This window comes from Miscanthus floridulus, chromosome 18 (genome assembly GCF_019320115.1).
Source record: "Miscanthus floridulus cultivar M001 chromosome 18, ASM1932011v1, whole genome shotgun sequence".
Taxonomy (NCBI): domain Eukaryota; kingdom Viridiplantae; phylum Streptophyta; class Magnoliopsida; order Poales; family Poaceae; genus Miscanthus; species Miscanthus floridulus.
The window spans coordinates 106318083-106378745 of record NC_089597.1 but is presented as its reverse complement, the minus strand read 5'-3'; the positions used below and the strand labels follow the sequence as shown (position 1 = coordinate 106378745).

The 60663-nt window shown below is 45.7% G+C and overlaps 3 protein-coding genes and 1 pseudogene across 7 annotated transcripts; 2 read left to right on the top strand and 2 right to left on the bottom strand.

Annotated features, from left to right (window-relative positions):
• Window positions 1–23064: 23064 nt before the first annotated feature.
• On the bottom strand, window positions 23065–24706 carry LOC136524328 (uncharacterized; annotated as a pseudogene).
• A 6453-nt stretch (window positions 24707–31159) lies between these two features.
• On the bottom strand, window positions 31160–39499 carry LOC136520309 (ER membrane protein complex subunit 7 homolog). The gene is made up of 7 exons (XM_066513774.1): window positions 39278–39499; window positions 39132–39175; window positions 38033–38141; window positions 37670–37733; window positions 32500–32616; window positions 32247–32355; window positions 31160–31509 (listed from the first exon to the last, which is right to left on the bottom strand). The coding sequence occupies exons 1-7, from the start codon at window positions 39373–39375 to the stop codon at window positions 31424–31426; spliced, it is 627 nt and encodes a 208-aa protein (XP_066369871.1). The 5' UTR covers window positions 39376–39499; the 3' UTR covers window positions 31160–31423.
• Window positions 32634–37657, top strand: LOC136520308 (uncharacterized). 2 transcript variants are annotated; one of them, XM_066513772.1, is made up of 2 exons: window positions 32634–34154; window positions 35362–37657. In XM_066513772.1, exons 1-2 carry the CDS (start codon window positions 32984–32986, stop codon window positions 36546–36548), a joined length of 2358 nt encoding a protein of 785 aa, XP_066369869.1. In that variant the 5' UTR covers window positions 32634–32983; the 3' UTR covers window positions 36549–37657. The 2 variants fall into 2 exon arrangements, with proteins under 2 accessions (XP_066369869.1, XP_066369870.1); XM_066513773.1 differs by having other exon boundaries at window positions 34387–35498.
• A 266-nt stretch (window positions 39500–39765) lies between the features above and the next one.
• On the top strand, window positions 39766–59194 carry LOC136522197 (phosphoenolpyruvate phosphatase-like). Of its 4 annotated transcripts, XM_066515989.1 has the most exons (13): window positions 39767–39968; window positions 41224–41420; window positions 41507–41704; window positions 42051–42162; window positions 42799–43022; window positions 43161–43299; window positions 47391–47551; window positions 48599–53127; window positions 56222–56382; window positions 57430–57888; window positions 57984–58105; window positions 58337–58498; window positions 58681–59194. In XM_066515989.1, exons 2-7 carry the CDS (start codon window positions 41250–41252, stop codon window positions 47450–47452), a joined length of 906 nt encoding a protein of 301 aa, XP_066372086.1. In that variant the 5' UTR covers window positions 39767–39968; window positions 41224–41249; the 3' UTR covers window positions 47453–47551; window positions 48599–53127; window positions 56222–56382; window positions 57430–57888; window positions 57984–58105; window positions 58337–58498; window positions 58681–59194. The 4 variants fall into 4 exon arrangements, with proteins under 4 accessions (XP_066372085.1, XP_066372086.1, XP_066372088.1 ...); XM_066515991.1 differs by lacking the exon at window positions 47391–47551; XM_066515990.1 differs by lacking the exon at window positions 48599–53127.
• Window positions 59195–60663: the final 1469 nt, after the last annotated feature.

Below are 60663 nucleotides of genomic sequence, written 5' to 3'. Positions count from 1 at the left end.
CACTGATCAATGGGAGCGACGTCCAGTAGATCCAGTATTGTAGATATTTATTTATGAATTCCAGTTTCTACAAGTGCAGGAATGAATATCATTCGTTATTTTATTATTTGCAGAAAAGACAAATTGACACAAAGAAGTGGAACTGGCCCCTTTTGTAAAGACTCATAGTATATCCGTTTATAGTGGTTGTAAACTGCAACAGATAGCACCTGTAGGTTTACAAGGCTACATCAGTGCATCGCTCCCAACTAATTCAAAACTACAAAGCTATTGTCAGTATACGAGTAAAACAATAAAAGAAGGATTTCCAAATGTATTAGAGAGATGGAAAACAACATATCACGTGAAGAAAAAAACAGCACATCTTCAATTAGAGTGCTGGACATTTTTTCTAGCTTGCAGAAAGGAGTGGAACTGTACAATTGATGAATTATTTTTTCAATATAATTCAAGGGTGCAAGCAATCTCTATTTCAAATTAATAGTTATCTAGAAAACATATTCTATAAGAAACCATTTTATACCATATATTGTAGTAGGTGTTTGAAAATAGAGCCTCCACCATAAGTTGGCACGCAATGGTGCAATCGAAGCTCGTAATTCTTGTCCCCTACGGTGCAAAAATTATGAATAACCTACGATGCATTGAACACAGAGAGTAGAGTCAACTAACAGAGCACAGTTGCCAATCAAGATAAAAAATAAGTCGCATTTCAATTAAAAAACAAAGGCTCCACCATTTCTAGTATCTGCAACAGGAAAAGACTGCATTATAGGACCTTCACAAAATTCACATTTAGCTATTCACTTCAGGTCAAAAAATTTCTTCCCAACAAGTAAAGTAGTCATGTGCTATAATCAATATTTATTAGGAAGCTAGGGCGCTGGAAACATAGGTTATAATTAGCTGAATATTTTTAAGCATTGTGGTTAATTTGCAACCACTATGCATAAATTTGGACACGTAGGGGTAGTTTCCCTGTTGTCCACCAACACTTAGGATCACATCAAGAGGAGGATGTAATATAAGCAATAAAAAGAACCTTGCTACAAGATAATGTAGAGATTGCATCATGGCTACTAACACACATTCAATCTTTAAGAAATTACCATGACTAATGGTAACCTCAGATTACTATGTACAGAGCATACACCAAATCTCCACATTTAAATAAAATATTTAAAACACCATCAGAATACTTTGATTGCATTATAAGGAAATAAGCTACATATGAAAAACAACTTTCCAGTGCAAAAGAGACAAATCACCTTTGTTTACAGAAGAGAAAAATGATCGACGTTAAAGGTAAACAAAAGGGACAAAACAATAGGTTCGTGGCAGAAAAAACTACTTAAACGGTTCCCTTCTACAGAAAAATGCATCATCCAATCAACCAACATGCAAATGACATTAGAAAAAGGCTAATCACATATTCTACTTACTCTTGGACCAACTAAATCTAGAATCAAAGGCAAGGACACAGGTTTGTAGATTTTTAATACGCAGAACAAAACACATGGAGGGTTGAGCTCCGATGGGTAAATTTTGCATGCATGGAAAATAGATTTCAGTGTGCAGGATACATGAGGCTGCAAGTCGGTTTAGTAAACACCAAAAAAGCAAAACAAACCTAAGTGGAATTTCATCGAACATGTTACCTGCAGAGAAGACGCATATCACAGAGATTGGGAAATGAAGCAACAACAAATTAATAATTGCACCATAGAGAGTTCGAGCTTGTTAGATGTCTCCTCATCAATCTAACACCCAACTCCTCATCAATCTGACACGCAGAACCCAAAGCAGCCCTCACATGAGATGTTGCAAATGTTCTTTTTCACCCAAAACCCATCTTAATGACCAACTTGAGCAACCTGACGCGTATCAAAGATCTCCCCACAACATGCATAACCACAACCACCAACGTACCTGCCCTCGCATCTATCCTTCTGGTATTCCATCTCTCTGGGGAGGGGATCGGGGTATCAGGAGAACAATATGGAAGAGAAACATGAATCGAGAAGTGCTGACCTTAGCAGTCAAGGTCTCAATGTAGATCGAGATCCATGGAGCGCAGAGGAGGTGGATTGGGCCCGGACAATGGATGCATAATAGTCGTCATCCATGTCAGGTGTGGACATCAGTTGCGGCAGCGGTTCGGCGATCGAGGGCGGGTGAAAGGTCCTAATGGCTAGAGGAGGGTGAATAGCATATTTAAAAATTTCTACAATAACACTTAGCAAACCAGTTAGACAATTATGAGGTCAAGCAAGTGTTGCGCTAGCCTACTAAAATTGCAAGCCACCTACCACAATTCTAGTTTATATATAGTTTCTATCCACATAATAGCTATGTCACTACACTAAGTTAGTGCGCTCTCAAATGCTAACTAAAGAGCCACACTAACCAAACTAACAAGCTCTCACAACTAGCTACACTAAAGAGCTTGACAACTAGTTTGTGGTATTGTAAAGAGAGAGAGCAAGATAGTTATACCGCCGTGTCGAGGAATGAACCAATCAATCACAAGAATGAATACCAATGAAGACCAATCACCTCAGAATCAAATGAAGACACAATCATTTTTTACCGAGGTTCACTTGCTTGCCGACAAGCTAGTCCTCGTTGTGGTGATTCACTCACTTGGAAGTTCACGCGCTAATTGGCATCACACGCCAAACCCTCAATAGGGTGCCACACAACCAACACAAGATGAGGATCACACAAGCCACGAGCAATTCATTAGAGTACCTTTTGGCTCTCCACCGAGGAAAGGTCAAGAACCCCTCACAATCACCACGATCAGAGCCGAAGACAATCACCAACCTCCACTCGACGATCCTCGCTGCTCCAAGCCGTCTAGGTGGCGGCAACCACCAAGAGTAACAAGAGAATCCCGCAGCAAAACACGAATACCAAGTGCCTCTAGATGCAAACACTCAAGCAATGCACTTGGATTCACTCCCAATCTCACAAAGATGTTGAATCTATGATGGAGATGAGTGGGAGGACTTTGGCTAAGCTCACAAGGTTGCTATGTCAATGCAAATGGCCAAGAGAGTGAGCTTGAGCCAGCCATGGGGCTTAAATAGAAGCCCCCACGAAATAGAGTCGTTGTACCCCTTCACTGGGCACAACACGGGGTGACCGGACGCTTCGGTCATATTGACCGGACGCAGGGCCCCAGCGTTCGGTCGTGCGATGCACGCCACGTGTCCCCTCTCTTCAAATACTGAGCGCCTAATCCCAACGGTCAAGCGATGACCGAACGCGCTGCTACGAAGTGACCAGACGCTGGACCTCAGCGTCCGGTCGTTTCCAGTAAGCATCCAGAAACAAAAAATCACGACCGGACGCGTCCGGTCATGCTCGACCGGACACACCCAGCGTCCAGTCACTCGGCGTCTCCTCTGTGCGCTGCCTCATGAGCAGGACTGGATGCACCCTGTCAGTGTCCGGTCGAAGACCGATGCTAGCGTCTTCACACTACCACTGACTGGACGCGCCGCTCCTACCGAGACCAGCGTCTGGTCACTTACAGTGACCTCCGTCTTTACTATATAGGGCGCCGGTGGCACCGTCGGACTGTCCGCACTCTACGGACGGACACTTCGCCTGTGAAGTTCCTAACCCTTGCTCAAATGAGCCAACCACCAAGTGTATCACCTTGTGCACATGTGTTAGCATATTTTCACAAACATTTTCAAGGGTGTTAGCACTTCACTAGATCCTAAATGCATATGCAATGAGTTAGAGCATCTAGTGGCACTTTGATAACCGCATTTCGATACGAGTTTCACCCCTCTTAATAGTACGGCTATCAATCCTAAATGTGATCACACTCACTAAGTGTCTTGATCACCAAAACAAAATGGCTCCTACCATTTATACCTTTGCCTTGAGCCTTTTGTTTTTCTCTTTCTTCTTTTCAAGTCCAAGCACTTGATCATCACCATGGCATCACCATCATCATGTCATGATCTTCATTTGCTTCACCACTTGGAATGTGCTACCTATCTCATGATCACTTTGATAAACTAGGTTAGCACTTAGGGTTTCATCAATTCACCAAAACCAAACTAGAGCTTTCAGCGGGGGCAGTCATGGCGCATCGAAGGTCTCCTGCGGCGTCCGATTTGGCGAGGTGCCGGTGCAGGCGCGGAGGATGGTGGAGAGGCGGCGGTGACCTCCACGTCTCGCTGCGTTTTGCTGTCCTAGAAGATGAGCGGAAGGCGGCGCGGTGCACGAGGGCCGAGGGTAGGGAGGGAGAGGCGGCGTTAGCAATGCGCGTGCGCGAGCGTGATTGGAGTGGGCTCGTAGGAGCGGATGGAGCGTGGATGGATCGCAGGATTGGGGCGAGCGGGCATCACGGTCCCACCTACCGGCGCCTTCCATCTGTGCTCGCGGGATCGCAAGGGGGAGGGGCGGACCGACGGAGCGACGATTGTCGCACGAAACGGTGGTCTTGCTTTCTTTATCTAGATTAGCGTATACTAGCTTCAGATTACTTTACTGATCCTTTTGTAGCCTATTGGTAATTTTGAAGGGACTATGATCTACTCACTTTGTCTATTATTGCACTCCAAAGCATTGACCAACTATTTGGAAAGATAAGTCCCTCATCACACGTGTATTGCTTTTTCCTCTTCTATATCCATAACATGTAAACTTGAACTAAGGCTCTGTTTGGTATGGCTCCAACAACTTCAACTCTTTAAGTAGCTTGCCCAGTGGCGGAACCAGGGGGCACCCCTCACCCCCCTTGCGCAGTAGGTTTTGTTTAATACCTATTTAAATATTTGAATTTATAGCAAAAAAATATCAATTTTCACCCATTTTATTAATATATTATGATTTTGGTTATAAATAGTGTATTTTTTTAAAAAAAATTATTGAAACATATAATTATGCATATTTTATCACACTAAAAAATTAATCAAAATCGTTGGTTCCGCCACTGAGCCTGCCCTTCATGTATTTAAAAACCGAGGGAGTAGAACAGAGACAAGAGCTCACAATGTGCAATCTTTAATCAATTTGTGTGTGAAAAGTAGATAAAAGCACAGACTGGTGACATATGGTCACGGGAGTGGAGTTGGAACTGGACATGGAGATCTTAGCTTATAGTAGATAGCAGCAAGGACCATGTCAAGAGAGGAGGAAAAAAATCATGTCAGCCCAAATACACTAATAGTACTACTGTTACACAATGCATATGCCTTATGCTCAGTGAAGAGCAGCAGCATCACACGGGTTCACAGCATTTTTTGCTTAAAAAACGAAGACGGATTAACCAGCGGTTCTCAAGGGAAAGTAGTGTGAGGAGATGGGATGGGAGGATGCAGTCACATGGTGGTGAGTAAACTATTTTGCAAAGGCTGCTGTTGTTGGTTGGTTGGTTTGGAGGAATTGAAACATCAGTTGCATCACTGGAACAGCAACACATGTCCTAACAACCGGTAGATCTAGGCCCAAGATTTTCATAACTATAACACATGTTTTGTGTCATGCTAAGACAATATACCTGCTGCAACAAAAGTGGATCTACCATGTTATAAATAGAACTCATTCATGCCCTAAAGCTGACAATTTTCTAATATATCTCTTGCAATGTAAGCACCAGTTATTTCCACTATATATGTGCTGCGATTTTCCACATATACAAAATTAAACGACAAAAGAATTAAAAGTGAACCTTGTCTAGCATGAGATAATCGTTTTATATAGAACTTTTTGTGATGTGGATCTATAACATGAGTTCATTGTCATGGCAGTTGGCAATGAGTTGTAAGTTGCAGCTTCACGGATCTGATCCGAGTGCGACCCGATGTTGCCTTCAAAACAATTCGTAGATCTAATAGATAGAAACTTTTTTGGGAAATGCTGTAGTAGCACAGCCGAACAGCAGCAAAATACATCTTGGAAGACTTCTTCACGACTATAGGTGAGGGGTCAAGGACTGGGATCAAGAAGATCCTACTAACATGTGAGCATATGCTTGTGATATGCTAGCCAGTAGTAGCATATGTTTGATATTTCACCTCCTGTTTAACACAGAGTAAACTCTTGCATATGACAGCGCAATGCAAATCAGCGATGGAGGAGCATCCAGCAGTTCACATCTGTGTACAGAGATAGATGATCTGTCCCTTACACGTAGCCATGGATGGTAGGCAGGTGCCGGTATCTCTAGAGGCATAGTAGACGGCTGGTCCAGTCTTTAAATTTCTTCCCTCAATGAATTCAAGTTTTATTTATTTGATGGGTTTAATTATTCGTCATGCTTTGTCTTGGTGTAATGGCAGGTGAGGCACTTGACAGTGATGTAGTATGCCTCTAGAGTCTAGATTCTTGGGAGCAGCACATTCCTATCCTATGCATCACGGTGGTGCCGACACTTTCTTCTCTACAAGGAACAATAAATAATAAAGATAAAAAGTAGGGTTAACATAACACCCTAAAATTTGTATGATTTTAAAATAAGAGAAAATAATTTATTTATGCATTGGTGTGAGCATTTAAACCTAGTGGAATAATAATTTTTGTTAACTTAAAATCAATTATAGGGTTTACCCACATGTTTATGCATACATGCTGCATATTATTTTTGCATTGTGTAGTTTGAAATCAAACTTCAAATTGATTTGAATTTGAATTTGAAAATTGCTTTGGAAGTTTAGAAAAGTAAAGGAAAAGGAAAACTCACCCCTCTCCCTAGCTTTTGGCCCGAGCGGCCCAGCTCCCTCACCTCTCTCCCTCTCTCCTTTCGGCATGTTGGCCCAGCCCGCTTGGCCTCACTTCTTCCCCCGCGGCCCAGCAAGCAAGTCGGACCAGCGCAGCCGCGCAACGCCCCCTCTCTCCTTTCGCTATCACCGTGGGCCCGCTCGTCAGACGCGTCCCCCTCCTCCAGCTCGAGTCCAGGCCGGACTCTGTTCCTCCCGAGAGTCCGCCGCCGCCCCGTTTTTCGCCCGATTGGCTTGCTGCCCACGCCGAGAGCCTCATAAATAGCAGCCCTGCGCCCGCCGCCTTTTCCTAACCCTAAAGCAGGCCGCTATCTCGTCCCGAGCTCGCAGCAGCAGCCCTCATTTGGATCTTGTCGGAAACAGAGCTCGACCCGCCGCCGCAGTCGCCGTCGTCCGCGGCTTCTTTGCCCCTGTAAGCTGGTCTCCGAGCTTCGCGTTGGCTTTGCGAAGTCGCCGAGCCTGTTTTCCCTCTGAAAGGACCTAGGATCCCGCCTAGAGGGGGGTGAATAGGCGTTTCTGAAAATTAACACCTTTAAAAGTGGAAACGATTAGTAAAGTGAGTTTCCAAAAATGGAAACTCCAGATAAAGAGTACCACCCCTCACAAGTTAGCCACAGAGTATATAAAAGATACTAAATGAATCTAGGAGCCAAACGCCTGCAACCAAAGAGTTAGAACACAATTCAATTCAGTTTGGCGCAGGGGTTAATACCGGACGTGTCCGGTAGGTATACCGGACGTGTCCGGTATTCACGACTTCAGTGGAACAGCCCCTAACTTGCTCCTTTTGATTTCTATCTTCAATCCAAACTGCAGGAAACTATTAGAGATAGTAAAATACACAGAGAACCTGCAGAATAGCTAAAGCAACACAAATATCAAATGAAATGCGAATTAAGACACGATATTTGTTTTACCGAAGTTCGGACTCGTTCGAGTCCTACTCTCCGTTGAGGGGGCTGCGGGCGACCCAGCAAAGGTCAGCCCTAGAGGGTACCACGAAGGTCACTCTAGCCGGAGTCTTTTCCAACTCCTTTTCCTCCTTCCATTAGATGATTCCGAGGCGACGGAATCGACCGTTACAAACTTTCCGAAGCAACCACAATCTCTCGGTTGCTCTCTGGCGACGCCTAGCCGTCTAGGACCGAAGAGTCCAAGAGTAACAAATGCGAATCACGAGATTGACAATATGCACAAGTGCTCAAGTGGTGGCTTGCTCTCTTTTTCAAATTCTTTCTCAGCCCACAAATTGATTTTGCAATTTGGATCACACACTCACTAAGAGAGGGTTTAGGAGAGTTGGCAAGGCTCAAAAACGTGTGTCTATCTCAGCAGAATCAGCAGCCTCCAAAGGTGGAGGCTTGGGGGTATTTATAGCCCCCTTGGAAAACTAGCCGTTTTATAGCCGTTGCAATACCGGACATGTCCGGTATGTATACCGGACACGTCCGGTATGACTCACACTGCGCCAACGGTAACTAAGTTACAGTGATGTTGTGAGGCATCGGAACTCCCGAAGAATGTCGGGACTTCCGACCGTCGGAACTCCCGACTCAAGTCGGAACCCCTGACCCTCAGCAATTTTGAAAAACATGTAACTGAGTTAAAGTTAGTGAGGTGTCGGAACTCCCGACGCATGTCGGAACTCCCGACTCACGTCGGAACTCCCGACCCTCAAGGCTTTTGAAAACTAGCCATTGGCTTCTGGTCATCCATACCGGACACGTCCGGTATGACCAGGACAGTGAACCCTCCAAGTCAGTTGAAGTGCGAGATGTCGGAACTCCCGACCCATGCCGAGACTCCCGACCGTCGGAACTCCCGACCAACGTCAGAACTCCCGACGAACCAACCCGAGAGCAACAATTTTACAGCTGCTGGACAAATACCGGACACGTCCGGTATTGCCAGACCAGCAACAAATTAGTTAGCTCTTTTGTCGCTCAAACACTCAAAACTCACATGGGTTGGCTTGAGCACTTATGAATCATTATCTATCAATATGATGCATCCCTCTTAATAGTACGGCATACCTATTAAACTCAAGATCAAAGGAAAAATGAATGTATACCACTTGAGTTGATTTCTTTTGAATTGATGCCGTCCCTTCCAATCTTCATCAAGTAAGGGTGCTAACAAGTTGATGTTGATCTTTTCACTTGAGCATAGCCATCTTGAGCATGTGACTTGATTCTATTCATCAGATTTGAATAATCCCAAATGTATCAAGTCACTTCCATCAAATACTTCATTATAGATTTGATCCTTCACATCAATATGACCATCTTAGCTTGATTAGTACCTCAACTAAATGCAAGTACTTTCTTCTTCACCCTAGCTAGGTTCTTCGGCCGCCAAGCCGTCGCTTGCCCTTCACCCTTGCTTAGTACCTCGAAGCCTTTCCTTGCTATCTTCACCATCTCAAGCCATTAGGTCACATCTTGTGTTGAATCATCCATTCATATGTATTGTTACCTTTTTCATTTTAATTTAGCAAGCTTCAAATATGAGACCATTCCATATGCAATCCCTCATGTCTCATTAACTAATAATCATGAGCTTACTTTCACATAGTTCATGGAAATCCCACAATGAATAAGCCTTCACATGAATTCTATTTGCATTGTTGTCTTGTGCTTGAACTAGATTGTTTATACAACAACACATCATTTTGGCTTTTATTAAGTACCTGTGAGATAACCTATTACCTGTCCACACTTAGCAAACGGGTTAGTCCTTTAATCATGTTGTCATTCAATCATCCAAAACCCACTAAAGGGCTAGATGCACTTTCAATCTCCCCCTTTTTGGTGATTGATGACAACTTGATTAAAGCTTATAAGATGATATAAACATTTAAACTTTTGAGTTCAATGATTTATGAGAGGCTCCCCCTTAATATATGCTTATGATTAGAATTCACAAACTGACCTCAAATGTCAATTGCACATACTAAAATAAATAGGAGACTCCCCCTAAATCATTGCATCCGTGGGGTGCATGTGTGTGTGACAAAGAGAAACCGTGATGCATATGACAAGATATATCATACAAGAATAAATATAAAGGCATCACATCAAATATTTTCATTCTAGCATGCATAGTCCTTATGAAAATAAATATGACACATGTAATTCACACATAGCACTCATTACAAATTTTCTCAAGTCCAGAAACCACTGATATATAGATAAAGATCATGTCTTAAGAGATACATAGATAAAGCATAAGTCTCATCTCTCACAAGATATAATCAATGAAGCTCAAAAAACAAACTACAGCATGCAGTACATATCTTCAGGTACAAAGATAAGCAAATGAAACTATCCTGAAGCTTTAATCAGTCTCTCTCCCCCTTTGTCATCTATCACCACAAAGGTCCAACAATGACATACTAAGGACAAAGGGGCTACAAGCTGTCACTAATCTCTGGCATCACTCATCATCATCATCGTCTCTCCTAGCATCTTTGTCATCAGAGCGGGTAACACCAGCTAGACGAGAACCACCGGCACCAGATGGGTCGTAGCCACCAGAGCCATAGTAGCCGCCACCACCTATCAAGTCACTCCACCAATCTGTAGCATAGTCGTCGGCAGTGCTGGGACGTGGCTGAGAGTGAGTAGGCACACGAGCCTGAAGTGGTAGAGTGTCAGGGTGCTCAGGTGCCTGCTGCTGCTGCTGTCGCTGTATGAACTCAACATACTCTCTATCATATCTGGCCTGCTGCTGCTCCTCAGTCTCCGGCTCACTAGCTACCTCATCTGATAGAGGAGACCTAGGAGGATCAAGCTCAAGCCTAGAAGCAATTTGCTTCAAGGTTCGAGTGTCCTTTCTCCTAGCCTCTCTCTCCTTCTGCTGCCTAGTCTGGATGTCACGGCACATCCCAAATATGGAGCTGAAAAGCCTGCGGATAGGCGAGGGAGGACTGCTACGGCGTGAAGTAGAATGTGAAGGAGCACGTGGTGAAGGTGAAGCTCCTGCTGGTGCACCACTCCCAGGTGCATCTGCCTCTAGTGCTGCTCCTCCTCCTCCTGGTCCTGCTGGAGGTAACCCTGTCTTAGGCAGATCTGCAATAATCTTCAGGGCCTTGTGAATCTTATCATACTCGAATGTGTGCCCAGTCACCTGCTCAATCATATGCATGATATAAGGAGCAAAACCACAACCCTTGAGGGGCCTCTCTCCCACACTCCTGATCTCAGACCAAATAAAGTCAAATACGCTGAAAGGCCGAGCATCAGGTGCCATCCTATGGAGTAGGTTCCTAGAATAATCTACAATGTTGCCCTTGTCTCCACCCTTGCAGTCAATAGTCTTCCTGAACATCCTGTCTAGGTATCTGTAGGTAGGGTGAAGACCTAGAACCTTCCCCACAGCTCCTCTCTCACCACCAGGAGGATACATATATGCGAGCTGCTCAGGGGGTAACACCTGCTCGGTGTGGATCCTGTCCCTCTAGAGATCATCCTCTGAGAAGCCAAGCTGGGCGGCAAATACATCATAGTCAACACTGTACCACTGGCCCTCAAGCATCCAGTGCATCTGCCTCTCATCCTCCTCAACGAACAGAGTAGCATAGAACTGAGCTACTACCTCTATGTTCTAGTCATGCTGGAACTCCATGATCTCATAAACTCCTATGCTCTGGCAGATGGCAATGGCATGATCAACTGAGGCCTTCTGCAACTCTCTAATATATTGCCAGTCAATCCACTGAGACCTGGCAATTACTGGGTTCCTAGTGAGAATCACACTGGAGTAGAAATCTAGGTGAAAGGCTGTCTGGAAGCGGTGATCGTACTGAACCTTAGGTAAGCCTCTCGGATCAACCCTTCGCTCATCTCTAGCTCTCCTGGTCATACCCTTTCCCCTGTAGTCAACCCTAGGAACATAGGAGGGCACATTGGGCAGACGTGTCTCAAGAAGACCATAATGCATCCCCTGACCAGGCTGGTGCTGAGCTGGAGGAACTAACTCCTCCTCCTCAATCTCCTGCTCCTCATCTGAGCTGTCACCATCTGATCCTCTGTCAGTGCTCTTCCTCTTTCTTTCTTCTCTAGACTCCACTCTGAACTCATCAGTGTCTGTGTCAGAAGAAGAGTTCCCGGACCCCTCTGCATACTGAGCTGCTGCACTAGATGCAGCCCTGGTAGACCTCCTGCTGGTTGGCTTGAATCCAGGATGCATATCCTGTCTCGCCTTCTTGTACTTCTCAAGTGCTGGATCATGCCTGTGCTTGGACCTCGGCTCCTGTCGTCCACTCATGGCTGCTGTCCTTGAGAGGAGAGAAGAGAGAACGATGTGAAATCCAAATCCACGGGCCTTCAATCCTTGATCCAAGCCTTCTCCAATGCAATCTCCCTCTCTCTCTTTTCCTTGATGAAATCCTCGGTCGCCCTAGGTGGGAAGAAGGGCGTCGGCTAGTTGGTTGGAAGGAGACAGACAAGTCTGGGCTGAAGGGGTACTTCTGTTTTTATAGTCCCACTCATACCGGACACGTCCGGTATACACGGGCTGGCCCAATTTATTCCAAAATGTGTTTTCTCTCTTCCAATCCCCTTTTCTGTTATTTCTTAGTCCAAAAAGGTATATAATGTTGATCCAATCCGAGTATCATCACTTTCCTTATCCAATGCCGTAAAATGATTTTCTCTTTTCCAAATATTTGGCATATATAAGATTTCGCTTGCTTGAGAGAGATAGAGAGAGACAGAGTAGATTGTGGACTTAAGAAAGCCATATCATGTGTGATTAGTTAATCAAACAATCAAGGAGAGCTATAATCATCACATGACAAGGCTAGGTCACAAAGACCAAGATTCAAATAATTTTTCAAATTCACACTTCCTACTCATGCTAGTTAGTGGTTTTGAAAAACATCTCTCCTATGTCACACAAATGCACATTCTAACATACAAAGGGCCTTAAATGCACTTACAATATATGTATGTAAACACATACCTTTGCCTTGAGCCCACAGGAATACCACTAAGAGGATAAATAGCATGATGATCTTTATGTTGACCTCAATTGCCAAATAATCATGCTAGATACATTTTCATCCAAAGAACTACAGAGAATGCTAGATAAATTTGTTAGTTCACAATGGTGCAAAAATAGAAATTTAGCTCCCCCTAAATAAGTGTTTCAAGTAATTTGAATGACTTTCAACAAGCATTTTATTCTTTTAAGAATTTGGGAGTCAATTTTCTATTTTGACCATAAACTAAATAAAATTGCCATATTTAAAATTAAGTTCGGGAGATGCTCACAATCCACTTAGATTTAATAAATCACAAGCTTCTTAGTGAATTAGTGATATATGAACATATATGAATCAAAAACTCAGTTGGAATCTAATTAGTGTTCTGGTTCCTATAATACCGGACATGTCCGGTAGATATACCAAACACGTCCGGAATACACAGAACAGAAGCACTGACTTTCTGTCCCTGGCCATACCGGACACGTCTGATAGTAATACCGGACACGTCCGATAGGTTCAGGACAGAACCAATTAATTCATTGCTTGTAATTTTAGCTCTAGTATTTATTGTAAACTTGCATCTCAACAAATGAATTGCTTTACTAGAGAGCCGTTAAAAGCATCATATGGCAAAATAGAATTCCGTTTAATTGAATCTTATTAGCCACTTTCATTATTTCACAAATGTACCTATTTGTGAACTATAGAACACGAAACGAACAAAGTGGCTATCCTACAAGGTTTAGGTACTTGTTACCAATGGTGAGGATGAAATATATGATATGTTCATTGAATTATCTTCGGGTCAACCATATAAGAGATTATGATGAGAATTGGTTGATAGATTGAGTGAATATTGTCAATTTGCTTGCTCAACCACCCCGAAACCTTCATCTCATCACCAAGTACCTACATCATTAACCTAAGCACACTTTGGTACCCAACTCTTGTTGGGTCCTTTTGAGTTAGTCAACAAGTGCTTAGGCACCCAAATGGCTTTAGCATTAGTTTGTGGTGAACACATCACCTTACTAGTGCTAACTCCATTTGTGGTCTTCCTAAGCATATCATTATAAACAAATGTGTTTGGCTTAGGAGTTTTACCATTTGGGCATTCATAGCTTAGATGCCCCTTTCTTCTACAAGCATAGCATATGCGGCCTTTGTGTGCTCTATGCTTGCTTTGCTTGTATGGACATCTATCAACCTTGTGGCCCATCTCATTGCACCCATAGCGTCTTCTAGTTGCAACTTGGGCTTCCTTTCTTGCTTCTTTGTACATTGGGCATTTCTTGGTAGGATGCCCCAATTTCTTGCTCATGAGACAAGCACTTTGTCCATGACTCTTCACTTGCTTGGCCTCCTTGGTAGAAGCCTTTTGATTGGCGGCTTCAACCTTGTCAGCCCAACTCTTGTGTGGACACATAGCCCACTCATGTCCATACAATCCACAACCATAGCACATCCTTTTTCCATGTTTCTTGCTCTTGGTTGTGTTGGCCTTGCTTGAGATGTGATTCTTTTGTTGGGCTTTGGAGGAAGCAAGGTTTGAACCCTTCTCAAGCTTCTTCACCATGTTATCACGGTTATCTTGAGAAGGTTGTGCTTTCTCCTTACCCTTCAACCGAATCACATCTTTCTTTAATCTTTGCACTTCTTCTTTGAGCTCTATGTTTTCTATAAGATTTAGCTCAATCGAAGATTGGCTTGCTTGAGGAGCACACTCATTAGTACAAGAAATATTTAATTGAGATGGTGTACTAGTGAGCGGATGTGTGAGAGGTTGACAAAATTTTACCGATGTAATCACAACCTCATGAGCCACCTCAAGCATAATGCTTGATTCTACTACTTCCTCATGAGAGCACTTTAGATGAACATAATTTGCTTGTAGCACATTATACTTGCTTGATAGTTCATCTAGCCTTGCCTTGAGCTCGAAGTTTTCCTTCTCTAGTTGTGGAACACTAGAAGAGGATTTAGTAACTAAAGCATGCTCAATTGATAATTTTTCATACCTCTCATTTATTGCCTTTAGCTCTTGCAATTTGGAGATGAGAAACTTTTCTTGATTTTGAAGCGATTGCTCTTGCTTCTCTATCTCTTCTTCAAGCTCATCATTCTTTTCAACTATCTTCATGATAATGAACTTGTCTTTATGGTTAAGATGATCAAGGTTGTAGTTGTCTTCAACTTCAACATCACTCTTATCTTGATCATCTACTTGTGCTTTCTCCTTTTCTTGATCTTTCTTGTTAACCTTCTTCTTGCTTTTCTTGGCCATGAGACACAAGTGATGAGAATCATGAGATACTGAGGTTGACTCTTCACTTGGTTGCCACCGGGCTTGAGCATCGTTGCAAACAGATGTTTGCTGGTCTGCTGCCTCGGCCATACCGAACACGTCCAGTAGGCATACCGGACACGTCCGATATGTGCAGGCAGACAGCAAGTCATGCGCTGCTTACACTTCTTGCTCCGGCTCGGCACTCTTGAGGTCTTGTGAGGCTTCTTCGCTGCATGAAGACACAATGGACATACTTTTCATTGACTCGATCTCAAATGCATCATCACATTTGGATTTTCCATATAAATCAAAAAGTCTAGTCCAAATGAGATGAGCACTCTCCGGAGGTGGTTGTCCATTGAAGATTGCCTCATCTTGAACCTCTACACTCAATGTACTCAAAATAATATTAATAGCTTGAGCATTGAGTTGCACGCATATCTCTTCCTCTTTTGACAAATTTTTGTAGTTGCTCCAATCAACTATAGGAAGAGGTATGCTTGCATCCATAATATGCTCAACAAGAGGACTAATATCTCTAAAAGCATTGAGTACATGTATTGACCAAGTTAGAAAGTTTGAACCATCATTTTGGAGAAGCGCCGGCTCCAACTCGATAGGCGTCGACATCCTTTTCTCACGGCGGTGAAGCTTTAGGTGAGAACCTCGCTCCGATACCAATTGAAAGGACCTAGGATGCCACCTAGAGGGGGGGTGAATAGGCGTTTCTGAAAATTAACACCTTTAAAAGCGGAAACGATTAGTAAAGTGAGTTTCCAAAAATGGAAACTCCAGATAAAGAGTACCACCCCTCACAAGTTAGTCACAGAGTATATAAAAGATACTAAATGAATCTAGGAGCCAAACGCCTGCAACCAAAGACTTAGAACACAATTCAATTCAGTTTGGCACAGGGGTTAATACCGGACGTGTCCGGTAGGTATACCGGACGTGTCCGGTATTCACGACTTCAGTGGAACAGCCCCTAACTTGCTCCTTTTGATTTCTATCTTCAATCCAAACTGCAGGAAACTATTAGAGATAATAAAATACATAGAGAACCTGCAGAATAGCTAAAGCAACACAAATATCAAATGAAATGCAAATTAAGACACGATATTTGTTTTACCGAAGTTCGGACTCGTTCGAGTCCTACTCTCCGTTGAGGGGGCTGCGGGCGACCCAGCAAAGGTCAGCCCTAGAGGGTACCACGAAGGTCACTCTAGCCGGAGTCTTTTCCAACTCCTTTTCCTCCTTCCACTAGATGATTCCGAGGCGGCGGAATCGACCGTTACAAACTTTCTGAAGCAACCACAATCTCTCGGTTGCTCTCTGGCGACGCCTAGCCGTCTAGGACCGAAGAGTCCAAGAGTAACAAATGTGAATCATGAGATTGACAATATGCACAAGTGCTCAAGTGGTGGCTTGCTCTCTTTTTCAAATTCTTTCTCAACCCACAAATTGATTTTGCAATTTGGATCACACACTCACTAAGAGAGGGTTTAGGAGAGTTGGCAAGGCTCAAAAACGTGTGTCTATCTCAGCAGAATCAACAACCTCCAAAGGTGGAGGCTTGGGGGTATTTATAGCCCCCTTGGAAAACTAGCCGTTTTATAGCCGTTGCAATACCGAACATGTCCGGTCGGTATGACTCACACTGCGCCAACGGTAACTAAGTTACAGTGATGTTGTGAGGCGTTGGAACTCCGAAAGAATGCCGAGACTTCCGACCGTCGGAACTCCCGACTCAAGTCGGAACCCCCCGACCCTCAGTAATTTTGAAAAACATGTAACTGAGTTAAAGTTAGTGAGGTGTCGGAACTCCCAACGTATGTCGGAACTCCCGACTCACGTCGGAACTCCCGACCCTCAAGGCTTTTGAAAACTAGCCGTTGGCTTCTGGTCATCCATACCGGACACGTCTGGTATGACCAGGACAGTGAACCCTCCAAGTCAGTTGAAGTGCGAGACGTCGGAACTCCCGACCCATGCCGGGACTCCCGACCGTCGGAACTCCCGATCAACGTCGGAACTCCCGACGAACCAACCCGAGAGCAACAATTTTATAGCTGCTGGACAAATACCGAACACGTCCGGTGTGAATACCGGACACGTCCGGTATTGCCAGACCAGCAACAAATCAGTTAGCTCTTTTGTTGCTCAAACACTCAAAACTCACATGGGTTGGCTTGAGCACTTATGAATCATTATCTATCAACATGATGCATCCCTCTTAATAGTACGGCATACCTATTAAACTCAAGATCAAAGGAAAAATGAATTTATACCACTTGAGTTGATTTCTTTTGAATTGATGCCGTCCCTTCCAATCTTCATCAAGTAAGGGTGATAACAAGTTGATGTTGATCTTTTCACTTGAGCATAGCCATCTTGAGCACGTGACTTGATTCCATTCATCAGATTTGAATAATCCCAAATGTATCAAGTCACTTCCATCAAATACTTCATTATAGATTTGATCCTTCACATCAATATGACCATCTTAGCTTGATTAGTACCTCAACTAAATGCAAGTACTTTCTTCTTCACCCTAGCTAGGTTCTTCGGCCGCCAAGCCATCGCTTGCCCTTCACCCTTGCTTAGTACCTCGAAGCCTTTCCTTGCTATCTTCACCATCTCAAGCCATCAGGTCACATCTTGTGTTGAATCATCCATTCATATGTATTGTTACCTTTTTCATTTTAATTTAGCAAGCTTCAAATATGAGACCATTCCATATGCAATCCCTCTTGTCTCATTAACTAATAATCACGAGCTTGCTTTCACATAGTTCATGGAAATCCCACAATGAATAAGCCTTCACATGAATTCCATTTGCATTGTTGTCTTGTGCTTGAACTAGATTGTTTATACAACAACACATCATTTTGGCTTTTATTAAGTACCTGTGAGATAACCTATTACCTGTCCACACTTAGCAAACGGGTTAGTCCTTTAATCACGTTGTCATTCAATCATCCAAAACCCACTAAAGGGCTAGATGCACTTTCACCCTCTTTTCCTCGCTCTCTTTTGCTTACACGCCGACGCCAAACCCTTGCAGGAGTTCACCGTCCGCCATCCCGCGCCGCGCATCATCGTTGGTCCGCTTTTGCCTCCGTTCTCGGTCTTGGTGAGTTCGCTGTCATCTCCTCTCTCTCTCTCCCCATGCCCTCGCTTTGCTCTATGGTGGTCCATAGGGCCTAAACTGGTTCACCGGCGAGCTTCCTCGCCGCCATTCATGGCCACCACCGCGCCGTATTTTTCTCCGACGGGCGCTCTCTCTCCCCCTCCCATCTGATCTGCACCGTTCCCTTTAGATCCTACGGTCCAGATCGGTCGGTACCCTTTCGCCTGGCTTATTTTCTAAAGAGCCCCTCGGGTTTTTAATTTTAGAACCCATCGTCCCTGCACTTTTGCTAAAGAGACCCTCGGCTTTTGAATAATCTAACCCGCAGTCCATGGCGCACTTCCAAAATACGTTTTCTCTATTTATAGTTTTGCCACTAATCATGTTTTAGCCATAAAATCTTCATTTTAACTCCGATTTGATCCGTTCAAGTTGCGTTTGGTTCGTAATTGATTAATCTACATGTTCATACTACTGTTAGATATGTTTTCAACTCTTAAAATTCAAGGTTAGATTTAATCTACTATTTTATTAAAGAAAATCTTGTTTAATTCATAACTTCTTTGTTTTAGCTCCGATTTTTGTGATCTTCATGTCTGTGTGTTCGTAGCGAGACGTAGATTCATTTTACGAGCTTTTCATCTTGATTCTATGTTGTTTGGTGTACTGTTCTAATCTATAGCCTTTGTTTGCTTTGCATGATTGCTTCTAGATGCTTGTATGTTGCTGTGGTTATCGAGTATAGATGGTGAGCAATTCGTGGGTGATCAAGAGTACTACTTTGACGAGCAGGAACAGCAGGAGCACTTTGTTCAAGGCAAATATAGCATGGGATTATCCTTGTTTCCTATCAACTTTAATACATTTAATTCATATTGCATGTGTCACCTTGATTGGGATTCCCTAGAATTGAACTTATATATTGTCTCCTATGGGATATGCATTGGGTGGCTTTGCTAGTGCTCAACTAAATCATGATCTTGTAACTTGACTAATGGAATAAGCAATAAACATTAAAACTTGAGTTTTTAGCAACTTGAAAACAGGGGCTGGAGTGTTTAGCTTTAGAAGAAGAGAAAAGACACGAGCATTGTAGGAAGTGACGTGGCAGCAAATGGCGATCCATTTCAAGGGCAGCGTGTGGACACGTCTCGTTCCATGTTCCATCCCCTCCTCCGTCCCGGCCTGGCGGCCTCGCCTCGCGGGGCTACCGCTGCTGCCCGTGCCCCACGCGCAGAACCAGAGGGCATCGATCGCATCGGACATGGCGGCGTGGTGAAGGGTGGGTGCGCCGGGAGGACCACCGTGTGGAGCGGTAGCCTCGTGTTGCGGGCAACGCGCACTTGCGCTCGGCAGGGCCGAGACCGTCGAGTAGCTAGGAAACGGGAACCACGGTCCACGGGTGCGGCCGTTCCGCTGACGTGGAGCAATTAACAATTAATCCCGAGGGAAGAAGGCGGCTTTGGCCTTTGGCTCGTACTGCACTCGGCTGCACGCCAGTTGCGTTGCGTGTATAGGAAAGCAAAGCCTCAAGCACACACAACTTGTTCTTTGAGAAACAAGCACAATACTAATATACTTTGTTTTTTTAAAAGCATATATAAGTTCATTGATCCGGACGATACAACGTAATAAGTTTAAGGAACTAAATTGGTGAGTTGCGAGTTTACGGACCAGGATGACACAACAGAACAAGTCTGAAAACTTAAACGAGTGATTTGCAAATCTAGACCTGGGAGACACAGTCCAACAAGTTTGAAGATCACCGATAAACTTTACTCTACCGGCTCCTTAGGCTCATGCCCCATTGTCTCTACAAATCCAACCACGTAGTTTTTCTAATAAAACATTTATTCACCTGGGCTTGATTAGTTCCTTGATTAGAATCGCATTACATTATAAGTTATGCCACATAAGCTTAACTTGGAAAAGGATATGCAATTTGTTGATGTACACTGTTATACATGTGATTGCTTGCTTGCATAAGTACGGAAATGTGCCTTGGGCTGCACAGTGGGGCGCAGTGGTAGACTGCATAGCTGGATAGACATGATGATGTGGTCAAATTGTGGGATGTAGTTTGAGATTGCTTTGAGGAGAGTGCTTTGCATAAAGACTAGTGCAAGTAATCAAACATGAGTGAATTACGTTATGGGGTCCGAAGAAGTGTTTGTTTGGTTCCACCCAAATTCACCCTAATCCACATAGATTGCGAGAGATTGGAGTGAAAAATTAAAAGGATTAGAGTCCAACCAAATAAGACCTAACTATATTTCTCCATGGGTTGTATCGCACACATTATATGAATGCCATGTAAAATTATTACATATAGAAAGGTATAAAAATGAGAGAAAATGTATATTCCTAGATACAACTTTACCTTGATATCATGTACCACCTATAAGCATGTACATAGATACAACATTTACGATAATATATAATAATCCTATGCATTGAACTGAGTTGCGGTTTAAATAAAAAGAGTAACATGATATAATACATTAATCATTGTATGATGTATTCTAATCCATCTATATCTATTAAGATCTACTCCACTTCATATGGGATAGGAGGAATTTGTCTCACTTGTACGGGATGTTAACTTCAAAGATATTTTATAGAGAAGTGTTGGTAAAAGGAATCGCAGGCTATGTAGAAAATGTTGTAGGTAGGAATCACAACACTTTACCTCGAAACACACACAAACAAATGGAGAAAGCCTAAGCATCCATGATATCCGAGGTGAGCCGGCAGAGCAAATTCCACATGTCACTCCACTCCTCAATAATTCCATCCATTATTAGGTTCACTTTCGCAAAAGTTAGTTGCTGCTGCGCACCGGGATAAGACGAAGTGTACATAATTTATAATAATGATTAGCGTATACTAGCTTCAGAATACTTTACTGATCCTTTTGTAGCCTATTGGTAATTTTGAAGGGACTATGATCTACTCACTTTGTCTATTATTGCACTCCGAAGCATTCACCAACTATTTTGAAAGATAAGTCTCGTCGCACGTGTATTGCTTTTTCCTCTTCTATATCCGTAACATGTAAACTTAGACCATAACTAAGGCTCTGTTTGGTATGGCTCCAACAACTTCAACTTTTTAATTAGCCTGCCCAGTGGCAGAACTAGGGGGCACCCCCCCCCCCTGCACAGTAGATTTTGTTTAATACCTATATAAATATTTGAATTGTAGCAAAAAAAAAATCAATTTTCACCCATTTTATTAATATATTATGATTTTGGTTATAAATAGTGTAATTTTTTTAAAAAAAGTTGTTGAAACATATAATTATGCATATTTTATTACACTAAAAAATTTAATCAAAATCGCTGGTTCCGCCACTGAGCCTGCCCTTCATGTATTTAAAAACCGAGGGAGTAGAACAGAGACAAGAGCTCACAATGTGCAATCTTTAATCAATTTGTGTGTGAAAAGTAGATAAAAGCACAGACTGGTGACATATGGTCACGGGAGTGGACTTGGAACTGGACATGGAGATCTTAGCTTATAGTAGATAGCAGCAAGGACCATGTCAAGAGAGGAGGAAAAAAAATCATGTCAGCCCAAATACACTAATAGTACTACTGTTACACAATGCATATGCTTTATGCTCAGTGAAGAGCAGCAGCATCACACGGGTTCACAGCATTTTTTGCTTAAAAAACGAAGACGGATTAACCAGCGGTTCTCAAGGGAAAGTAGTGTGAGGAGATGGGATGGGAGGATGCAGTCACATGCATGGTGGTGAGTAAACTATTTTGCAAAGGCTGCTGTTGTTGGTTGGTTGGTTTGGAGGAATTGAAACATCAGTTGCATCACTGGAACAGCAACACATGTCCTAACAACCGGTAGATCTAGGCCCAAGATTTTCATAACTATAACACATGTTTTGTGTCATGCTAAGACAATATACCTGCTGCAACAAAAGTGGATCTACCATGTTATAAATAGAACTCATGCATGCCCTAAAGCTGACAATTTTCTAATATATCTCTTGCAATGTAAGCACCAGTTATTTCCACTATATATGTGCTGCGATTTTCCACATATACAAAATTAAACGACAAAAGAATTAAAAGTGAACCTTGTCTGGCATGAGATAATCGTTTTATATAGAACTTTTTGTGATGTGGATCTATAACATGAGTTCATTGTCATGGCAGTTGGCAATGAGTTGTAAGTTGCAGCTTCACGGATCTGATCCGAGTGCGACCCGATGTTGCCTTCAAAACAATTCGTAGATCTAATAGATAGAAACTTTTTTGGGTAATGCTGTAGTAGCACAGCCGAACAACAGCAAAATACATCTTGGAAGACTTCTTCACGACTATAGGTGAGGGGTAAGGATGATGGGATAAGTCTCTGTTGGCAGTCTTTGTGGGGCTGTCTGCAGCTGGTCTTTGTGGGGTTGGCTGCAGCAGCATCTTGACTGAGAGGACAACATCTTTGCAGCTGGTCTTTGTGGGGCTGGCTGCAGCAGCATCTTAGCTAGGACAGCATCTTAGAGGACAACATATTAGCATCTTAGACTAGCATCTTGGCATATGCTTGGCTGGCTAGCAGCCTATAATATGTATCCCCAACCCCTCAGGTTGGTATGGCATTGAGAAATAAACCAGAAAATTGTCCCAACTCCTAGTGGCATCCTCTCTCGATGAGAGTAAGAATTCTACTACTACCAAGAGTGAGAATTCAGCGACTGACAACTGGTATCAGAGCCATATTATCCTGTAGCCTGAGCATCTCCTGCTCATCTTCTTTTCCAGCCTCGCAACAGCCCCAGCTAGGAGCAGTAGCAGCTCCGGCCGCTCCTGCTCACTCCTCTCCCTCTGCGTACTCGTCTGAAATAGCTCTCTCCCCACGCAGCAGCCCCCCGGTAGCGCGTCATGTCCACAGGGCATTCTCAGCGCTCGGTCGCCTCAAGCACGTGGTGTCGGCAGGAGGCTGAACTTGCCGCGGCAGAGGAACGCGAGCGAGCGGTGGCAGAGACCGCTGCGGTGGCGGCAAGGGCGTCGAGGCTGGCAGCGGCAGAGCGGAGGCAGAAGCAGCGGCGGCGGCGGATGCAGCTCGTGCGGTGGCAGCGGAGGTCGAGGTTCTGCATGGCAGCATCGGCTGCTCCATTTCCGCTGACGACACCGCCGACGCGGACCTCGAGCTACTAGAGAGGGAGGCAGCGCGAGCGCGGGGGCGCAGTGGGCAGCCGCGCACGCCCACGAGCGTGGCAGCAGCCCAGACAGGTGCGGATGCGCTGGCGGCGCTCCTGGAGGAGGCGCGCACGGCGGTGGCACTCCTGGGGCAGCCGCGCACGCCACGAACATGGCGGCAGCCCAGACAGGCGCGGACACGCCGGCGGCGCTCCTGGAGGAGGCGCGCACGGCGGTGGCGCTCCTGGAGGAGGCGCTCATGGCAACGGTGTCTGACGGGTCGATGGAGAGCGCGACCTTCACAGGCAGCGTGGCTCTCTCTCCCCGGATCGGTACCATGGTTACCACAGTTTCTAGGCTATTGTCAGGGACGTCGGCCCCGGCGGTGGGTGGCCTACCCTCACCAAGACCAACTACGTCGAGTGGGCTGCAGTGATGAGGGTAAAGCTCCAGGTGCGGCACATGTGGGAGGCAGTCCGGTCCGGCGACGTCGACTATGACCAGGATCGACGGGCGCTAGATGCCCTCATCGCTGTAGTCCCGTCCAAGATGCAGTTCTCGCTTACCAACAAGCGGACTGCTAAGGAGGCTTGGGACGCCATCGCTGCGGCACGCATCGGCAGTGACCGCGCCCGCAAGTCCACACTGCAGGCACTTCACAAGGAGTGGGAGAACCTGGCCTTCAAGCCAGGTGAGGACGTTGATGACTTTGCTCTCCGTCTCAACACTCTGTTGCAGAGGATGGTGCAGTTCGGCGATGACACCTACGGTGAGGAGAGAGCTGTCGAAAAGCTCTTCCGCAAGCAGATGGCTCGCTCGATCGAGTCTCTGCTGGATCTCTCCACGATGCCGATCGAGGAGGCGATAGGTTGCCTCAAGGTCATCGACAGCGATGAGCCACAGCCTCTCTCGGGGCCCATCACCACTGGTGGGAAGCTCCTTCTCACTCGAGAGCAGTGGCTTGCCAGCCAAGGTGACCAGAAGAAGGGGGAGCCTTCCTCCACAACAGGGGGCCGCAAGCGTGGCAAGCTACGCAAGGCGCGCAGAGACACCCAGGCCGGGGCGTGAGGACGTGCCGAGGGTGATGCCCGCGGAGGCGCCCAGGGCCCCATCGCCGACAGGCACAAGCCGGTACGAGACGACGCCTGCTGCAACTGCGGCCAGCTTGGCCATTGGGCCAAGGACTGTCGACAGCCACGACACGGCTAGGCCCACGTCGCACAGGCGGAGGAGGAGGAGTCGGCTCTGTTCATGGCACATGCAAGCATTGAGCTACCTCCAGCGGCACCAGCCGCAGCGGCTCTCCTCCACCTTGACGAGCCAAAAGCACACGCCCTCCTCGACGACGGCTCCAGCAACGACAAGACTGACGGGTGGTGCCTCGACACCGGCGCCACCCATCACATGACCGGTCGATGGGAGTTCTTCACTGAGCTTGACTCTAGCGTCCGAGGCTCCGTCAAGTTTGGGGATGCCTCTAGCGTGGAGGTCAAGGGCGCTGGCTCCGTCATCTTCACCGTCGTGTCTGGTGAGCATAGGCTACTCACCAGAGTCTACTACATCCCCGCGTTGAGGAACTCTATCATCGGCTTGGGACAGCTGGATGAGAAAGGTTCGCGCGTGGTGGTTGAGGATGGAGTCATGAGGATTTGGGATCGCCGGCGTCGCCTTCTTGCCAAGGTAACTAGAAGCGCAAATCGACTCTACGTCCTCAATGTGCAGGTGGCACAACCCCTCTGTCTCGCTGCTCATCGGGACGACGAGGCGTGGCAGTGGCACGAGCGTTTCGAGCACCTTCACTTCGAGGCCCTAAAGCAGCTCAGTGCCATAGAGATGGTGTGAGGCATGCCGTGCCTCGACCATGTGGAGCAGCTCTGCGACGTCTGCATGTTGACGAAGCAGAGGCGACTCCCCTTTCCCTAGTGGGCAAGCTTTCGAGCCAAGGAGAGGCTCGAGCTTGTGCACGGGGACTTGTGTGGCCCGGTGACACCGGCCACATCGGGAGGATGACACTACTTCCTGTTGCTCGTCGAGGACCTCTCCCGCTACAAGTGGGTGATGGTCCTCGGCAGTAAGGGAGAGGCTACGGACGCCATCAGGCACGCGCAGGCTACTATGGAGGCGGAGTGCGACCGCAAGCTGCGCGTGCTGCGCACCGACAACGGTGGCTGAATTCATATCGTACTGCGCTGATAAGGGCATTTACCGCCACTACTCCGAACCGTACAGCCCGCAGTAGAACGGCATCGTCGAGCGGCACAACCAGACGGTTGTGTGGATGGCTCGGGCCCTTCTCAAGCAGACGGGGATGACGGCTATCTTTTGGGGAGAGGCGGTGGTAACGGTCGTTTACATCCTCAACTGCTCGCCTACCAAGGCGCTCGACGGTAGGACGTCGTACGAGGCTTGGCATGGGTGCAAGCCGGCAGTCTCTCACTTACGGGTCTTTGGCTGCCTCGTGTTTGCCAAGAAGCTTGGCCACATCAGCAAGCTCGACGACAGGAGCACTCCGGGAGTGTTCATCGGCTACGCGGAGGGCTCGAAGGCCTACCGCATCCTCGACCCAAAGACACAGCGTGTGCGCATGGTGCGCGACGTTGTGTTCAACGAAGGGCGAGGATGGGCGTGGGACAAGGCGGTGGATGACAGCTTGGCTCTGACGTACGACGACTTCACTGTCGAGTACGTTCACTTCGAGGGAGTTGGGGGAGTAGGCAGCTCTTCTTCGATGAGCGCGTCTACCCCAGTCCCCGAGCATCCACCGACCCCGGCGCCTGCTACTCTGACAGCACCACGCTCTCCAGCCAGGACCTCGGCTGTGATGAGTTCTTCGCCGGCCCCACCACAGCCGGCAATGCCACGCACTCCAGCATCGATAGACACCACTCCGAGCACGTCTACTCCACCACCAGCTCGTGTCGAGCATAGCCCGGTTGAGCTCGCTACTCCGCTCTCTCACGACGAGGAGTGCATCGATGCATACCACGATGGTGAGCCGTTGCAGTACCGTACGCTGGAGAACCTTCTCGGCGACCAACCAATGCCGGGACCGGTGCCTCATGACCTAGAGGCGTAGTTGCACCTTGCGTGTGACGACGGCGAGCCTCGGTCATTTGCAGAGGCCGAGAGACACGCGGCATGGTGCGCCACGATGTAGTTGGAGATGGATGCGGTTGAGAACAACCGCACCTGGGAGCTTGTTGACCTTCCTCGTGGTCATCGCGCGATCACCCTTAAGTGGGTGTACAAGCTGAAGAGGGATGAAGCTGGCGCCATCGTCAAGCACAAGGCTCGCTTGGTGGCATGAGGTTTCGTGCAGCAGGAGGGGGTTGACTTCGACGACGCCTTCGCTCCTGTGGCACGGATGGAGTCTGTGCGACTCCTCCTTGTGCTAGCTACCTAGGAGGGCTGGTGTGTTCATCACATGGACGTCAAGTCGGTGTTCCTTAACAGCGACTTGAAGGAGGAGGTCTACGTGCACTAGCCGTCGGGATTTGCGATCCCCGGCAAGGAGGGCAAGGTGTTGCGCCTGTGCAAGGCCCTCTATGGCTTGTGGCAGGCACCGAGGGCATGGAATGCCAAGTTGGATTCCACGCTAAAGGGGATGGGCTTCGAGCAAAGCCCGCATGAGGCGGCCATCTACCAACGGGGCAGTGGAGGAAATGCTCTACTGGTGGGTGTCTACGTCGACGACTTGGTGATCACCGGCACCAAGGATGCGGAGGTGGCGGCATTCAAGGAAGAGATGAAGGCCACCTTCCAGATGAGTGATCTGGGGCCTCTCTCCTTCTACCTGGGAATCGAGGTGCATCAGGATGACTTCGGGATCACGCTTCGACAAACCGCCTACGCCAAGTGCGTCATTGAGCTAGCTGGGCTCACCGACTGCAACCCAGCTCTCACTCTGATGGAGGAGAGGCTGAAGCTGAGCCACGATAGCACGACGGGGGAGGTGGACGCTACGCAGTACCGGCATCTTGTAGGGAGCCTTCGCTACCTCGCCCACACACGGACGGACTTGGCATTCTCCGTCGGCTACGTTAGTCGGTTCATGCAGCGACCGACGATGGAGCACCAGCAGGCTGTGAAGAGGATCATCCGCTACGTTGCGGGGACTCTTGATCATGGCCTCTACTACCCTAGGTGCCCTAGGGCGGCACACTTCGCCGGGTACAGCGACAGCGACCATGTCGATGACATCGACACTAGTAAGAGCACGAGCGGGATCCTCTTCTTCCTCGGCAAGTGCCTCGTTAGCTGGCAGTCGGTCAAGCAGCAGGTGGTGGCCCTATCCAGCTACGAGGCTGAGTACATAGCGGCCTCCATCGCTTCGACTCAGGCGCTCTGGCTCGCTCGACTGCTCGGTGATCTCCTCGGCAGAGACACTAGAGCGGTGGAGCTCAGGGTGGACAGCAAGTCCGCTCTGGCCCTGGCAAAGAACCCCGTTTTCCACAAACGCAGCCAGCACATCCGGGTGAGGTACCACTTCATCCGAGGTTGTTTGGAGAAAGGGAGCATCAAGGCGAGCTACATCAACACTAAGGACCAGCTTGCGGACCTGCTCACCAAGCCCCTTGGGAGGATAAGTTCCTTGAGCTCTGCTCCAGGACCGGGATGGTTCAACTTTCCCACAAGACGACGCATAAGACTTAGGGGGAGAAAATGATGGGATAAGTCTCTGTTGGCAGTCTTTGTGGGGCTGGCTGCAGCTGGTCTTTGTGGGGCTGGCTGCAGCAGCATCTTGACTGAGAGGACAGCATCCTTGCAGCTGGTCTTTGTGGGGCTGGCTGCAACAGCATCTTAGCTAGGACAGCATCTTAGAGGACAGCATATTAGGACAACATATTAGTATCTTAGACTAGCATCTTGGCATATGCTTGGCTGGCTAGCAGCCTATAAATATGTATTCCCAACCCCTCAGGTTTGTATGGCATTGAGAAATAAATCAGAAAATTGTCCCAACTCCTAGTGTCATCCTCTCTCGATGAGAGTAAGAATTCTACTACTAAGAATAAGAATTCAGCAACTAACAAAGGAATGGGATAAGAAGATCCACTAACATGTGAGCATATGCTTGTGAGATGCTAGCCAGTAGTAGCATATGTTTGATATTTCACCTCCTGTTTAACACAGAGTAAACTCTTGCATATGACAGCGCAATGCAAATCAGCGATGGAGGAGCATCCAGCAGTTCACATCTGTGTACAGAGATAGATGATCTGTCCCTTACACGTAGCCATGGACGGTAGGCAGGTGCCGGTATCTCTAGAGGCATAGTAGACGGCTGGTCCAGTCTTTAAATTTCTTCCCTCAATGAATTCAAGTTTTATTTATTTGATGGGTTTAATTATTCGTCATGCTTTGTCTTGGTGTAATGGCAGGTGAGGCACTTGACAGTGATGTAGTATGCCTCTAGAGTCTAGATTCATGGGAGCAGCACATTCCTATCCTATGCATCACGGTGGTGCCGACACTTTCTTCTCTACAAGGAACAATAAATAATAAAGATAAAAAGTAGGGTTAAATACAGCACAACAGTTTGGTCAGATTTGGAACCAGACCTGCCTTCAATAATTAATGGTTAATACTACATAGGAGAATCAACACGGCAGGGTAATCAATTACTAGACAACTTCCAGTAATCCTGATGAGCAATCTTGGATCAGATCAGAAATGGAGGTGTCCTAGAACAAAAGTTACTCTATTTGTGATGTTGCTTCAGTCTGTCTTGCTAGAGAGAAAGGACCAGTATTATCAATGTAACTGACTTGTTCTAGATGAGCAGTAGGTGGCTGTTTATAATCTGCAGTCAGTGCACAGCAAGAAGCCTCAAGCAACTGTTGACACAGCTCAAACGGCCCTTTCTGTATTACAGCCTTCACGACTGCAAGTGTGCTTCTCTTTTCCTCTACTGTATCATTCTGAATTTTTTCTCAAGAACATATTCCAGCTTAAAAAAAAGGCAAAATCATAGAAAAGAGGAAATGCCAAATTCCTCTTGCATGGAACGCCATCGATGACGACGGCGACATCTCGCTTGTGCTAGCTAGCACGGACCACGCCAGGCCATCACGGTCATGGATCCAGCCGCAGCCATCATGGGTATAGCTCCTGTGTCTCAAAACTCAGAACAAAACAAGGCCAAAATTCGGAGCGTTTTCCGCCCAGAAAACAGACCAAGCTTGGGAAGAAAATAAATGCCAGGAGAGGAGGCAAATGATCCAAACAAACCCCACCAAAAGAATCGGAGCATGGTGTGTATATATTCTCCAGCACAGAAAAAGGCTTGCGATGATTCTGTGAACGTGGCATGTCCCTTTCAGGCTCCCCAGGCGCAATCTGGTTCAGACATTGTCCGGCTTCCATTGGCGTCTTATCTCTTTCATTCAAGCCATTGGAGGACACAAATTCTCATGGCTGTGACTTGAGAGTGACCTGTTGTAGTGAGATAGGTCATAGGTTGTACTCTACTAGTAGAACACATGTTCTTTGGCCGTTGTAATGTCTGGTGATCACATGTTCTGGCCGTATACCTTTTGTTCTGGTCATTCTGAATCATAGTTTAAATCTATTTAAAACAATTTCGTTGAAAGCTCAAAAGATGCGTGAAGCGGTCGATCTTGTGTCAGTATGACAGCATCACAGGAGTTACATACTACATAGTTTTCCAACTCTGATTACGCATACAGAAAAGGGTAGACGGAAATGTATCAAACATCGATTACATCACCTAGGAGAGATCTTTGAAGGATAATCACACACGTTTTGTGTATATTATAAACTAAAAGCGCTAGGAGAGACGTGAACGCCTGAATTCACACAAGCGTGTTCACTCCAGCACGGTCATTTTCAGCAGTCGGGGGGGGGGGGGGGGGGGGACACCCCATTTCTATCTCTTTGGAGAGATGTAAACATGTTATAGTAGTTCCTATCTTCGTAGAAGTAGGCTTTAAAAAATTATCACTACTTAGCAAAGATACCAACGTCGTCACCAATACCTGTATGTCGCTTTAGGTTAGGCCATAAGCAATTTTCATACTGCCAGTCTGCCACGGACTAGGATACACGTGTTGTATTCCCGGGCTAAAGCTGAGGCTCAATGTATTGTCGTACTAACCCACAACAATTGCGAAATGGTACTCAGCAGGGTCAAGCAGCTCGCCGGCCTTCGGCCATGGCGTCATAGGCCCGCGTGTGGTTTATTAGATTGATCCTAATGGATCCTAAGGATGTCTTAGCCAAAATGTAGCCCCTTGAGTTATCAGCCGGGCCGGGAATGGCCTCTGTTATATTTTTAAAACTTCTATCTCCTTAATACAATTACGCAATGCTCTTGCATATTCGAGAAAAAAAACATCATACGAACTATCATCAATGGAATTATGGAACCAAGTTCGTACCTGCTTAGAACTACTCAAACGTTTTGGCTTTTTTAAGATACATAGCTTTTGTTTGTTATACACTTAGATATACACTATGTCTAGATATATAATAAAAACAATGTATGTATTTAGAAAAGCTAAAATATCTTATAATTTAGATGGAATAGAGAGAGTATGTACTAAAAATCGGCACGATTGGGCAATTTCTTATTCTTACGCGCTTGTCAAACAGGAGTACCGCACAGACCTATCCTTATGACTGTTCCCGTAACAGGAGTACGGCAAAGACCTATCCTTATGACTGTTCCCGTTAGATTCCATACCAATTTGCCATAATTGTAACACAAGTTTGCTATCCCATTGTCCATCGAGGTGAGGAGTTCTGACGCACCACCACATGTCTACAAACAAGCATGACTACAGGCTACGCCGGTCGTCCGATGACTAAGCAAGGTGTCTAAGATTCAACTGATTCAATCAAACAATACATATATATTGGACAAAATATCTCAATCTGCGGTATATGCTAATGTGCCACATGACTAGTTCAGCTAGAGGTTTCAGAAGGTTCTACATCACAGACAAATTACAGCTTAAAATACAGTAGAAACAGGGGAAAGAGTTTCCACCTTGTCCCAAGGAAATTACTCTGAGTGAGTGACGTGTCAAGCACTTCAGTACTGCTCTTAATCACATTGTAGAATATAGACCTTTGCAGTATCCTCATGTTCTACTTCTAGCCCTGCGCTCTGGATAGCATGCCAGAGAATGATGAGGGGTTGTTCCTCATTTGTTCTTGAGCTTGCTTCATCTCCTCAGGATCTTCCATGAAGAAAAGTAAACTCAGTTAGGCAGATATAGAAATGAAATCAACATTAGCATTTCAAATGCTGAAGAAAACTATGAAACTGAAGTGCGACTGTACTTCCAGCATTAACAATAACTAAAACATCCCACAATCGATAACTGAAAAGGGTTATCTACATAGAACCACTTTACAAGCTCTAGGGAGCACATTCGATCAATAATGGCAAGTACATCATGAGGCCTACAACTGATAGGATCATAGGAAAAAACAGCTCCCTAAGGTTTCTCTCAAGTGAATTTGGGAGATGCCAACATTGTCAACTTACTGTACTGAAATTTTAAGATGAAACAGTGAAGTATATAGGCTGCAGATAACAATGAACTAAATATAAGTAATGTGCTTAACAGGTACAAGACAAATAGTAGAAACATAAGAAGTTTTAGATAAAGAAAATCATCACCAAAACATTATTTAAGGCCCATTTCATTAATACTTACAGAAAGGGCAGATTATAACCAAGAGATCCAGAAGCACAACAGTTTAAACTAATAAACTCGATGCCCTTCTTACTCTAGAAATTTGACAGTCAGCTATTGCACAAAGCTCAATAAATACAACTAACTCTACCATTATATAATGCAATGCAACACTGCTCTTAGTCTTAGAAGCTGCTGTTTGCTAATTGCAAGCTTTAGTGAAACATACTAACTGAAAGCTTGTATCTATTTGGTGTAAAAGAGGTGAAATATACCTATGTTCTCCATCAGCTTGGGCATCACGAAGACCATTAAGACCATAAAACCAACCATCAACCCCATGGGGCTCTTCAAAAGTGACATGACGGAGAAAGGCTCCCTAACCTTGAAAAGGTTGAAAAACAAAACATTTAAAGAGGTTGCTTCTTTTAGCCTTGAAAAAGGGATAGGCTGGATCAAACCCAACATAAGCCACCAGTGATAAGTAAGGAAACAAAAGTATACAAAAAAATATGTAGCAATAGCAACCTCATAGTACTGCTCTTCTTTCAGAGGTTCCAGAACAAGCTCATTTAGAACTCTTCTGGTTTCAGTCAATGCTGCTTGAATATAACCAGGATTCCTTGCACTAATATCTACTCGAACCTATCATGCACCAGAAATATGGAGTAAATGTTAGGCAATAGAATATGCCGCAGCCCCTTACCATATGCTGCGGCATTTGTAGCCATAATTAGTAGATGTAAATCAAGGATTAGTTGCTATAATTAGCAGATGTAAATCAGGGATTAGTTACTATTTTTAGTAGATGTAAATCAAGGGAATTACCCTTGCCTTGTAAAGCAAGGCCAGCCGGCCCTATATAACAGAAGGCGCCCCCTCCTATTGAGGTGTGGCCAATTGCCTCCCAATTCTATCTTTCTACATGGTATCAGCAGTCCGGGTCTCGATCTGATCTCCCGGCCCCTCTCCACCTTCTGCCCAGACCTCCTGCGCCCCCCCCCCCCCTGCCATGGACACCACCGCAGCCATCTCCTCTACCACCAGCGGCGTCCTAGGGGCCGACTCTGCCCCCGCCATCTGCCCCTTCGCCACCATCAACATCAAGCTCCACGTCCCCATGACCCTTGAGTTGAAGCCCTCCAACTTCACCAAGTGGTCGACGGCGTTCCAGGCCACGTGTGGGAAATTCGGGCTGCTGCACCATCTCGCCACCACCTCCACCTCGCGCCCCACCGACGAGGCCTGGACGCAGGCTGACTTCTGCGTCCGCGGATGGATGTACAGCACCGTCTCCGACGCCGTCCTCAACCTCGCCATGACCGACAACACGCAGACGGCGAGCGCCCTTTGGACGGCCATCAGCGCTGTGTTCCAGGCGAACAAAGCTCCTCGCGCCATCTTCCTGAATCACGAATTCCACTCGATGACTCAGGGGGACCTGTCCATTGACGCCTACTGCGTTCGCATGAAGGAGAAGGCCGACGAACTGCGCGACGTCGGGCAGCCCGTATCTGAGCCCAACCTCGTCCTCAATCTGCTGCGCGGGCTCAACGAGGTCTACTCCACCGTCGCCGACACCATCGCCGGAAAGCAGCCCCTCACCTTCGCCGACGCCCGGCACCAGCTCCTTCTCAAAGAACTGCGTCTGCACAACGAGGAGAAAGTGCGCGCCACCACCGCCCTCCTGGCTGCTGCCTCCTCTCCTGGTGGTAACCAGCGGCAGCAGCAGGGCGGTAACCAACAGCAGCAGCAGGGCGGCAGGCGGCCTAACACCAAGAAGGGCGGCCAGCAGCCCTTCCCAAACTCCTACGGCGGCTTCTCCAACACCTCCGGCAGCACCAGCACCAACAAACGCGTTCCCTGGGGCTTCAATCCCTGGACCGGCGACCGTGTGGCCCCTGGAGAGCGCGTCACCCCTCCTGGACAGCGCCGCCAAGGAGGTCTTGGCGCCCCTGGAGGTCCTGGTGCCCAGGCTGGGCGCAACCAGAGCATCCTCGGGCCTTCCCCGCAGGCCCACACCGCCTTCGCTCCGCTCCAGGCGTCCTCCGGCGGCTCCAACACCTCCACCAGCACCTGGGATGCAGCCGGCCTCATTGCTGCTCTGCAGAACATGCAACTGCAGGGCAACTCGCCCTGGGTCGTTGACTCCGGCGCCTCCACGCACATGACGTCCTCGGATGGTATGCTTACCCAACGCCTCCCCCCTCCATCTCCTCAATAACAGTAGGTAATGGCACTAGCATTCCTGTTACGTCTAGAGGTCATTCCGTCCTTCCTACACCTACAACAAATTTCGCTCTTAACAATATTCTTGTCGCACCATCCATAGTCCGCAACCTGTTATCCGTCCGTCAGTTCACTCGCGACAATAGTTGTTCCTTTGAATTTGACGCACATGGTTTTTCTGTTAAGGATCTCAGGACGGGACGCATGATTCTCCGCTGTAACAGCGACGGGACCTATACACCATGCCTACCGGCACACCTGTCGCCCCATCTCATGCTCTCTTGGCTGCTTCGTCGACACTGTGGCATCAACGTCTCGGCCATCCAGCCCCTGCTGCATTAGAACGTCTTAATAAAATTCATGCTGTTTCCTGTAATAAAGTGGACCGCTCCCTATGTCACTCATGTCAGTTAGGCAAGCATACGCGTCTACCCTTCAGTTCCTCGCATTCCATAACTCATGCACCCTTTGAACTTGTTCACTGTGATGTATGGACTTCCCCCATCAACAGTCTGTCTGGTTTTTCATATTACTTGGTATGTTTGGATGATTATAGTCACTACTGTTGGGTTTTTCCGCTCCGAAAAAAATCTGAGGTCCACCGACACGTAGTCGAGCTTGCTGCGCTTGCCAAAACACAATTCAGTCTTCCCCTAAAATGTGTTCAGGCCGATAACGGCACTGAATTCATCAACACCGCCACCACCAAATTCCTCGCTGCTCAAGGCACTAATCTCCGCCTCTCCTGCCCCTACACATCACCCCAAAATGGCAAAGCCGAACGCATCATCCGCACACTCAACAATTCCATTCGTACTATGCTCCTTCATGCCTCCCTGCCGCCCACATATTGGGCTGAGGGGCTCCTAACAGCCTGCTACCTCCATAATAGGCGTCCATCCTCCTCCATTCAGCATGAAATTCCCTACACTCGACTGCATAACCAGCCACCAACCTATAGTCATCTGCGTGTTTTTGGGTGCCTCTGTTACCCCAACATGCAAGCAACCTCCAAACATAAGCTCGCCCCTCGCTCCACAGCATGCGTCTTCCTCGGATATCCCCCCTCGCACAAAGGTTACCCCTGCCTCGACCTATCGACCCGTCGCATCATCATCTCTCGCCATGTCATATTTGACGAAACCACTTTTCCCTTTGCAGCCACCTTAGACACCTCCTCCCCCGTTTCCTTCGACTTCCTCCTTGACGACGATATGGTTTCGGTGCCTTGCCCTACTGTTGTTGCAGGTGGGACTCTCTCCTCGACGCCTGTGGAGCAGCCGCCGTCAGACGTTGCGGCATCGCCTTCTTTGCCACCGGGCGGGCGTGGTCACGTGCCCCCGCCTGGACCCAGCGTGGTTCCCTTCCCACGGGTCTACGTCCGCCGCTCCCGTACGACGACTACGTCCGAGCCGGCCGCTGCCCCAGCAGCCCCTGCGGCTCCTGACGCCCCGGCACCACCTACGGCGCCCTTACCAGCACCGGCGGCATCTCCTGCTCCGCCACCGCCACCGCCGCCGCGTGTCACCCGCACCATGACGGGTGCCATCCCTCGCGTCAACTATGAGGGGCTGGCGGCCACAACGTCATCCTCCCCATCACCGATTCCGACGAACTACCGCAGCGCGCTGGCCGACGCCAACTGGCGTGCCGCGATGATGGATGAGTACCAGGCCCTCGTCGACAACAACACCTGGCAGCTCGTTCCGCGGCCCCCCGGCGCCAACGTCGTGACGGGGAAGTGGATCTTCCGGCACAAGTTCCATGCCGATGGGTCCCTCGCCCGCCACAAGGCTCGCTGGGTTGTCCGAGGCTTCTCCCAGCGTGAGGGCGTCGACTACGACGAGACCTTCAGCCCGGTTGTCAAACCGGCCACCATTCGGTCTGTACTTAGCATCGCCGCGTCCCGCGCCTGGCCGATTCATCAGCTGGACGTGAAGAACGCCTTTCTTCACGGCCACGTCGAGGAGACCGTCTACTGCCAGCAGCCGCCAGGATTTGTCGACCCTGGCGCCCCAGACTACGTCTGCCGTCTGCAGAAGTCCTTGTATGGACTGAAGCAGGCTCCGCGGGCCTGGTACCAGCGCTTCGCCACCTTCATCCGGCAGCTCGGCTTCGTCACCTCCGCCTCCGACACGTCCCTTTTCATTCTACGAGAGGGGACGAGCCTCTCCTACCTACTACTGTACGTCGACGACATCGTTCTCACCGCCTCGTCCTCGGCTCTTCTTCAGCGCATTATGGCTCGGCTGAGCTCCGAGTTCGCCATGACGGATCTTGGCGCCCTCCACCACTTCCTCGGCATCACTGTCACACGCTCCTCAGATGGCCTCTTCCTCTCCCAGTGACAGTACGCTGTCGAGCTTCTTCAGCGCGCGGGCATGGCTGAGTGTCATCCGACCACGACACCTGTTGACACTCACGCCAAGCTATCCGCGGCCGACGGGGATCTACTGTTAGAGAAGGACGCATTTGAGTACAGGAGCTTGGCGGGGGCTCTCCAGTACCTAACCCTGACTCGTCCTGATCTGGCATATGCTGTTCAACAGGTGTGCCTCTTCATGCACGCCCCGCGCGAGCCTCACCGTGCGCTCATCAAGCGCATCCTACGCTTCGTACAGGGGACTCTCTCCTCGGGTCTTCACATTGGCACCGGGTCTGTCGACAAGCTGACTGCCTACTCTGACGCTGACTGGGCAGGCTGTCCAGACTCTCGACGATCCACCTCCGGCTTCTGCGTCTATCTCGGTGACAATCTGGTTTCTTGGTCCTCCAAGCGCCAGACCACGGTGTCCCGCTCCAGCGCCGAGGCAGAGTATCGGGCCGTGGCTCACGTTGTGGCTGAGTGCTGCTGGCTTCGACAGTTACTCCAGGAGCTCCACATCCGGCTGCCCTCCGCCACCGTTGTCTTCTGCGACAACGTCAGCGCCGTCTACATGACAGCCAACCCCGTCCACCACAAGCGAAAGAAGCACATTGAGATCGACATTCACTTCGTCCGCGAAAAGGTGGCCCTCGGTGAGATTCGGGTTCTCCATGTGCCCTCCTCTCACCAGTTCGCCGACATCATGACTAAAGGGCTTCCGACAGCACTCTTTCGAGAATTTCGATCCAGTCTTTGCGTCCGGGAGCCTCCCGCTGCAACTGCGGGCGGGTGTTAGGCAATAGAATATGCCGCAGCCCCTTACCATATGCTGCGGCATTTGTAGCCATAATTAGTAGATGTAAATCAAGGATTAGTTGCTATAATTAGCAGATGTAAATCAGGGATTAGTTACTATTTTTAGTAGATGTAAATCAAGGGAATTACCCTTGCCTTGTAAAGCAAGGCCAGCCGGCCCTATATAACAGAAGGCGCCCCCTCCTACTGAGGTGTGGCCAATTGCCTCCCAATTCTATCTTTCTACAGTAAATTACTTATATCCATTTCTGTTCACCTTACCAACAAAATCAAGGAATAAATACTTACTGGGGAAAAGAAGTAACCAATTGAGGAGACCTCAATAAGATGAGTTCCAGCTGGCACATTGTGGCTAAAGTATATCAGGTCAAGGAGCAACAATAAAGCAAATATAGTGATCTGCTAACACTGAACTATGATTGTATACAAGGAAAGATATACCCAAGAGCAGACAAGAATTGATGGTATGCACACATGATGAGAGCTACAGTTTCTTTGCTTAGTACACTATACCCATCTCTCGACATAAATTTTACCAACAACAAAAGGATAAATGTATGATAGTATGAGCTATGTCAGTCTAATAGGTTAATTTGCCAGAAAAATAAAAATAAACTTGAAACTTATGGCAATGCATCTTTTGTAGGATACAATGCAAAGTAACCATCCGGCCTGGCAAATGTAACCCTCTGTCCGCCATTAAGTATCACTTTTGTGTTTGATGTCTTGGCTGGAAGACCAAAGCCCTTCACACTCGCGCCTATAGCCATAACACAAAGATAACATCAGATAGACAGCATAGGGTAGTAGCTTTCAGCTTGAAATTTAGGTTCCAAGCATTCTTCGAGGTGCAATAAACATCTAAAATGAACAAATCCTACACTGAAAAATCCCATAACTAATATCCATAAGCTAAAAGTACTCTCAGGGAACAACACACACCCCATCCATTGTTTAATTTGTAATATTTATTACTTCTGATAAACCTTGCAGAAGCATTGGTCAGAATATCATAGCAATGCATCCACACATCAAGAAAACTAGTTTAGTGGTGCAGAGAGATAGAGGCTAAACAAAAAGCATATCAGAGACCTTCCAATTGCAGGCAACTTTTCAAAAATCACGCTGGCATGGCATCATTATATCATAAAAGCAAGATCCTATTGCAAATTCATTAGGCTACTGCAATGACAATAGCAAGAAATCAACATGTCAACTTCAGAATTTCTGCATCTGTATGTATACTCCTTTTTTTGGACAGAACACAGCTGCGGATTCATTTCAGTTGCATTAACCATTAAACACCAGACAACAAGAACAGCACACAGGCACACACACTTGTACAATTCATGGCTGTACTTAAGTTTGTGAGCTATAAATTTAGCTAAAAAAACTTTACAAAATCGTTTACCATGGAGGATCCCAAAACCAATGAACAACAGGGCCTCATCATTTTGAATCAGGTCAACAGTCAGTGAATGCTTGCATACCTCTAATTTCCTAGAAATCGAAACTGCTTCAATACGCAGATTTAGACAAACGAATTGTTTGACATCCACACAAAACACAGGCACATCCAGCAACAAAAAAAGAGAACTAAATCGAGATCTCGGAACCCCAGCACAATATAAGGCGCGACTAATTTAGAACTGAGTTACACTCATACAATCCCTAAAACGCTGCAGACCTAGGCACCTGCAACAACCTAAATACAAATACGGCCAAATTCAGTGGGAGCTGGATCACTTACCATCAATCTTGACGCGGCCGGCGATCGTGTACCCCTCTCCAGATCTAGAGCCACAAACCACAAGAGCCAAATAGGGAGAGCGGTCAGCAAAGCATCCGGCCGATCGGATCACGGAGCGAGCGGAGGTGAAGGACAGGGACACCTACCCGGCTTGATGCGCTGCCGCGGTGCCGAGGCAGGCCGACGCGACGGCCACGAGGAGAAACAGGAGCAGGTGCCGGTGGCAGAGGGAGGAAGCGGCCATCGTCGCCGTGGTCGTCGTTGCTCGTCACGGTCGCCCAAGGCCGGAAGGGAGTAGGGCTCGTCGGCTCGTCGCGGCCGATGATGAGGTGTTTGCGCTTCTGTTCGGTTTGGTGTTCTCGGAGTGGGCTTCTGTCGAGGAGACGGCGAGTAATGGGCTCTTTTTTGTGCTCAAACGCAATGGGCTCTATTTGGGTCTATTTGGGCTATCCATCCTGACGGTCAGATCCGGCCCAGCGAACTGGAATCTGTGAGGTGACGGTGGCGGGCCCGCGGCGCAACCAACCGGACCGAGTTACGAGGGATGTCGACAGGTGGGACCCGTTTGTCAGTTAGTGTGACTCATCCCGATCCGTGCTGGCGTCTGGGGCTCTCTCTCTTTGCCGTTCCGTCACGGCTTAGTTTGCTCGCCAAACTGACTGATTGTGATTGGTGTTTTTGCCAACGCTGCGGCAGCGCCGCCGAGCACGAGCCCGCCGGGAGGCTCCTGCACCTGCCGCTCCAGGGTGCGCTGCCGCCATTGCTCATCCCCTCCTTTGTGGAGGCGTGGAGCGGAGATCCACCCGGGCGCCAATTGGTCTCCTCTTTCGTTGGCAGGTAATCCTAGGACGGCCTCCGTTTCTCTGAAGAGTTGGTCTTGTTCGCTAGCAGATCCAAATCTTCTCTGTCTCTGTCTCTACGTTGGCTCGGTGTGTTGTGTATTGGCGTGCTGCTGCGTGGTGTCCTGTTAGTCCAAATCCATCCATCCATGTTTTGCCTAGGTTCCTTTGCGTCTTCATCAGGCTCAAGATCACACTAGTTGGCTGGCACCACACTACTTCTTGAGGTCTTGGTGCCCAATTAAGTCGGGGATACAACGAAACTCGTGCGAATTGATGTTCGTGCAGAACTTATTATGTCCTGAACCTACTGACGTGTTAAGAAAAAAAACAGTTAGAACTACTACTCTTGTTAGATGGATGGGGAGTATGAAATCCCAAGCAGAAATGAATTCAATTGTTGGGATAGTTCCTATTTTCTGCACACCTTTAGCTCATCCAGGAAAAAACAAGTAAAGAGAGGTACTGTCGTTGGAATTGAATGCATGTTATCAGGTGCTGAAAACTGGAAAGACTTCTCTGTCTTCGTTTGTCCTTCCTCATCTGTACACTTGTGCTGCTCCGTATGTTCTTTCTTCTATTTGTTTGCTCTTACTATTTCTTGAATGACAGCTCTACGGCCAATAAATATGTAGTTTGGTCGTGTTCTCTTATTCGTTTTTTTCCATGCTAGAGTACGGGCTGTAGGTTCAAGATTCTTTCTACCCTTTACAGTTGGATTAAAATAGGTTCCTAGTAACCTCAAATGGTTATGATATATATTAATCATGGGTTGGGTCCACCAGACTAATAGCTGGAAAATTGGATGTTCTCCTTTTCTGTGAGATTTTCTAAAAGGTTCCTCCTTCCTTGGTTTCTGCAAAAGACTTGCCACCTACTTTTACTATATAATAGATGAGTGATCATATTTGCATTTAAGGGCAGTGTGTCATGTTTGGCAATATCACAATAATGAGGTAAGGTTAATTTTTCTTTAGCCATCTGTTGACATTGTATCTAAGACCGCAGTGATGATCTCAGGCTAATCGTGGTAATATCGAAGTATCAAACTAATGAAAACTATGTGTTCTGCTGCTCTTACACAATTTAATAACTTTAGTTGCTATTCTTCTGACCAAGTCTTTTGTGTAGTAGTAATACAGTGTTGCTGGTTTATTGCTATAATATTTCTGTTGTGTGATCAGTGAAAACTAGCTCATTTGCAATCCATTGAATCTCTTAAGCATTTTTGCAAATTGATTTTGTAATTTTAGGCTGAGTAACGTCAACTCCTGAATCAATGAGGGGCTGGGGCTTGCTCGTGTTATCGCTACATGTTCTTTCATGCCTGGTTAGTGGTGTTGCCTCTGGTCGAACAAGCTCTTATGTGCGCACAGAGTTCCCATCTACAGATATACCTCTAGATAGTGAATGGTTTGCGATTCCAAAGGGATACAATGCTCCACAGCAGGTAAGTAATTTTGTCACCAGATTCCAGCTCATTATTAGTGCTATCATTGTACAGTCTGTTTAGTGCTTACATCATGCTGGTACCAGGTTCATATCACCCAAGGTGACTATGATGGAAAGGCAATTATTGTATCTTGGGTTACTCCAGAAGAACCTGGGCCAAGTGAAGTGTTTTATGGCAAGGAGAAGCAATATGACCAGAAAGCAGAAGGAACAACAACGAATTATACGTTTTACGATTACAAATCTGGATACATACACCATTGCCTTGTTGATGGCCTTGAGGTAATATACTAATAGGTTTCATTTTTTTCTATACTTCAATTCAGGCTTAATGTTATATTCTTATTCAAAATGTTTGCCCTGCACACTATTCACCCTGCCAAATATCATAACTCAAACACAATGCTTCTTTAATAGAGATAGATTTCTCTTGATGAAACAAATTTATTAATGCAGCTACTTTTTAGAATGCTATTTACACAGCTACCTCTCAAGTAGTATGCACACGTTGGATTGGCCACAGAAATTTTCTTTATCGAATTTCAACTGTACAAGGTTATTTTATTCTAACATGATGCTATGTAAAATTCCAAATATATGCTGTAACTTTATTGTTTGCACTTTGCAGTATAACACTAAATATTATTACAAGATTGGAAGCGGAGATTCAGCTCGAGAATTCTGGTTTGAAACGCCTCCAGCAATTGATCCAGATGCATCATACACATTTGGCATCATAGGTTTGTCTTTCCTTATTTAATTATTATTACTTTAGATCACTGCATATTGCCGTTCAATTGTGTTGGACCTCTATCAACCCCTGCCCTAGCTAGGTTGCATGATACAGAGCTGTGTGAAATGACAGAAACTATTGGTCACAGATTGCTTTTGACCTTGCCTATCAAGGTAGAAATTGGAGCAAACAATACTGTGTGGGCTAGCTACCTCTGCAATGCTGACCGTAGAAAATGTCACATGACTGAAGGGACACCTATCCCCACCGCCGTGCAGACATCCTGCCCCCACCGCCCCCACACACACACCCCACGACACCGTCAGAGAGTGTCAGTATATCTGAGGGAGCAGAGCCCCAAATGGATAGTATAGGTGTTGAGTACAGCAAACATGTGTTGATTTAAATCAGCTTACGCTATATAATGATGAAGCCTGGTTAATGGCTATATTTACAATCTTACCTTGTATATTCTGAAACAACTCCTGATATGCACTCTGACCTTCCATAAAAGGCATTCTGGGAAAATAGAAAATCGATTAGTCGTCATGGACAAAAGTTAGGCAAATAATATTGCCTTAGTATTACTGATTCAGCGCTTTGAGCAGATTGATCCCAACTCTTTCTATCTCTGTTGTTCCAGGTGATCTGGGGCAAACATTTAATTCTCTCTCAACTCTTCAACACTATGAGAAAACTGGAGGTCAAACTGTTCTATTTGTTGGGGACTTGTCGTATGCTGATAGATATGAACATAATGATGGCATTCGTTGGGATTCTTGGGGTCGATTTGTTGAGAGCAGTACTGCATACCAGCCATGGATTTGGAATGCTGGAAACCATGAAATAGAGTACAGGCCTGATCTGGTAATTTATGTTCACATCTTTGCTAATACAGCACCTTCCATTTGAACATAACTACCTAAACCTGTTTTAAAAGAAAAAAAAAAACATGCTTGTCTTTTCTTTCAGTAACTTCTTTATTTTTTTATTTGATATTTCCAGGGAGAAACTTCTACATTCAAGCCATATCTGCATAGATATATGACTCCATATTTGGCATCAAAGAGCAGTTCTCCTATGTGGTATGCTGTCAGGCGTGCATCTGCTCATATCATCGTGTTGTCTAGCTACTCTCCATTTGGTAACATTCTCTTCAAGCTTGTTTTCTTTTGTTTCTGCCATAGATATGGAGTTCTCTGGCTGCAAGAAGTTTAAAGTCATTTGTGTGTTACACCTTGATACTTTTATTTATATATCTGAGATTCCTTTGCTTTTGGTGAAAAGTGAAAGTTTAAATGCAGTTAAGTGATGAGCAGTTGTAACCTGTAGTGTTGGGTGGAAAATAGGTGTTAGTGCTTCCCTAATTGAAAGAAACAGGCGGGGCGAACCCTTATACTGAATAAATATATATATTAGGAAAAAAAAGGTAAACAACTGAACAAACAAACAAGGAAAAGGAAGCTAGGTTTGTACAAAAGAATCTACCCAGTCACTTATAAGGTGAAAATAACTCCTCTTCGCACGATGCAAAAACATTGCAAATTCATGAATGAACTTGGATTTGCAAGCCTGCGCAGAAGGCAAGATTTGACTGAAATGTAGTCATTTCTCACTAGCCAAATAATGCTTCCCTAATGAGTACATTCTCACAGTAATCCCTTTAAATTGGCATCATATATAGTTATATACTACTAGATTTCAGAAACATGCTTGATTTTAGTAGCTGATTTGTTAGTTTCTTTTGTGGCATATTCCCATCCAAGCTTGTGACCTAACTTCTAAACTTCTGATGGTTATTAGTAAAATACACTCCTCAATGGTTGTGGCTGAAGCATGAATTCAAGCGCGTGGACAGGGAAAAGACACCTTGGCTTATCGTTCTCATGCATTCTCCCATGTACAACAGCAATGAGGCACATTATATGGAGGGTGAGAGTATGAGGGCTGCTTTTGAGAAATGGTTTGTGAAGTACAAGGTCTGTAACACCCCAGGTGTTTGCCATCAATTAAGCAATGGGTTTGAGCTCAAACATAGCATGTTAAGTGATGATGAAGATGGCAAGGTCAAACCTATGGAAAGGAGCCACCACTTAAACTTGGACCATGCACCATTGCTTACATGCTGCCCTTTCTTAAAGGTATGTTTGAGTAATGCTGGATGTACTCATTTCATGTGTCTCGCATCAATATCCATCTATATTGATCCATGGAAAAGTTTCGTGAAGTTTGGAATCAAAAAGTCACATGAAATGATAAGTTATATCCTTATTGGAATGACTTTGCTAAGTGCTTGAATTGCACTATTAAGTGAATGAGAACATGAGATGTCAACCAAACCTTGCAACCTTGCCAAAATGACTCTAGATGAACTCTACAACAAAAGTCATGAAAGGTTCATGTTGGGCAAATGCCAAGAAAATGCTCCAATGGATCAAAAAGGATAATTTAAGCTTCATCGTGATCCTACTTTGGTCAAAGTAGAACAGCAGGTTCTATACCAGTTTTGAGGTTGGACCTTAAATGAAAGTTGTAGTCCATATCATGTAGAACAAACTTTATTTTTGGACCAAGAGCTAGATCAACTTGGAAATAAGTCAAACGGATGCTCGAAGATTGAATCAGCGGCTGTTTTCAGACTTAGAATTTTTCTAAGTCTGGAATTCATCGTCGTCGACGTTGGCATGTCGCGTTCTCGTGTTTTCGTTAAGCAACTTGACTTGACCCCAAAATAGAAGTTGGAGCTAATTCATTGGAGAAGATCATACAAAAGGTTGGGATCAGTTTGACCATGTTTGGACCAAGTAGTTCGACTTCAAGCAGAGCGACACTTAACCCTTGTTAAGTCACTGACAATGTCAGCTTGAGGCTTGATTAGCTACTAATCCGAGAGTTTAATGTCTATGCACCCTTAATAAAAGTTGGAGAGCAGCTTGTGGACAACAACTTTGCTACAGGCGCCCAGGTCCGAATCCAAGCCGAATATGCTGAAAAACGCGCCCCACGCCAGCCACTTCCTCGCACGACATGTGTTCGGTGAAATGTCATCGTGGCGACCATGCAGTGCAGCCGCGCGTCCACGCCCGTGCCACGCGCCCTGCCTTGCCGAGCGTGCTGGGGAGAGCCCGAGCTTCATTCACTCGCCCCTCTGCCTCCTTTGTTGTCTCCGGCTCGCTCTCCACTCGCTCTCTCGCTCTCTAGCCGCACGCGGAAGTCGCCGCCATTGTCGACAGAGCGCGCTCGCCATGGCCGGCGAGCTGGAGCTTCCCACCGTCACTGTCCCTGGCCTCCGCGCCTTCCCAGTCCGAGCCGTGAACGCCAGAGCCCTCACCGTCGCACGGCGTACCCAGGCGCCCCTTCCCAGCCCCAATCCTCGCCGGAGGCTGCTGCCGCACCGCCGCGACCGCGGGTGCGCGTGTGGCCGAGCCACCTCGGGCTACCTCCGGCTCAACCGAGCAGTCCCATGGATGCGTGTGGTCCCACCGGTGCTAGCGCTGCCCTTCTCCTCGGCCCGCCGCCGCCGGCGCTCGCCTGCCGAGGATGGCCGCGGTCACAGCCGCCTGCTCACGTGGCCAGGAGGCCATGGGCCGTCACCGGCCACGCTAAGACCTTCTACGGGTGCGCCCTACCACCGCGCCTCCACAGCGCCTCTCCCTTGCCGCAGACGTCCTCCACCGCCGTCGGCACGGGCTGGAGCCCGACGTGCCCTGCTGCCGTCCTGAGGAAGGAGAAGATGGACCACGCGCATGAATAGAGTGTCTTCCAGGGGGTTAAGTGATGAAGTGGTGACTCATATGAATAGCGCCGTTAAGGATCTGTTCGTTCGGGTTTTATTTGTGGAAACTGCAGGGACCCTTATGCAAGTTTACATTCCTTTTCTTTTGCTTTTTACAGATTTGAATGTTGAACTTTGAAAATTCGTATTAATTAGTAGAAAAATCATAAAATAGAAAATGAGGACTTTTTGGAATCCTTGTGAAATTGTCTATGCAGTAGATCTATAATATGGCATATTTTAGTTTAAAGTTTTAGCTGTAAAAATAGATCTATGCAGGTTAGGGTTTGAATGCTAGTCTTACTTGTCTTTTTCATAACTGCAGTTTTTATGCTCAAATAAATGTGAAATTTTTGTGGAGTGCTACTAAGGTGATTGTTGTTGTCTGGTAAAAATTTCAGGAGTTTAGGATTTATAGTTTAAGAGTTATAAAAATAACAAATGCCCTGTATTGCTTTGCTTCTACTCTGAACAGTTCTGCATGTTTGAATTAATTGGCTCAGTTAAGTTATGAATCATGACGGGGTGAAAATACATTAGTTGTAGTACTTTTATTAAGCTTTTCAAAAAGCTAAAGATCATGATTTTTGGCTAAGTAGATCTTGAGTTATACTTGCTTAAGTATCAGTGGCTGTTTCTGCCCAAACTCTGACAGGGTTACCTTGTTGGTATTGTGGGGCCTTCTTAATAGTAGAATTTGCTTTAGGTGTTTACAAAAAAGTTGCTTAGAATTTGACAAGCTTTCTAAAAAGTCTAGAACCATATTTATTGGACCTGTATAACTCCATTTATAGTTGTTTAAAGTGGCATGTCAGTTTCTGTCTATGTTTTGGATAGCGATGCAATTATTGGATTAATTGACCCTTCTAACTGTAGAATCATCTTAAGATGATAATAAGAAAGTTGTAGATAACTCACCTAACTAGCTTGTGTTAAATTTTCATGGCATGTGGACAAGTAGTTTGTGAGTTATGACTGTTCTAAGTTGGTCTTCAGAAATTGTAGCTTTCTGGAATTTCTGGACCAGCCTTGATAAATGTGCCTGTTTAACCTTGTTAACTTGAGAATCATGCTAAGATGATTAAAGATGAATTGTAGAAAATTTCATAAGCTTTCCATAATGTCTTCTTGCAAGTCATTTGGATTTGTGTAACTCCAGTTATAGCTAAATCTTATAGCTGCTATTTGCATGTCCAGAAATTGACAGATTCCAATTATAGTTGTTTGCTTGTATATTGCTAAGTGTGGCTTTGTTGATGATCAAGTTATGATACTTGTGACCTTATTAAACTTGTGTCATGCTTGATATGCTTGCTCTCTATAGTTAGTTGTGTGATGATAGTTAAATAGCTATTGGTGTCTATGTCTTACATAATCTTGTGTTGTCTTGAATGCTTATGTGATGCATCTTGTGTTACCATTCGTCACATTCATACACATGCATCTTGCATCTCATTTAGGTACGCTAGATGAACCACGTGAAGGACGTGATGTTGGAGCCAAACCCGAAGACAGTGTTTGATGGATCTGTCCCGAAGATGGAAGGACTAAGCGAGTACTAGGATCTAAGATGTCACCAGGATGGTGCAAGCTAACTGAACTGACTTGTGTCGGATCCCAGGCAAGCCCCGGAGCATTATAAGTCTCCTAATTTATAAAAGCAATTCTTTCTATATATGAGTTATATATTGTTGCATTAAGTTGTAGGAGTTGATTGAAACCGTTGATGCATTTATTACTATCCTTGCCTACCTTATTACCTTTTTACCCTGTTAGGTCAGGATCGAATAACTGCTTAGCCTTGCTTAGACCGGTAGCGATCGGTGATATCCGGTCACCTACATTATAGGTGGTTACTGAAAGAATTTAGCTATGGAAAGAATGATATCCTGGAATTAACCATGTGTGATGGATAATTGGGGACCGGACGGAAAAAGTTGGAGGCAACCAGACAGGGTTCTGGGGTGCTGTTAGTTTCCGTCTGTGTCGATTAAGGACCGATCGTTGTTGGCCCTCGAGTCATGTTGAACGCATGCCTTACATTTAGCTGGCCGGATAAAGTACCTTCCGACCGCGAAGCTGGGAGATTTTTCGGGCCGAGTAGATTGCCCGCAACGCACTGTGCCGGAGCAGGTGTGGTAGGACACGGGGGCGGGATGATAAGGCCAAAGTGCAGTCGGTCGGCCCCCGGGTACATGTGGTTCCTGGCAAACTCGAGATTCCTGGAAAGTTGACTCGGTGATCAATATCTCACTTTAGCGGGTGAGTGAGGTTTGTGTAAGGAATAAATCACCAGCTGGTTAGGAATCGATTCGAATCGCCATCGCTCCTGGATAGTGAGCACTTGACTCGAGTTATTATGGAACAATGATGGTTATCTGGATGGTATGGGATATGCTAAATCTAAATTGGTAACTGGATGTTATTGGTTAATCAAGTGATTGCTATAGTACAGGTGCTTACCTAGATGGATAGGCCATAATAAAGATGATGCAAAGTACTTAAAAAAAAATGGTTTCTTCATGATAGCTTATGCTTTTCGCAAACAAGTCAGCTAGCCCACTAAAGAAAGCCATGCATAATCCTTGGTGTCATTTGTTTTGGTTTCCGACGGGTAAGTCTGGCTGAGTACATTCGAGTACTCAGGGTTTATCCCACCTTGTTGCAGGTGATGTTCTCGACCTGTTGATGATGGTGGCTAACCACCGGTGGGCTCGGTGATTCTATACTTACTTCTCCTCTATATGCTTTTGTCGGATGATGTCACTATGCTAGCAATATATTTGAAACTTATATTAATGTAATCATTTGAAAGCTATGTTGTTTCCACTAAGCAGTTTTGAAACCCCAAACTTGTACTATTAATTGTTAACCCCTTTTTAATATTATTTCCGCTGCAACCCGATGTATGTGATGTGTATTTGCTTAATCACGTGATCTTGGTTGTGATGTTGATTTACCGAGGTCTTTCGGGACACTCGGCGGACTACCGGGTTTATATGAGTGAAAGTATGGGTGTGTCAACGTGTTAGCGGGGACAACCGTACTTGATCTTATATAAATTGGGTGGTTCTGTCACAGCTGGTATCAGAGCGAGATTAAGCATAATACTGTCAGGTACATAGTTTTAAAAGCTAAGTTTTGGTTTTAAAAAGTCTATTTTAACTAAAACTTTTGCTACAGGCAAATTTGTCAAAACTTATTTGCAAAACTATGCTAGCGACATCTTTCTTTATGTCCAGTTAAGGACTATTAGGTGGCTATCTAAGTACTAACTTTAAGGGATGTACTTTATTGCAATTTTTCTTTCGTCGTCCATACGACGTGCTATTGTATGGATGCCATTCGCTTGAATGGTACTGTATGGATCAATTACCTCTACGCCCAGGTAAGTGTGAGTTGTGAGAGCATGACCATCCAACTATCGGTCTAGGGGAGAGTTAGCTGTGGTTACTGGAATATTTACATGTTACACACATGTATATATGAAGGTACTTAATTGTGGGTATATCTGCCGGGTAGCTATGGATACCGAAGTATATATATCTGGGGATGTGTATATGGGGGGTATCTTAGTTTACTGTTTTCATTGTGCGCTTATTTATCTCTTGTGGGGATGGGCTGCAATGAATTTGCCTGCAGGTACGCTAACCACGAATGCGTAGATTGAATGTAGCTGACGACTAGCTATATATCGAGAGAGTACGTGTTATGCCACCGACATAGAACGTGATTGCCACCTTAGGCTGGCAATTTCGTGAGGACGAATAGGATGAGCATGCATCATGATTGTGCTTGTGCATAAATATGCTTCCCTTCCTTTGTTCTAAGTACTAAGTAACTTGTGGTCAATGTATTGCACTATCTTCCTTGTGCGAAGTTAAACAAGAATGCCTTGTTCCATGTTGCTTGAATAGGAAGTGCTTGAGAAAAGTGTGTGCTTAGCCTTGCTAGAAATAATTGTGGTTACATGCTAACCTATAATGTCCTCTAGTTTAGCCAAGTGGTGGGTATGTATGCTTGTTATCTAATTAGTGCTATAGTTATCACCCCGTTTGTCCTCGGTAAGCATATGAGTGTTGAAGAGCGCTATCCTAGAACCACGTCCAAGTTTTGGTAATCACTTGGTGGACACAAGACGTACATGGAAATTTGGCAAGAAGTCCCCTGCTCAGTTGTCTTTGGCAATTAAGCTATGCTCTCTTGCGTTGTGTTTTGATTTTCGGATCCCCTGCTTGTTGACTCCTAACCTTGTGACTACCTTTGTTTGCTACCCCTCCTTCGCATAGTGCTTGCTCCTATGCAACCCAATTTATGCCATTTGAGATTTCTTGTGGGCTGTATGTTCAGTAATGGTGCCACGATTAGCGATCTATGGTGCCGCGACGAAACCGAGAGCCTCCTGTGGGTGCACACACAAGGCTGTGCTACTCGGCACGCGCTGGTATCGAGGTTTCTAGTCATGATCCATTATAGAACTACACCGATATGTTATTCTCACTTGAGCTCCTCCTTGGTTATCTCTCCTTATCATGTCAAGAGATCTATATGCAGAACTAGATGCAATAGGACTTCCTTCTGGAGTAGTCCAACGGTTAACCTTTGAAGAACAGGTCACTAACAGGAACATAAATAGACTGCAAGAGGTGGTAGACAAGTGACTCTACTCGACGTGACTGTCCCTATAATGACGTCGATCATCTAGTGAGCAACTTATGTCATTTTCATTGGATCAGAAAGGTGCACCACACTTAAGGTTAAACAAGTTATCAGTCGGATGATAAATGGACCAGGATATTATGTGCTGTGATAGGTCACCTGATATATATGAGTTCCTGTCCAAGTTCGCAATCTTTAGGTGCATAAGGATCACGTAGACGAACCGACCTTCTTTGGTGTGACCCCTTTCTGCAGACTTCAATGGCGACCATCTATAGGCTTTGACCACAATTTTTATTATCAAGAGTGAAGATTCGGAACCTTTTTAGTGTTGAGGGACAACTGATTTGTTACCAGTAGGAAAGTTAGTCTTCAGTTAGGTAACGACTATTTGGTAACTATGAAGGCCAGATTTCACAGAACAATGTTGATCAAGGAAATAGCAAACCTGGCCCCACGATGCAAGTGCTACTTCTTCTCCAAATGTGCTATCAAGTCAATTCCATCTTGGACAATCACGTAGATAGTACAAGACGTTGTATCGGCTAGGTATGAGCTAGTGAAAGCACGTCCCTGATTTTAGTCAGCATCTTTATGCCCTAAGGTGCCAATTACACATGTGTCCGGACTCTATTGGATGAAGTGCCGAAGGATATATAGGAATGGTTCCTTGTCAATGTAGAAATGCCCTACATGTGGAATAATGTTTTGTGCCCTGCGAAAACATCCCACCAGTTAAATGCTTGTGCATAGTCAAGTTGGTGTCTAGAACGATGGTTGAAGTGTTACCAGAGAAGCATGTAAGGAAAACTCTAGCCTCCATCCTCAGCTAGAGAAAGACTGCTGCTGCTATGAGAAAGGTTAGAGAGTGCCAAACACACACCTCAACGTGTGGAGCGAAGAAAAGGGAGGACACGAAATCTGTCCAGATTTTGTGGCACTAAACCGGTTATCTTCACGCCGGCGATTAGTGACTCAAACGAAGTTGGATTGACCCCAAACTTGGTGATCTCATTCCTTGCTTAAGGCCCTTCAATGTCTTAAGTTGGTTTGAGTATTGGTTGAGTAAAACGTCAGATTTGAGAGATATCTTGTCAGGCTCGGTTGCTGCCATTTCAGAACACAATAGTTTTGGTAGATGAATTATTTGGATGGTCAAACGGTGTCCGTTTGAGTTGATTTTTGGTGAGTAGTTAGAAGACCCATGGATCCACATGCCCACCAAAATTTGTGCATATTGAAGTAGTAGTTTGTGAGATATGAATGGAAAACAAAAGGGTCTAGAACCTGCAATTTCGCTGTGACTGCGATCATCAATTGCATTAGACGGTTGTGTTTGTCATTCATGCCAAGGAATTACAACTTGTAGGTGTATCGCTGTTAGACGACCCTCCATGCCCTAGAGAAGACTCCTTGCACCCATGTTTGTGCCGTACCTTTGTCCTCTCGTATCGATAATAGTTGAGCAGTCAAGATGTTCTACAAGTCAAATTGTGCCCTTGCAATTCAAAAGTAATTGGAAAGGTGTCAAACCGTGGATTTTTGGATTGTGGTTTTTGAGATATTGATTGGCCTTATAATGGAAGATTCGACGACAAATGTAGTAAGAAAGCTGGTTTTGCTACGATGCAAGTCAACCCAACTTGCTGTGCAACTGCACCACGAAGGCAAATTGTACTCAACCTGCTTGGTAGTGAACTAGTCCCTAGTTTTGTGATTACTTGCACTTGTATTGTCCTCCAAGCCTCGCTAATATCCTTCTACGTCAATGGTTCTCCAATGCTGACATACCTTTGGTACCTTATATGTGTTTTTACCCAAGAGGTTGCATCAGATTCAACCCAGATCACTGTTGCAACCTGGATCCAAAGGCTTCCTAAGGAATGATCATCGAGAACGACAGAGTCAGCTATTAGGTTTACCACTCACTCGGTAGACTCAGACCATACAATATTGTTATCAGAGAAAGAGAACTGCACACATGGAACCATTGCAACGAGTATCCTTCAGAAGATTATCATCTAGTGCAAAGTCCATATGGTCTGTGCTATATCCACTTAGGAAGTAGATGTTACAAGTATTTAGTCTACGTTTGTATCGCTCTTCGTACATCGAGGACGAAGTACGTAGGACATTGCTATCTTGGATTTCCCCCCAAAGTAACCATACTTCATGAAGGCCAACGAAGGAAATTCTTCAGACAAAACTTACTACAAAGGACAAGTATCAGAAAGTGTCTTGACAAAAATTAGCCTCTCTTATGCTTGAAGCTATGTAGCCTAAAGCTATCGTTGATATTGGAAACTGGTAGCATGTCTCTCTTCCATAAAAGTCTTTCGTCCTGAATCTCGGGACGCGATTCTTTTAAGGGGGGAGGGCTGTAACACCCCAGGTGTTTGCCATCAATTAAGCAATGGGTTTGAGCTCAAACATAGCATGTTAAGTGATGATGAAGATGGCAAGGTCAAACCTATGGAAAAGAGCCACCACTTAAACTTGGACCATGCACCATTGCTTACATGCTGCCCTTTCTTAAAGGTATGTTTGAGTAATGCTGGATGTACTCATTTCATGTGTCTCGCATCAATATCCATCTATATTGATCCATGGAAAAGTTTCGTGAAGTTTGGAATCAAAAAGTCACATGAAATGATAAGTTATATCCTTATTGGAATGACTTTGCTAAGTGCTTGAATTGCACTATTAAGTGAATGAGAACATGAGATGTCAACCAAACCTTGCAACCTTGCCAAAATGACTCTAGATGAACTCTACAACAAAAGTCATGAAAGGTTCATGTTGGGCAAATGCCAAGAAAATGCTCCAATGGATCAAAAAGGATAATTTAAGCTTCATCGTGATCCTACTTTGGTCAAAGTAGAACAGCAGGTTCTATACCAGTTTTGAGGTTGGACCTTAAATGAAAGTTGTAGTCCATATCATGTAGAACAAACTTTGTTTTTGGACCAAGAGCTAGATCAACTTGGAAATAAGTCAAACGGATGCTCGAAGATTGAATCAGCGGCTGTTTTCAGACTTAGAATTTTTCTAAGTCTGGAATTCATCGTCGTCGACGTTGGCATGTCGCGTTCTCGTGTTTTCGTTAAGCAACTTGACTTGACCCCAAAATAGAAGTTGGAGCTAATTCATTGGAGAAGATCATACAAAAGGTTGGGATCAGTTTGACCATGTTTGGACCAAGTAGTTCGACTTCAAGCAGAGCGACACTTAACCCTTGTTAAGTCACTGACAATGTCAGCTTGAGGCTTGATTAGCTACTAATCCGAGAGTTTAATGTCTATGCACCCTTAATAAAAGTTGGAGAGCAGCTTGTGGACAACAACTTTGCTACAGGCGCCCAGGTCCGAATCCAAGCCGAATATGCTGAAAAACGCGCCCCACGCCAGCCACTTCCTCGCACGACATGTGTTCGGTGAAATGTCATCGTGGCGACCATGCAGTGCAGCCGCGCGTCCACGCCCGTGCCACGCGCCCTGCCTTGCCGAGCGTGCTGGGGAGAGCCCGAGCTTCATTCACTCGCCCCTCTGCCTCCTTTGTTGTCTCCGGCTCGCTCTCCACTCGCTCTCTCGCTCTCTAGCCGCACGCGGAAGTCGCCGCCATTGTCGACAGAGCGCGCTCGCCATGGCCGGCGAGCTGGAGCTTCCCACCGTCACTGTCCCTGGCCTCCGCGCCTTCCCAGTCCGAGCCGTGAACGCCAGAGCCCTCACCGTCGCACGGCGTACCCAGGCGCCCCTTCCCAGCCCCAATCCTCGCCGGAGGCTGCTGCCGCACCGCCGCGACCGCGGGTGCGCGTGTGGCCGAGCCACCTCAGGCTACCTCCGGCTCAACCGAGCAGTCCCATGGATGCGTGTGGTCCCACCGGTGCTAGCGCTGCCCTTCTCCTCGGCCCGCCGCCGCCGGCGCTCGCCTGCCGAGGATGGCCGCGGTCACAGCCGCCTGCTCACGTGGCCAGGAGGCCATGGGCCGTCACCGGCCACGCTAAGACCTTCTACGGGTGCGCCCTACCACCGCGCCTCCACAGCGCCTCTCCCTTGCCGCAGACGTCCTCCACCGCCGTCGGCACGGGCTGGAGCCCGACGTGCCCTGCTGCCGTCCTGAGGAAGGAGAAGATGGACCACGCGCATGAATAGAGTGTCTTCCAGGGGGTTAAGTGATGAAGTGGTGACTCATATGAATAGCGCCGTTAAGGATCTGTTCGTTCGGGTTTTATTTGTGGAAACTGCAGGGACCCTTATGCAAGTTTACATTCCTTTTCTTTTGCTTTTTACAGATTTGAATGTTGAACTTTGAAAATTCGTATTAATTAGTAGAAAAATCATAAAATAGAAAATGAGGACTTTTTGGAATCCTTGTGAAATTGTCTATGCAGTAGATCTATAATATGGCATATTTTAGTTTAAAGTTTTAGCTGTAAAAATAGATCTATGCAGGTTAGGGTTTGAATGCTAGTCTTACTTGTCTTTTTCATAACTGCAGTTTTTATGCTCAAATAAATGTGAAATTTTTGTGGAGTGCTACTAAGGTGATTGTTGTTGTCTGGTAAAAATTTCAGGAGTTTAGGATTTATAGTTTAAGAGTTATAAAAATAACAAATGCCCTGTATTGCTTTGCTTCTACTCTGAACAGTTCTGCATGTTTGAATTAATTGGCTCAGTTAAGTTATGAATCATGACGGGGTGAAAATACATTAGTTGTAGTACTTTTATTAAGCTTTTCAAAAAGCTAAAGATCATGATTTTTGGCTAAGTAGATCTTGAGTTATACTTGCTTAAGTATCAGTGGCTGTTTCTGCCCAAACTCTGACAGGGTTACCTTGTTGGTATTGTGGGGTCTTCTTAATAGTAGAATTTGCTTTAGGTGTTTACAAAAAAGTTGCTTAGAATTTGACAAGCTTTCTAAAAAGTCTAGAACCATATTTATTGGACCTGTATAACTCCATTTATAGTTGTTTAAAGTGGCATGTCAGTTTCTGTCTATGTTTTGGATAGCGATGCAATTATTGGATTAATTGACCCTTCTAACTGTAGAATCATCTTAAGATGATAATAAGAAAGTTGTAGATAACTCACCTAACTAGCTTGTGTTAAATTTTCATGGCATGTGGACAAGTAGTTTGTGAGTTATGACTGTTCTAAGTTGGTCTTCAGAAATTGTAGCTTTCTGGAATTTCTGGACCAGCCTTGATAAATGTGCCTGTTTAACCTTGTTAACTTGAGAATCATGCTAAGATGATTAAAGATGAATTGTAGAAAATTTCATAAGCTTTCCATAATGTCTTCTTGCAAGTCATTTGGATTTATGTAACTCCAGTTATAGCTAAATCTTATAGCTGCTATTTGCATGTCCAGAAATTGACAGATTCCAATTATAGTTGTTTGCTTGTATATTGCTAAGTGTGGCTTTGTTGATGATCAAGTTATGATACTTGTGACCTTATTAAACTTGTGTCATGCTTGATATGCTTGCTCTCTATAGTTAGTTGTGTGATGATAGTTAAATAGCTATTGGTGTCTATGTCTTACATAATCTTGTGTTGTCTTGAATGCTTATGTGATGCATCTTGTGTTACCATTCGTCACATTCATACACATGCATTTTGCATCTCATTTAGGTACGCTAGATGAACCACGTGAAGGACGTGATGTTGGAGCCAAACCCGAAGACAGTGTTTGATGGATCTGTCCCGAAGATGGAAGGACTAAGCGAGTACTAGGATCTAAGATGTCACCAGGATGGTGCAAGCTAACTGAACTGACTTGTGTCGGATCCCAGGCAAGCCTCGGAGCATTATAAGTCTCCTAATTTATAAAAGCAATTCTTTCTATATATGAGTTATATATTGTTGCATTAAGTTGTAGGAGTTGATTGAAACCGTTGATGCATTTATTACTATCCTTGCCTACCTTATTACCTTTTTACCCTGTTAGGTCAGGATCGAATAACTGCTTAGCCTTGCTTAGACCGGTAGCGATCGGTGATATCCGGTCACCTACATTATAGGTGGTTACTGAAAGAATTTAGCTATGGAAAGAATGATATCCTGGAATTAACCATGTGTGATGGATAATTGGGGACCGGACGGAAAAAGTTGGAGGCAACCAGACAGGGTTCTGGGGTGCTGTTAGTTTCCGTCTGTGTCGATTAAGGACCGATCGTTGTTGGCCCTCGAGTCATGTTGAACGCATGCCTTACATTTAGCTGGCCGGATAAAGTACCTTCCGACCGCGAAGCTGGGAGATTTTTCGGGCCGAGTAGATTGCCCGCAACGCACTGTGCCGGAGCAGGTGTGGTAGGACACGGGGGCGGGATGATAAGGCCAAAGTGCAGTCGGTCGGCCCCCGGGTACATGTGGTTCCTGGCAAACTCGAGATTCCTGGAAAGTTGACTCGGTGATCAATATCTCACTTTAGCGGGTGAGTGAGGTTTGTGTAAGGAATAAATCACCAGCTGGTTAGGAATCGATTCGAATCGCCATCGCTCCTGGATAGTGAGCACTTGACTCGAGTTATTATGGAACAATGATGGTTATCTGGATGGTATGGGATATGCTAAATCTAAATTGGTAACTGGATGTTATTGGTTAATCAAGTGATTGCTATAGTACAGGTGCTTACCTAGATGGATAGGCCATAATAAAGATGATGCAAAGTACTTAAAAAAAAATGGTTTCTTCATGATAGCTTATGCTTTTCGCAAACAAGTCAGCTAGCCCACTAAAGAAAGCCATGCATAATCCTTGGTGTCATTTGTTTTGGTTTCCGACGGGTAAGTCTGGCTGAGTACATTCGAGTACTCAGGGTTTATCCCACCTTGTTGCAGGTGATGTTCTCGACCTGTTGATGATGGTGGCTAACCACCGGTGGGCTCGGTGATTCTATACTTACTTCTCCTCTATATGCTTTTGTCGGATGATGTCACTATGCTAGCAATATATTTGGAACTTATATTAATGTAATCATTTGAAAGCTATGTTGTTTCCACTAAGCAGTTTTGAAACCCCAAACTTGTACTATTAATTGTTAACCCCTTTTTAATATTATTTCCGCTGCAACCCGATGTATGTGATGTGTATTTGCTTAATCACGTGATCTTGGTTGTGATGTTGATTTACCGAGGTCTTTCGGGACACTCGGCGGACTACCGGGTTTATATGAGTGAAAGTATGGGTGTGTCAACGTGTTATCGGGGACAACCGTACTTGATCTTATATAAATTGGGCGGTTCTGTCACAAGGTCGACTTGGTATTTGCAGGGCATGTTCATGCTTATGAGAGATCAGTAAGTTCTTCCCTTCAACAAAGTTTCCTTCCATTTGTTCAGAGTTGAATCAGATATCTGAATGTTGATTTCTCATTGATACCCTACACTTGCAGTACCGCATTTCTAATGTCAACTACAACATAACATCGGGAAATCGATATCCAGTGCCAAACAAGTCTGCTCCCGTTTACATAACAGTTGGTGATGGAGGCAACCAAGAAGAACTTGCTTCAAGGTGAGAGGAACTAATAGCCGGCAAACGTTTTATTGGTGCTATTATGTTTACTGAACTCATACACTCATCTGGCCTACTAGAAGGAAAATTGTGGTTGAGGAGGTTTCCACTTTCTAGTCTCGTCTCACCTTAGCATCAGAGATAGATAGTTTCTCCTTCACATTATTGATTTCATTTTTTTTTCCGAAGTCTTACGAGCCTTGCCTGTTGGGCTAACCCACCATTTTGCAGGTTTTATGACCCCCAGCCAGACTACTCAGCGTTCAGGGAGGCCAGTTATGGTCATTCAATTTTACAACTGAAAAACAGGACTCATGCTGTCTACCAGTGGAACAGAAATGATGATGGGAATCCTGTTCCAGCAGACACTGTGGTGTTTCATAACCAATATTGGTGCGTGTCCTACTTATGGTTTTTTTCTAGGGCAAGCATTATTTTCAAATGTAATGTGCATCTGTTGCTTCCGTTATGAGCTCAATTCCTGCCACTTTGACTATAACCTTTCGTAATTTGCAATTGTGTTTCCTTAGCTCTTGCCACCCAACTGACTGAAATACCAACTGTTTGGTGCACAGGACAAGCAGCACGCGTCGCAGGAGGCTGAAGAAGAACCATTTCCATCTCGAGAGCCTTGAGGATCTGATTTCCCTATTCTAGGAAGCCGGTCTCGCAGGATGTCACGCAGCATGAACTTTGTGGAACAATCGCAGCATAGCAGCAATGTTGCTAGTGCCCGCTTCTCTTGGAAGCAGCAGAGCCGGTCATCAGACTGGCAATGGCAAGTCCAGCTACCTGATTTCATGCCAAAGGAGCCACGGTGACCTCTGTGGATCTGAAATTTTGAATGCTGTACTTGTATGAAAATAGTGGAAATAGTACGGCTGTATCCGTACATATGTAACATTTTACATACGTACATACAATAAACATTAGTGTCCACCGTTGTTATCCGGAAACCATTTTCGCCTGTCTCTGCGTTGTGGCCAGTGGAGATTTGTTATCTGTGGATTAATCCCTTTCCATCTCATTGCCGAGTTATGAGCTAAAATGTGGACACATGCTGGTGATATGAATTCTCCCATTGAGAAACGGACAAGTGTGCAGTAGGTCGGCTAGACCATTCTTAAACTGAGACCTGGCCCAATCCCATGAAGCCAGCCTATCCTGGAACCGGTAGCGTGATGATCTGCATGGATCCTACTATCTGACCTGTACCTTTCTTTGCACATACTAGTTACCATCTTAATCCCCGTTACCCCATATCTGACTCAGTTTGGCTTTTTTTTCAGCCAGAACAGTGTTTTTCTCTCACAACAGGGCCTATGCCCTGCTCCGCCAACCTTATTATTGCAAATAAAATCTTTCGCACGTCACCTGGAGAGAGTTCTCTACCATTTCGTTGAATCGTCCACGTCACAGTCACAATCTTTTTATTCTTGCTTTGCTTTATGATTTAGATTTTTCAGTGAACAAAAAACCTTCGCTTCCCCTTGGAATATATATAAAAAAACAAAAAAAATGTCTCTTCAATTCATACTGGTGATTCAAAAACCGAGTCCAAGTAATTTTCAAACCGCTGGATATCGACGCCTCAAACTAATCCCACTTGCCTTTGGAGTAATTCCCACTCGAAACATTCACTAGCTTTAACTCCTTCTTGTCCCACAAGTAAGTAACTCGTCCAAAATGCTAATATTGAGGGCAAAACTCCACACTTGACACAACTTACCTTATTTAATTCCTTCTTGTCCCGCAAGTAAGTAACTCGTCCAAAATGCTCACTCTGTCCAAAAAAGAATGTAAATCTCTCTTCCTGAGAAGTCAAAGAATCTCTAAGGTTTACTAAATTTATAGAAGATATTATGTACATTTGAATATCCAATTAAGTTTATTATAAAAATATATTTCAGACTAATCTAATGATGCTTATTATTATACTTGGTTAAAATTAAAAATCTTTGACTCCTCAAGGTGTGATGGTTATATTCTTTTTGGAACGAAGGTAGTATCACAATACTCCTAGTCCTTTTAAAAAAGAAACTGCTCCATAAAAAAAAGTTCAAACCAACCTGCTCCGTAAAAAAAATTCAAACCAACAAATGGGTTGGATAGAACCATGAAACCCCTCGAGAAGCCGTCCACGAGAAGAGCCATAAAAGTTCAGCTGCTCCAGACAGAATCCAAGTGCCACAGCCCACAGACATAAACCAAACTACACCAACCAAATCAGAGCCGTACTAGATCATACATACAGTACAGTACACACCAAACCTGTTTGGCAATTAACAACGCCGCTAAATATTCCTTGAGGATAAGCTCACGCATAATTTAACCACCAGACTCAGCCCACAGGTGCCAGCCACCACATCGGATCCGCCACACGGTCGTTGCGTCAGGTCAGAGCTGTAGGCGGCGTCGGCGAGAGCTTCGATTTCGATCACCGTCACTCGTATCCGATGGTTCACCTGATGGAGAGGAAACCGGGTGACCTCGAGGGCAGAGAATCGCGTCACCGGCGAGGCGAACTGACAGCGCCGCCGCTTGGCGCACGCTAAGGG

Excerpts from the sequence above, each read along its gene's own strand:
- LOC136520309 (XM_066513774.1), bottom strand. The coding sequence starts at position 39,375 with ATGGCCGCTTCCTCCCTCTGCCACCGGCACCTGCTCCTGTTTCTCCTC. Across the intron at positions 39,176-39,277 it reads GCGGCAGCGCATCAAGCCGG|ATCTGGAGAGGGGTACACGA; the intron begins GTAGGTGTCCCT and ends TTGTGGCTCTAG. Across the intron at positions 32,356-32,499 it reads AAGAAGAGCAGTACTATGAG|GTTAGGGAGCCTTTCTCCGT; the intron begins GTTGCTATTGCT and ends AACCTTTTCAAG.
- LOC136522197 (XM_066515988.1), top strand. The coding sequence starts at position 41,250 with ATGAGGGGCTGGGGCTTGCTCGTGTTATCGCTACATGTTCTTTCATGC. Across the intron at positions 42,163-42,798 it reads ATACACATTTGGCATCATAG|GTGATCTGGGGCAAACATTT; the intron begins GTTTGTCTTTCC and ends CTGTTGTTCCAG. Across the intron at positions 43,023-43,160 it reads TAGAGTACAGGCCTGATCTG|GGAGAAACTTCTACATTCAA; the intron begins GTAATTTATGTT and ends TGATATTTCCAG.
- LOC136520308 (XM_066513772.1), top strand. The coding sequence starts at position 32,984 with ATGGACACCACCGCAGCCATCTCCTCTACCACCAGCGGCGTCCTAGGG. Across the intron at positions 34,155-35,361 it reads GCACATGACGTCCTCGGATG|CCACCTTAGACACCTCCTCC; the intron begins GTATGCTTACCC and ends TTCCCTTTGCAG.